The 54,619-nt window shown below is 38.8% G+C and overlaps 2 protein-coding genes across 3 annotated transcripts in view; both read left to right on the forward strand.

The window, feature by feature from the left end:
- Positions 1–7,029, forward strand: part of poc1a (POC1 centriolar protein A) — a 40,614-nt gene extending 33,585 nt beyond the window's left edge. The window contains exon 12 of one of the 2 annotated variants that reach the window (XM_044171650.1): positions 5,862–5,989. Coding sequence is in view for 1 of the 2 variants with exons in the window: in XM_044171641.1 (XP_044027576.1) it covers positions 5,862–5,972 (111 nt within the window). In the remaining variant the exon portion in view is untranslated. Of the gene's footprint in view, positions 1–5,861 lie in introns of both variants that reach the window. The other variant, XM_044171641.1, reaches the window with a different exon arrangement.
- A 16,746-nt stretch (positions 7,030–23,775) lies between these two features.
- Positions 23,776–35,980, forward strand: dusp7 (dual specificity phosphatase 7). The gene is made up of 3 exons (XM_044169213.1): positions 23,776–24,867; positions 26,654–27,082; positions 30,995–35,980. Exons 1-3 carry the CDS (start codon positions 24,459–24,461, stop codon positions 31,309–31,311), a joined length of 1,155 nt encoding a protein of 384 aa, XP_044025148.1. The 5' UTR covers positions 23,776–24,458; the 3' UTR covers positions 31,312–35,980.
- Positions 35,981–54,619: the final 18,639 nt, after the last annotated feature.

Raw genomic sequence — 54,619 nt, forward strand, 5'->3', positions numbered from 1 at the left:
ACTGGTTTCAACATTTTAAAAAATTGTCTCTGCAAATGTTTTATGAGGAAGGAAATGCATTTAATACATTTGTTAGACCTCAAGGACACACGCACAGTGGGTTTTGGTAAGTAGCACTAAATGTAAATGTAATTTTTGTTTGTTTACGAAACTCCACAGGGCACCTTTAATTTCCTTCCTAGGTGTTGAAAGTCAGATTGGCGAGAGAATCCACACACTGAATTATACAAGTGGACCTGTGTAGAAGCCTGCATACAATTCTGTGAAAATGCCGCAAATAGCACAGTGGTACAGGCTTCGACATGCTTTTTCACCCATATAGATTTTAACACTGCACCTCACCTGCTGTTTTTATACACAGATTGTTAATGAAAGTTTAAAAAAAATGTGTTTCTACAGAACACAGTGTAGTTCAGACAACCGCTAGTTACATATCATCTGCATTATGTTGTAAAAAAACCCAGCATGTAACAAGTCATTCAGGCCACAGGAACTTTAAATAGTTCTGTAGGAAACAGTGGTGTGTGAAGCACAAAAATGTCTCCACTGTGCAGAGGCCCCTCTCAAACCAAAATTAAGATTTGCTTGATATAGATTAAAATATTTGGCCATATGCTTGATTTAGTTTACAAAGCAAAGTGTAACCTATGAGTCAATTCCCTAAAATACCGACTATGCATACAAGGCATGCTTAAACGCAGCCCACTATAAGTGTTTCTGAGACAGGCTCAACCGATTTTTGCTGCAGTTTACCCCCAAAATGCACTCATACTGTTTTATAATGCACGGCAAGGTGTGAGTAGTAATAATCTAACACTCTTGTTCTAATTTCTGTTCAATTTTGACTAATATAGAGATTCAAATTACTGCCACCCATCCTCTGGAGATTAGGCTGACAAAGCGACACTATTTATTTCTGCACTATATTCCTGCTCCTTTATAAGTCTTTTCCCCAGCATTATTTTTCACTATTACAGCTCTTTGTAACTCTAATAGTCGAGCAGACTGAGAGGGAAGATGATGAATAATTCAACATTAGACTGAAGCTTCCAAAGCCACAGTTTGCTGTGTTAGCTGCTTTTCACTTGTCTGCCCCCCCATCCTCAACCCTCATACCCCTTTCTTTTTCCTTTCCCTCTGTCTTATAATGCATCGCTCTTACATGTCCTCTCATGATAAGCCTGCAGTACCCACACTTATCCTCTTCTTTCACACTCTCCTTCTTAATTATGAAGAATCTTGAATGAAGAATTGCACTCTCTCTCAATTTCATTTACCAATTCAAGTGCAGTGGTGCCCTCTTCCTCAATAGACCATCAGGCAGTAGTTTACTTGAGAAGATTTTGTGAACGTTATCTGCGATGTGGCTCATTGGGGGGAAAAAACTGTAACAGAAAGTCTTTTATCAACACTTGCTCCTCTGAAACAACATTGTTCCTGCTTTGTAATTCCCCCAAACTACCAGAGTAGCTAGCCACAATTCAACGTTTTTCTGCTTAACCTATGTGTCTGTCAGAATAGATGCATAGAAATGGACCAGTCCACTGAATCCATATTCCTGTTACAGCAGCTCTAACTGGAGCTGCAAGGAACATTTAGAGAAAGTGAAAGAAACATGTTCCTGTACTTTCCTCACAGCTGTTTCTTAGAAAAGATTAAAACCGTTTCTGTCCTGTAGGTTCTGGACTTTTAGAAACCACTAAACCGCTTTCTAACCAAATGCTCTTTGAAGAATTACAAAGTTTTCACCACAGTGTTTGAGAGTCTAAGGAATTGGAAGCAGTCTCTGATTTGTATGTTTATAGTAGTGCTCTGGGAGAATGAAACCATTTCTCTTAAAATTGCACCCAGACTGTCCGAGCTGTAGTGAAAGAAAGAAAGAAAGACTTCCCCAAGATAAGTTACCATAATTCTGAGAAATATGGTAACTTAAAGATCCAGTGTGTAGGATTTAGTGGCATCTAACAGTAAAAACTGCAGTTTGCAACAATTTGAATACCGCTCACCTCACCCTCCCTTTCCATGCGTGGCCATAAAACTCATGAAAAACACGAAAGGCCCAATCTAGAGCCAGTGTTTCTCTGTAGATATAAAGGGCTTATTCTAAGGTAACAAAAACACAACAGTTCTTATTTTCAGGTGATTATACACTAATGAAAGCATACTTAGAAGTATTATATTCCATTTCTGTTGTTTTTTAAAAATGTAAAAAAAAAAAAAAAAAGTGATTTGCTGCTTTCCTCAGTTTTATATCACTGTAAACTAAATATCACTGGATTTTGTACTATCGGCCGGACGAAACAAGCCATTTGAAGTCGTCACCTTGGTCTCTGGGAAATGGTGATGAGCATTTTTTACTGTTTTCTGACATTTTATAAACAAAATGATTAATCAATTCATCAAGAAAATAACATTTGAATAATGAAGATATACGTTATTTTTACAATTTGTATTTTAGAAACAGCGCCATTACATAGTTTGTCCACCAGAGAGTACTGACAAGTTTTTTCAACAGTAAAATGTCCCATTCAGTATATCTTGGCAGCGTTTTTTTAAAGAACAAACTTAGGGGTTTGTAATGAACACAAATTCATTACAAGATAGCTCAAAAACTAAGGACCAAAATCCCTTCAGCCTGTCCTTTAAGCTTAATGCTGTCATAGCATGCTAACAGGCTAACATTAGCATGTTAACACTGGGCTTAAGCTTTTAACTGATTTCTGTTTGGCTTTTTATTGGCTTTCTGCCAATACAATGGATTTTTAATCTGGTTATGGATATTAACACTGTTGGTCTAAAAACTGCAGCAGTGCTTGTTCTCCACACCTGCCGTTTATTAATATTGGTTCACTGACTTATTCACACCATCAGTCTATCAAACTAACACCAGTCTGTTATTTGTTATTCTTGTAGCTCAGTTTAATTGTGGCATATTTAATAATACACATCAGTTAGCTACATTTAGAGGAAAGAACTGACTTTGCCACCTATCACCAGCACCACTTTCTTTGACTTTCAGACTATTATAGCATGGGTCATACCAAAGCTATGAGACTTTGTAATAGAGACCAGTAATGCTTAGGGCGATGGAGAGCGTAATGTGTTCTGGAGAGAAAAGAGAAACAGCTCGCTCTATTTTTAGGAGCATAAAGATTTGGTTTCTACTCCAGATGAAAACTATATGCCCGTATAATGTTGCCGCTGCCTGGAGACACGTGCAGAATCTCTCTCTCTCTCACACACACACACACACACACACACACACACACCAATAGCTGGCTGGGCTGAGGGTAGGCATATCAGGTTGGTAAGATAAACAGGATAGTATTGATCTAGAAAAGGAGACAGGCAGAGAGAGGGACAGAAAGAGGAAATACAAGCCCTTTCTCTCTCATGATGCATGAAATAGCAGGAGATGTTATCTAGTTTGATGACCCAAAAGAAAATACCACTCACCCACACGTTGTGTGTGTGCTGTGTGTGTTGGAGTATGAGATGATCTAAGGAATTTAACAGTTTTTGTCATTTCCTTTATCATTATGTGTTTTGATTATTCATGCCTGGTTGTGTGTGTTTGTTTGTGTGGCACTGTCTGTCTGTGATTCTGCAGGAATCTATGGAGGGCGAATGATACTTACTGAGACTTTATCATGTAACGAAAGTGTTTCCCCTCGGGGGTCAATAAAGTATTTCTGATTCTGATTCTGATAATCAGCTAATCAAGTAGTCTGTAGAGATCCAATGACTATTTGTCAATTAAGAGCTTCTTTTGTCAGTGACATTGTAACAAGTATTGCCCTGATTGTATCAAGTGACCATTAAATGATTGTGAAAAAGAGAGACATTCCTGGAACAGAAATGAGAAAGTGTATTATCAAGATCTTCTTATTTAGACCCTACATTTGAGGTGCGTTTCATATAATAGTGTTGAGTTACTCACTGTAGAGTTTAATGAATTAATGCAGCACCAGGTTATTTTTCAATGAAACTATTCACACTAGAACTTTGTGAAAGCTGACCACATTTGAGGTGAACTAAGTTGGTTTGTTTTTTCATGTCAGTCTCTCTATCCATCAAATGCCTCATACACAGCTGGTTATATTTTGATAATGACTCATCTCTGAGCGGCTTTCTAGCAATTTCAAAATTACACTCGCTGGCACAAAGAGGGACATAAAATTACAGGTCAAGACATGTTGACATATCTTTCACTCTCTGGTCGAAATCTAGAGAGCCTCATCTGTCAGGTGTTGATTGTTCCTGCCCTGAACCAGGTTTTATACTGTCAAAAACTGCTTACTATCTGGGATTGTGTTTGTCACCAGGCAACTAGCTCAGTAAACAATTATGTCAGAGATTCAGATTTGGATTAGCAAATCTCATTTAAGTTTTACTTCCCAGTCACCTTGCTGATTTGTAAAATTATTAGATTATAATAAAAGAGCAAAAGGCCAAGGAGATATCAATCAACACTTTAGACCCATGTCATTGTGTGTCATGTTGGCTATATAGTTTTAATTGCAATCCAAGTTTGTCTATGTAGCACCTTTCAAACCCAGAGGACATTTAAAGTGATTTACATAATGTAAAGAGAAAGAGAAGAATTACATCAATTAGTGAAATAAAAGAAATAATGTGAATAGACAAACCATCATAGATACTGACAGATAATAGTTTGAGGAAATACAAGTACAGTAGAGATTTAAATTTAGATCTGAAAGTGCATTTATCATCTGACAATATAAATGGTGTACACAAACAGTGATTTGCTTAACGTAATTTCCTCAGTTTGTCTTTAAAACTTTCAAGTTATCTAAACAAAATATCAGTGGACAGAACTAGTCATTAAAAATAATACGTTTTATAAACCTTACATAGAAGTTTGATTTAACAAACAGTATAACTTCTTAAACTGAGTTCATACAACTAGGCAACAAAAAGACTGTAGCTGGTTGCCTTATTTCTTTAGCTTTCTTGATGTCAACATTTTTACAGTGTAAGGAACTTACTGGGTTTGTATTCCTCAAGCATATCAGAACTTTATTTTCAAGGCTGTTAAAGGGATTTATTAACTAGCAGCAGCACTCTATTCACTAACTGGCCGCCAGTATAAAAATGTAAAAATTGCAGTACCGTGCTCAGTTCTCCTGGTTCTTGGTGAAGTCTGAAGGCATGAATATGTTTCTTGTCCGGACATGAATCCTCTTATTCTTACTCTTTGTTTTAGATGATCAAAGGCTGATTTAGTTATTGCCTTAATGTGGCTGCTGAAGCTCAGATACAATAAAAGATAGGAAAGCCAGCTCCATCCTCAGTAATCTGTTCATTCAGGTGGTGACACCCCTGGAAAATTACACCTGGAGGCTTCTCTGATAAACAGGCTCTGATGACACAGTGCTCAAATGTACAAGCACAAACATACAACAAATGCTGTCACTGTTGGAGGATACTGAGAGGAAAAGTATGTCGCACTGTGATCTCACTACCCGCACATGCCCATCCTGTTTCGGATAGTGACTTTCTTGTATTCTCTCCGTGTGTGTAAGTGTGTTTATGCAACTGTGTGAGAGGGAGAACAAGAGAGAGCGCATGCCAGACACAGAAACTCATCTCAGGCAGCAGATCTCTCTACAATAATCAGCTGGATTGTCTTGCACACACAACATCTGTCTCACATACACACACAAACTGCCTCTTTCACACACACACATAGAAACACAGCCATTATATAGTCATTAAAGTCAGGCTGATGCTGTACAGCCCTCTCTAACATGCTCTCTCTCTTATCCATCTCCTTCCTTCCCTCCCTTTCTTTCTTTCTTTCTTTGTCTCGCTGCTCTCCTCTCTCTGCCTCCATCCAGACGGTTTCGATCTTGGAGCAGCGGCTGACGCTGACAGAGGACAAGCTCAAAGAGTGTTTGGAGAACCAGATGGAGATCGGCCTACATCTCCAGAGACGAGAGGAGGCCTAAAAGATGGCGGCATCAGAGAGAGTTTGAGCTGTGGTGTGAGGGGAAATGGGATCACATCAACACCATAAACAGAAGCACATGTACAGTACTCCCTCATTGTTGTTAGATCACACTTTATAATGTGCGATCTTACACACAGTGACACAGACACAGGTTTAGCAAAGAGTTGATGTGAGCCGTTTTTCTGAGTGGACTTTAAATGCACTCTGAGCCTCACTGCTGATGTACTGTGTCTGGTTATTTTACAAAGAGATATCAGAAGTGAAGGAGTTGAATATTAGAGAAGTTGTTCCTCTACAACAGTGCTGAGAGCGCAGTCCCTTTTCTGCTGACGAAGGACCTGCTGCTAGTCACTGTGTGTGTGTGTGTGTGTGTGTGTGTGTGTGTGTGTGTGTGTGTGTGTGTGTGTGTGTGTGTGTGTGTGTGTGTGTGTGTGTGTGTGTGTGTGTGTGTGTGTGTGTGTGTGTGTGTGCACGATAGCTGCAAAAGTGTAGACACATGCAAGAGACTTTAGTACTTGCCTATGCACTGCACGTGTGGACATTTTTAACTCTATTTGCGTGTGCAGGCTCACGCAGAATGGCATCATCTAAAAGCACATATACTGTAAACAGTGTACACAACCAAAATGTCCATAGGGCACAGTTGTCATTTTAGTTGCACGCAGTCCAGTACAAGAATTTCATCATTTTTAAATTGGAAAAAGAGGCTCATTGAAAAAGTCATTTTTCAAACAGTCAGAAATAGTTACTGCAGAGCCAATACAGTGTCTTTATTGTGTCTTACATTGTTGGTTTTGGTCTTCTAATTGGATTGTTGACAATGAAAGAAATCAAAAATAGCGTCAGTCTTATACTTTAAGGTAGAATGATGGTGCTATATGCATTGGTTTTCAAGTTGGATTTTCAACTCTGCGAGTGCAGAACGGCTGATTGTAATTACTGCAGTTTGAAATATAAGCGTCTTGTTCAGTCCCTTTATATCCTTTGTCTGAAACTTTTATACACTGAATGTAACTTATTGTGTACCTTCTTAATAAATGTTTTTTTCACTCTTATCTCTGACATGAAATTAGTTGATAAAACGATTCCGGTTGCACACTGAGCTCTGTTTGTGTATCAAGTGAAAGAGAGTTTGTTTTCATAATCACTGCCAAATCGATGATGTCACCAGTTACTTTTAAGAGACTGTTTCCTGCTCTGATTGGTCCAGAGAGCCCGAGCAGTTACCCAAGAAATCATGACTTTATTGTCCTCAGCAGAGATTTTAAGATCATGAGACGTGAACTGTGTCGTCCATCGCTCGGGACGATACATTTTCAACCCTTTCTGTGCCAGATTTTGAGTGATGATTTATTACAAAAGCAAAGGGGTGGCAGCTAAATACGCCTGCCCTGCTTGTGTCCAAAATCCTTATATTTCACCCCCAAGGAATTTACGTAACCTGACCACTGATGCTGGATCAGTACTTTTTATTTTTAGAAGCTTCAATGAAAACGAGCCTGAGGCTATGCTTAGACGCACGGTTTGCTTTCTCGAGGAACAGATTCATTTGAGCCATAAAAGAACTATTCATTCATTTGACTTTTTTATTTAACAAACTGGTAATATGTTTACATTGTAAAGCAAGGAATCATACTGAGTCCTCTTGTGGAGGTCGCTCTCAGAGAACAGCGTGGCGTCATTAAGAGGGGAAAATATTAATGACTGTTTCTTTAAGACCCGGCTCAGGCTCTGCACTGATGGAAAAAGAAGAAAAACAAAACCGGAATTCTGGAGCTGTGCTGCCGGGCCCACTCTCTTCCTTCCTGTCTGGGGCCCCGAGGACACACATACACACACACACACACAGACACACACACAGATGCACAGGCACTCATGCCAGAGAAAACGTCTCCCTTTACTATGGGCCTCAACCAGACGGCCTGCCAGGAGCTCTAGTGGAGGAGAGGAGGGGCTGAAAGAGTGGGTTCAATAACTGCAAGTCTTGACTCTCTCTCTGTGTGTGTGTGTGTGTGTGTGTGTGTGTGTGTGTGTGTGTGCGCGCGTGTGTGCGCGTGCGTGTGTGTGTGTGCGCGCGCGCGCTCTTGTTTTCTGTCAAGTTTTTCTTTATGGGGACCAAGTTTAGTTTTAAACCTTGAGTGAGGACATTTCTGCAAAGTGTGGACATCTTTGCCGGCCCTCACTTTAAGCCAGACATTCAAAGGGTTTGTTTGAGAGTCAAGATTTGTTTTAAAGGTTAAAGTCAGGATTAGGTTTAGGTTCAGCAACGATTAGTCAATTCATCAATTAGTCGATCGACGGAAAATTTATCTGCAATTTATCTCTTGTTTAAGTAATTTTTCAAGTAGAAGTGCCAACCGTTATTTGGTTCCAGCTTCTCTACTGTGAGGATTTACTCACCTGATATCAGACAGAATTGACAACTTGTTTCTGTCTTAGTAGAGTGGGTGGATTCAAAGGTCTGAATCCAGGCAAAGGATTTACTGCTTTTCTCTGTTTTATATCATTGTGAACTGAATATCTTTGGGTTTCGAACTGTTGTTTGCACAAAACAAGACATTTGAAGAAGTCACCTCGGCCTCTGAGAGGATGTGATGTTAATTTTTCACTATTTTCTGGCATTTTATAGGTCAAACTATTAATCGAGGAAATAAGTGGCAGATTAATCGTTAATGAAAATAATTTTTAGTTGCATCCCTAGTTCAGTTAGGGTGAGGCCGCTTTCAGCCCCCCTCATTCATTTGAATGAGCCCAGTTCATTGATGCAGCGTGGTGCCAACAGCAAAAAAGTTGAGCCATCTGCGTTGGCCAATAAAATATGTGCAAGCATGCATTCCTGGTAGATTATTCGCTGTATTTCTACGGCTTACCTGTCAATCGTTGTGATTGCTGTTTAAACTAACAGATCTGTTACTCAAACTTCCTGGATCGTATTTCATGTCTCACCGTTACCTGAAGCAACACACCCTCCACCAGAGCAGCCCGCTAACAGTTGGGGTTAAGGATTTAGTTGTGATGGTTAAGGTTAGGGCTAGAGGCTATAGGGAATGCATTATGTCAAAGAGAGTCCTCACAAATATAGCTGTACAAATGTGTGTGTGTGTGTGTGTGTGTGTGTGTGTGTGTGTGTGTGTGTGCGCATGAGAAAGAAAGGGGAGAAAAGAGAAGTTGGAGAGCAAGCCTCTGTAATATGTGGCCCATGTGTGGCCCACAAGTACGTGTGTGTGTGTGTGTCGGAGGGGGTTGGTGATCCTATGAGGAGAACATCTGGTTATGTTTTTCCTGGTGTGCTGTGGTTGTTGCCACTGCTTGCCTGAGAGTGTGTCAGTGTGTGTGTGTTTTACTAGTTCAGTGTGTCAGGTTTTTGTACTGTCCTGCTCCTCTTGGCTTTTTGTTTCCTCAAACAGTGTGTCATATTCTGACAGATTTGTGAGACTGAAGCGATACCCGGCCGCTCTCACGGCCAGGCTGCTTTGCCGTGTTGCAGCAGGTGGAGGGTGTGCTGCGACATAGTTTCACTGTGGATGAAAAACAGCCAGTTTTCCCAAAACATCTCTTGCCAGTGCGTATTCTTAGAACTGCAAGTTAAATTTGTCTTTGGTGACCATCACTGAAATAATCATTGTAACAGTGTGGTGGTCACCGCTCTATGAGCTGAGGGGAAACTGGACATTTTGTAGTTCTAGGAAAGAAATGAGAGGCGGTCTGAGGAAACAAAATACACTGAACAGTTTTGAGGAACCACAGTAGAAAAACATAGAATAACCATGTACAAGAGTTTCCAGTGAGTCACAGCAAAGCAGGTGTATAACTATAAGTTTTTACAAGCCCAAAGAGATGTTCATAAACACATACAGAGCCATATACACGGGGTAGACAAAATTAAATTTAAACACCCAGTGTAAAGATACTTGAACTGTGCCCGAAGTTAATCACAATTACAAATATAGTTACAAATGGCTCATATTACTCTGAATGTCAGGATGTCAGCTATAAAAGATCTGGCGAACAGCAGATATGTGAGTTTTCGTAGCAACATGAGCTAACAAATACAGCCGTGTCGAGTCATGTAAATCAAACCATGACAACATGCTGTATGTAGTTGACAAATACTGGTAATTTGCATGCAACCTAATTATGTCCCACTTTTGAAGCAGTGTTTTGCAACAATGCTCAAAGTCCTTTTTCATAAAGTCTGGGTCTTCTGCAGTACTAAATAGCGGAGGCGGGACACCTAGCCTGAAATAAAGACCAACTCCACTAACATAAACAATTAATACGCTTTTATGAAATGAAACATTAACTGTAAGGGGGAAAGAGCAGAGGTGCCATTTCACACACACCAAATGCAACATATTTAATGACTGTGGCTATTGTTTAGACCAGGGGTTCCCAACCTTTTTTGCGCCAAGGACCATTAATTTGCTCTGTATTATATTCTGGTTACGCACTAAATTAAACAACACTCATTTCACATAAATTTCACATACTGCTGAAAACTTTAAGGTGGCGATGACGGACTGGTTGTCTTGTGCACTGAGCACCTATTCTAAATAAAAATCAGTATATTGTTGGGGGTGAAGCAGTGAAGAAAAATACAGCACAGACTGCACCAGGTTCAAGGGTATAACCACAAAAGTAGTCTATAATTGCTTATTAAGTTTCAAAAAACTGAATAATTAATTAGCTTTTTTGCCGAAACATATGTTTTCCTGGCGGAGCGGTAGCCCAGAGGTTGGGGGTTACTAATAGGCTATTTATCGCAAGACAAAATGCATCAGGATCTGGATGGCTTACCACCTCTGCTGAACAATTTCCTAGGGGAAACCCTGATAAAGTGTCTACATTATTATGTCTACCACCTGTGTGTATGTAACAAATGTTAAGTTTGGGTATGATCATCCACAGTTGAACAAATAGATGTGTGGGGAAAAAAAGATTAAATAAAACGGCCACATGTAAAGGTGTGAAAGTTTACTGAAAGTCTTTACAGTAGTTTTGTCACAGAACCTTTTAAAAGAGGAGAAACTTGTTCGAGCCTCAGTCCCGCCATGTCTTCTCTGACCACTGCTGGATTTGGCAAAACTCCCCAGTGCCTCATTTCCTGCTTCACCCCTCCTCCCCCCTTGTACCCCTTTCTCTCCCCTCACTGCCTCCTACTCCCTCCCCTCTCTGAGACTGAGCCGTGCTTCTCGGCAGTGGATGAGGTTTGGCGCTCTGCTCCAACCCACGCCTCAACTTCTGCTCCAAAACCATCTTTTCCATTCGATCCCAATGGGAGTGAATGGATGGAGGGAGTGAGGCTTTTTTTTTTTTTTTTTTTCTGTTGTAAGACGATACAACAAAAAAGGATTTTAATCTTTTTGACCAACTAGGCTGTTATGGCAAAACAAAGGAACTGCAGTTCTGCGAAAAAGCTATTTATGCTGCCCTCTTATCATCAGTCTATATCTGGATTCATTTCAGTGGACAAAAACATAACTTTGTTCAACAAAGATTTTCATTCTATACACATCTATAATTTATATTTACTAAATATATAGTTAGTACCACTTCTGCTCTGAGGGAAAAAAGTCCTTACAGTTCAGTATGAAACTACAGTGTCTGTAGTGTAACCTAAATGCTCCAAGGTCAGCCCTAAATCACATATGACCTGTGGTGCCACTGCTCAGGTAACACAAATAAAACCTGCTCACACGCTTCAAGGTGTGTAAATGTGTGCTGAGAGTTTAAAATTAATGTACTACTTTACAACAGGCCAACCCATAAAACAAACCTGATGATAACCCTTAGAGCACCCGCCCGCTTCTCAACATCTCGCCTCACCTTAAAATCACCTGCCTCTCTAAAGGTCGACCCCTGATTTAAGGCAGCCTTTCAACAAATGTAGCTCAGAGATGTATCTAAAAGCAAGAACCATGTTTGTTACCTTACTACTTTACTTTATTGGGTAACACTTATTTGAAGGGGTGTGCATTAGGCTTGCGCAACACTGTCATAACTGTATTAGGGCTGCAACTAATGATAATTGTCATCGTCAATCTGTGGATTTTTTTTTTTATTAAATCAATTAATTGTTTTGTCTTTAAAATGTCAGAGAACTGTGAAAAATGCCCATCATGATTTCCCTGAGTGCAAGGTGATGTCCAACCATGAGCCTCAAACCCACAGGTGTCCCACAATGATATAAAATGCAGAAAAACTGCAATTTCTCATATTTGAGAAACTGGAACAAGTACATTTTTCCTGACCAATTGATTAAAATGTTTGACAATTAATTTTTTTCTACTGCTCGAATCGTTTCAGCACTGAACTATGTCATGAAAACTGACGTGAACATGAACATTTTAGGAACATAAGTTGCTGTTTTTCATTGAAAAGCACATATAGAACTGACCTGTCCATAGGGCACAGTGGTTGTTTTAAATAATCGTTTAAGCACTAAACTAGGACATGAAAACGTACATAAATGAAGATAAAATGTTAATGACCGTGTTGTCATTAAGTGACAGAAAATTAACAGGCAACTGCTTTGATAATCGATTAATCAAGTCATTTTTCAAGCAAATACTGTATGCCAAACATTCACTACTGTACTTCCAGACTCTGGGTTGACAAAATAATCAGTAGATTAATTGAATTAAATAAGAATAATTGCAGCCCTTAAAGTGACATTATTAATCTAATTACACTCAATCGCACCACTCAAACATTTATAAAAATGTATTCATTCATATTGTATTTATGTAACAGCAGTAGTTATGAGGTCACTTGCACATGCTTTAAAATGTTTGGATTAACGTTGTGTTGATGCGCTGTGAGTCAACTCCTGCTGGTCTGGACCAAGCTGAAACCGAGAGGAGGAAAGTGAAACTCTTCATGAGATAGAACAGATCATTGCAGTGTTATTTGGCCACCTTTGACCATCTGTCTTTATGGCCCTGCCTCTAAACTGTCATTGCAATATAATGGGGGGAGGCTGAAGGTGTGTGTGTGTGTGTGTGTGTGTAAAAGAGGGAGGTGAGGACTGAGTTAACACACGATGACTCACCTGAGTGGTTTTACAATCTTGCCTACGTAGGTACAGAGTGTTTGCTCTGCAGGTTGATTAGATACAGTAGGCAGGGTGTCGATTACAGGTGATTTAAAAAATTATTTAAATGTTCAAATAAAGAGTTAATGTTGCTTTTGTCATGTTGGTTCAGTGATTTATTAAATACTCACTCAATCTGGGAACAAAACCAGTCGATAATGTTTTCTGGATCTGCTCCAAACTTTCGATAGCAGCAGAGTGATTCTGAGGACAGGTTGGGTGACTCACACACCTACATTAAGGCTGGTAGACTTTTCATTCACTACTTCAGCCCTACTGAAGTGCTGATTGAATCAAAGAGGTGCTGATCCAAACCCTGATCTCTAACCTTGCTGTGGCAACCTTGTCTCTTAAAAATGTTGTTTATATACAACTAGCAAATTAGTTACATTACATATAAATTCTGAGGCAACTTAAAGCAGTCGGTTAAGCTTAGGGAAAAATCATTGGTTTGGTTAAATATTGAAGCACCTGACAGGATGCATAAACTTTTTGACAAGACTAAGAGTCTGCAGCCATGCTCTGTGAGGTTGTACACAGCAGTGCTTTGGTCTAAATGCTAACCTCACAGTGACAATGCGAACATGCTGAGGTTTAGCTGGTGTAATGTTCACCATCTTAGTTTAGCGTATCAGCATGCTAACATTTGTTCATTTCAACTAAACACAAAGTAAAGTTGAGGCTGATGGTAATGTCATTAGTTTTGCAGGTATTTGGTCATAAGTTGGAGCCACGCCGCGAGCGTGACTTAAAATTTAACCAAAACCACAATCTGTTAGTAACTTAACTGAATGCAGTAACGAGACGCGGGATGCAAAACTCAAAACCTGGTTTCTGTTGTCTAAGTCTTGTGCTTTGTCAACCCAACCATCCACCCTGACCTGCTCCCTATGACTTCTGTAAAGTGTAAAGTCCTCAGTATGCTTCGTCTAACAGTGTCGGAAACTCCCCTCCCACATTCTGTACATTGGAATTTAAAAATTCATTACATCTTGCCCAGATGTTAACACTTTGACTTTAGACGTGGTTGTACGAACAAGTTTCTTTTAGGTATGCTGAGACCTTAAAGATGTCACACTTTCTGTATTGGACAAAAACATTTCCAGTGAATGTAATCCAGGCAGGAATGACATTTCCTCCAAAACATATTTGGCAAATCAGCCAATTAGCATTACTAACTGCCTGATTTGCTAAATATGTTTTGTGTATTTTTTAGGATAAAGTTTCACAATGATAAATGTTTTATTTAATTGCTTTTTCTCTCATGATTACTGCTAGACGGAGGAGATTTAATTAATTCAGATGTACATTTGTATAAACTGATTTTCCACCGTTGTCCGACAGCTCCTCTTTAAATCCATTCTCCATCATCTGTCTCTCAAGATTGTCGTCTCCGTCTCTCGCTCTCCTTTTCTGTGTGTTATGGTAGTCTCTCCCTCTCTCTGTCTCTGTCTTCTAGTTTGGTCTTTAATAATGAAGTCAACTGAGGCACTTCTCTGAAGCTGCTCAGAGTTGACAGGGTAAGCACGTGTTCACCGCTCTTCAATAGACACACACACACTATAAGGTATATACACTTAGATACAAATACAGCAACACTCAGCCTATCTCTTGGATTCCTGAAAAATTCATAGCAGTCAGTGTTCACACACTTCCACTGAAGATGTCAGCGTTAGCACTGGCCTCCTTTTGAGCGCTCCACCAGTTCATCCGACAATCTAACCCCAGATGTTTGAGACATTTGAGAAAGTGTTCAGGTATTTTCTTACATTTGTCCGAGGTTGAAGCATCACTCCGGCACCTTAGCTGTCTCTGGCTGTTGGGGGAAGGAAGCTACGTGTACCATATATGCTTAGTCATATTTCGTCACACAAGCCTCACCTTTGATAGCAAGCTATATTTTGATCATGTTAATTTTGTATTTCAATCATGCTTCCTGCACCTTTGTAACATTGTAAAATGATATCATTATAAATGTTGATGTTTATTTATTTATTTTTTTGTTTGATCATTTAAATGTTTTGTCCATAAAATGTCAGAAAACCATGAAAAACACCCATCACAAGTTCTCATAGCCCAAGGTGATGTAGTCAGATTGTTCATTTTGTCCACCAACTGTCCAAAACTCAAAGATATTCAACATGCAATGATGTAAAAAAAAAAAAAAAAAAAAAAGCAGCAAATCCTCATATTTGAAAAGCTTGAACCACCAAATAATTGGAATGTTCCCTTGATAATTTACTTAAACAACTATTTGATTATCAAAATTTTCAACAATTAATTTTCTGTCAATTGACTAGTCGATTAATTGTTTCATAACCAAAAAAAAATCCTTTATTATATCCAATTAGATTATCTCAACTCTTTATATTCCTGTCTGAGTTGGTAAAATGTATCCAAACTGCAGCTGATTCAAGATCTAATAGAAGAATGCACATATTGAACGATTCTGCACTTATGTCCGGTGCCAATGCAGGAACTCGTGTTCCCTTTATGTAGCTAGGTGTAAAGTAAGGGTGTGGAGGTCTTGGGGGGGATGGGTGTTTAGTGACTTACAGTCCTGAATTTGCTTCCTCTCACAGACCTTTAATTAACATTTGTTTTTTTATTTACTGTAAAATATTTTCCTAACCTTAGAAAGCCTGAATTTTAAAAAACATTGGACCAACAATAATTTGTTTGAACTCATAAATTCAATAATGATGTTCTTGTCTGGCTACAGGGTTGCTAAAAACACATTTTAGAATTAAATTAAAACATTTTTTTGCTCTTGTTGCACTTTTATTCCACTTTCATCTATTCTTTTTTGTGTGGCTTTTTTAAAGCACTTTGTAACTTGTTTTTGAAAAATACTAATGTATATAAATTATTGCTGGAAATGCACTTAACCCACACTTGTTGGAGAATAATACCTAAATAATAATGATTTTTTTTAACTCTACGTATATAGCACTGTTCCTTCTTATAAAGTGCTTTACAGGGAATAAGACCATACAACAATTGTCAGAAGCAGAAGAGCATTGTTGAACTGTGTAATCTAATGTAATGCAATCCAGTTCAGGACTTACACTATACTGTAATGCAACACAATAACCTTGTAACAAATAGTTAATAGAAAAAGTACAGCTAAATCAGTCACTACTCAGTCACTATATGTTATCATTTCCAGAAAGCCTAAGCATACCAATCTCTGTACCTGCATATGTTGGTGATTAATAAATAGATACAAATCACAGAGCAACTGAACAGAGACGGACAGAAAGCCTTGATACATTTTCCAGGCCTGTTTTTTATGTGTTGGTGACCTGCGTGTTTGGGGGCAAAGGAAACAGCAGAGGAAATGCCAGCGTTAGCGTGGGAGAGGGGTGGCCACCTCACTCCATCACTGAGGTGAGTGGGTTTAAACCACAGTCTGCCTTAAAGAGACCTCAGACAAAAACAAGAAGCAGAGCTGAGTGCCAAGTTGGTATTTTCCTAGCTTTCTTTAGGAGGAAAGGAGGAGAATTTACATTGTCACGTATGTGATGTATATGCAGCATATTTGAATAATAATAATAATAATAATAATAATAATAATAATAGACAAAGCAAGAGACATGTTATTTTGTTCATAACATAGTTTTATCAGGACTGAAGTACTACAAATCCTGCCTAATCAGGATGAATTTGAGCTACAAATGTTGTCTTAATGAACAGGTACAGTTCAGTCTTGTGAACATGAAGTTTAAATCTCTGCAGAAGCTTGAATCAAGAACATTTTAATCTGTGAAAAAAAGGTTTTGGAGCTGTTCCACTGACAATGAATGGGAGACTTTTTCTGAATACTGGATACAACCCAGGGTGATTTTCCAGGGATATGGGCAGATTTTCTGGTTCAGAAATGATCAGTCTTAAGCTGTTCATGGGTAAGAAAGCCCAGACGAGTCCACAAAGATCAGATTAATCTCCCATACACTGTCGGAAGTGCACTCTTTTTTCACATTCGTGAAAGATGAACTAAAATTTAAATCCCCTTCGCTTTCTGTGTGAGGAAATATAGATTATAACAATACTGCAGCTATATCATGCAAATTTTTACATTTTTCAAAAGAGGATGAAATCGCTTTTGGTCCTTTTAATTTAATACATCATCTACGCTTCAAGCCTAGTTAGCTGAAATCTGAGGGCCGCCGTTGCTAGGAGATGCAATGTCAAATGCCGTGGTGTGTAACTGGTTGGAGCACATCATAAAGTACAGCTTACGAGCATTGATACAAAACATTTTGTCCCTTTTAAACAAGCCCACATAGCGTTGGATATTTAATAATATTAAAATATGTCTCTTTACAACAGTAAACATTTGGGAGGACCAGTTGTTCTGTTAACTGTGTATTTTGCGTCATCGTTCACAAGTGTAGAATCTATAAAATGCAGCAATGCATTGCATTGTGGGATTGTTAGCAGAAAGTACTGTAAATGCCATGGACACTACTTTTTTCGTTCTATTGTGGTAAATTTTAAGGGCACACAAATAAAATGGCGGACAGTAAATGTATTGCACTATATAGTAAATAGGGAGTGATTTCAGACACAGCCCTGGTTAGCCTGGTTTGCTAATGTTAGCACTGATTCCCACAAGACTGTCAAAGCTCACAACAAGTAGTCCTGTATTCTCAGCACTCCGTATGTTGGTCCATGATTCAAATCACAACATGGAAGTGTAACATACGGAATGCTAAAATCTCAGATGGGACTGTAAGAAATAGCTAACAATGTTAGCTCGCAGCTGATAATCGTCTGAAGGCTAACATTATATCCAGTTAGTCATTGCTCTGCAGTGATCGTGAACTATTTTTAGTGCCCGTCCACACAGATATCAAATTCTCTGTCCCAACATTGTCAGTCGGTACCAAAAATTCACATCGGAGAACACAAATTTAGGGGGCGCTATCACATTTTTGACAAGTACACGAGTCAAGGCAAACACCAAGGATATTTATACTGATTTCTTAGCAAAAATTAATGACTTTAAGTTACGATTCAGAAGATCTGACTACTAGAAAGTACGAGTGACACATGAGAAGTTTTTCAGGATGGATTTTCACTTCAGGTGCAGTTTCGAAGGATGTAGAATCGTACAGTCACTTCTTCCTGAGGGACAAAAACTGCTCCTCATCTGTTTTGTTTCTCTAAATCCCAGCTGAGACAACACTTGACCTCCCAAAAAATCTTCACATAATAAGATTTATCTTTGTCCTTGTTTTTTTAGGTTCTGCATGGATTTGTGTAATATTTTTGGTGTGTGGCTTTTCATTCAGAGAAACAACACTTCATACAGGCGAGGGAGCTCAGTCCCAGCTTTGGATTTACAAATGGGACTAAGGCACTGTGCGCTCATCTCAACACCATGCTTCAGAAAATGATGTTACCTTTCTGGAGTGTAGATTTAAGATGGAATTAAAGGATCTTCCATCTGGCAGAAGGAGGGTTTTTTTCCATCAATGAAGAATGACCTTCTGTGTCAACGGTGAATAGATTCATATCGTATATATTGTTTTTTCAGTTTGAATAGGTTATACTGTACGGTCATATTTCTTTGTGTGGCTTCATATTCCATTTCAATATGAGAATAATAAAGCTGATTAAAACCCTCAAGAGCAGTGGTGTATGGAGGAGGATAATTTTCTAAAAACCTTGACGATGTTGACACAAACTAGAGGTATTGTGAAACAGGAAATGTGTGTACATAGACAATCTTAAAGCTCCTCGTGCTTTCCAAAATGGCAGATTAAAGGCTGTTGCATGTATGAGCAAGCAGGCTCACAATGTTGAGTAAAGCTGCTGATGATTTCATGTCTTTTGTTGTTCAGATAGTGGTGAATATGGCCTAATCTTTACATAATCTTATTTGTCTGCTTTTATTATGCAACTCATCCTGTTCTGTACTGTACAGCCAACATTCATGAAGAAATACAAGTTAAAGACACTGAAAACGTATTTTCTTAATCAGCTTCTGACCCGCATGAACACTTTTTTGTTTAGAGCCAAAGAGTTAAAACAGTTTTTGTTATTTCAATTGAGAGATTTCTGTCTCTGCTGTTTTCGTCTGTTCTCACTGGTTTGACATGGGCGGAGGTCAGTTGGAAAAAAAAGTGAAGTCATGTACTTCTGAGCACCAATCAGGATTTAACTATATGTGAATCAAAGTCGGATGACAGTTGTGGGGTTGTCTGCTTATGCCGCCACTGTCAAACAAATATGATCAAACCACACCCAAACAGTCCTGATGAAGCAGACTAGCTGAGATTTTGAGTGTTAAACCCCTTAAGTAGCACTTAAGAATGTTTTTTACAGTCTTTAACTTTGATTGTTGCATATTTAGTCATGAATATTAAGGTTATAGAGTAATACTCAAGATTTGAAGCCACGTTTTCAGAGGCTTTCAAACAGTACGGCACCAATTTAGTGTTGCACATCTATAACATTGTCGGACTCAGGATGCAGCAGAACTAGAAATTGTCAAATGCTTGTCACCTTGTCAAAACCTGACGCCTACATTGCAACTTAACTGCAGACAGTTCAATCAGAGATGCAAAGGTGTTGTGCTAGTAGCAACTAATGCAGCCTTGAGCCCATTAAAGTATTAAGAGAGCTGGATACGGCACCGCCACTCAGCCTTGCTACCAAATTTGTTCCAGTGGCCACTCGCAGTATTGCAACAAAAACATTTTTCCCCATAAACCACAATTATAACCACACCTCCAACTGCACTCTTTGTATTATGGGTTTTTAATCCATGGAGGTTTTATATTTGTAAAAGTTTCACAAAGCCTAGAAAAGTAATTTCTATTTGTGTGAAGTCAGAATCAGAATCAGAAATACTTTATTGATCCCAGAGGGGGAAACTCTTTTGTTACAGCAGCTCACTATCACGTCAGGGCACACAGGTATACGGGGACGTCATCCCAATGTAAAGTCTATGGGCCACCTGAGTCAATTTATCAGACTTCGCGCATCTCCCTCTGAAGCCACAAAAGGACAAGTTTTTTCACACATGCAGTAGTACGTCCCAACACCTGTACACAGATTCTGATGTGTAAAAGTGGATAAGTTCCGTCTTTAAGGACCTGCTGTTTGATTTTGGGCTGTCGCAGACTAAAGTTGACAATCATGAGAGAAACGTGGTGATCTGTGGTTGACAATCAAAAGCGTTTGTCTTAGATTACACTGCGAGACACACAGTATCCACTGACTGCTGGTTTAGATCAGTGAGCAAAGATTTGTCAGAAATTTAGGACCAAAATCCCATAAATCAACCTATGGGAATAGAGCATGAAATGACGCAAAATACGGTGAGCTAGCATAATGCTACTGCTAATACTACTGATGATAGTATGTACGATGATGTTTTGTTTACTACTGGAGAGCAGTTTGTAGACAAACACACACAGAGTGGCTACACACTCTCTCAGAAGGCCTGTTGTTGTCCATGAAGGGAGTGGAAACACAAGAGCCCTAAAGTTTGTGAGTGTGTGTGTGTGTGTGTGTGTGTGTGTGTGTGTGTGTGTGTGTGTGTGTACTTGTGTGTATGCATGTATGTATGTGTCTGTGTTTTGTTAGTGAGTGTGTGTGTGTGTGTGTGTGTGTGTGTGTGTGTGTGTGTGTGTGTGTGTGTTTGTGTGTAAGTCACTGGGGGGGGGATAAAGAGCCATTGTCTGCAGCTGGTGCATCCCCCACTCCTCCTCTCTGCAGCTGTGAGGAAATCAAACGCTCCTCTTTTCCCCCTCTCTGCCTCTGTCACAACCTGCTGATGCCTTATTAGGTCATTCATGGTGAAACGTAGTGATGACCCAGTGATGGTTTGTGTAGTGCAGCAGGTACACCAGCACCATTGAGCCGTTACAAATAGAAAAATAAAATCCCACATAACATCAGCAGTAGTAATAAGAATAATAAACTTTATTAAAACAGAGTTACAAAGTGTTTTATATGGGAAAATCCAGATTAAAACAATTCAGCACTACAATTAAATAAAATCAGGCAAATTAAAGTGCATAGAATTAAACACACAACAATGAAAATACGATTAAAAAATAGTGATGTAAACAAATAAAACTGATAAAACATATTAGAAATGATTAAATAGGTCTGTGAGAGGGACCAGTAATCCAAGGCTCTGACTGTATAGAGGAAAATGTCACTTGTTTAGGTACAGTATACACAGCTATCAGTTAGTGCTGAAATAATTAGTCAATGGAATAATTAGTCAATCGACAGAAAATGTGATCAAGCAACAGCAATTCTGATTATCCACCAATACTTTAAAGTCATTTATCAAGCACAAATTCCAAACATTCACTGGTTTCAACATCTGAAATGTGTAGATTTGCTGTTTTTCTCTGTTTTATATCATTGTAAATAGAATATCTTTGGGTCTAGGGCTATTGGTGGGACAAAACAAGCAATAAGAAGATGTCATCTTGGCTTGGTTCAGGGTATATGTGATGTGCATTTTTCAGTTTTTTAGATGAAACAATTAATCAGAAAATTACTTAACGATGAAACAAAATCAATAATTGCAGCTGTACTGTTAGCCATGGACAGCTGACCCTGAACTGGATGATATTGTGTTATCAAACATTAATTGTTTACCGGTTCCAGCTGTAGTGGGGGACTCATTCTGATGTGCACAAATCAACAAAAAGTGCCCACAGAGAGTTGAATGCTGCCTGAGAAACAAACACGTTTGTTTGTTCTGCATGTTGCAGTTATTCTTTTGTTTTGCTCCATATGCACTTTGTTGATATGTGAGCGTCCCAAGCAATAAATACTTCCTAAGAAACCTTTTTTTGCCAACTTTTGTATTTGACAAAAGTGCATTTTGCCTTTTTCTCAAATGTATATTTTGAAATATTGTATGATGTATTTTCACACAGCTCTGATTTTTGAAACAGAGTTTAGTTAAAATCTACAAAACTCCCAACAAAACCTCTTAAAATATACAATGTGATATAGCTGCTGTTGTGTCACCAAGAGACAAACTGGAACTAAAAGGAGTAAAATTACCTTTTTGCTGTGAGGTAAAGACATAACACTCTCACACTTAAATGTAAATGGGTCTAGTAGACAAACTACGATTTTGTCACTCTTAATGCTGTCTAGTTTGTGGCCAAAAGCCAATTTCCAGTTAAGAATGTGTGTTTAGTAACTGACTGTTAAGCGAACGTGTGGATGATTTGTGGATGAGTGAACGTAATGAGTATTTGTCAGAGATAAAGTGATGGTGGTGAGTTACACCTCTGTCCTCAGGTGATTCATTAAATCACTGAGTGCACTGTGCAATAATATAATAATAATAAATGAACAGGACCTCACCTGAATCACAAATAAACTTCATGGTGGTTGAGTTATGGCTACCCTTTGCCCTTTTGGGGTTGTATTGCTTGTTTTTTGGCCTGTATGGTTCTAGTCACACAAGGAACATAAATATCCAATACCTGAGAAGATACAGTGAGCAGTATACTCTGAGTATAAAAATGTACTCTTGTCACAAAGTTTCTGATGGTGCTATAGTGGTTTCTTCTCTCTTATAGCTTTATAAAACATAAACCATTACTGTCAAACAAATATGGGAACCTCGCTGCCAGCTTTCAGCCACCTGAAGTGAAACACTTCCATGATTCAGTGTAGCAGCCTAATTGAGGCTTTATTTCCACACCTGATGACTGTAAAGTGAAAAATAAAAGTTTGCCTTATAATTTCCTGTAAAAAATTCAAGTTGCAAAGCTTTTATTAATAATTTCACCGAACCAATACTTGCAAGTGATTAATTAGCGTTGAAGAAAAGCAAGTTTGATTTTATAAGAATGTCATTCAATAGAGTTGCGAAGTGGGAGGAGTTATTTCAGGCTGTTTCTTTGATTAAAAAAAAGATGAAGGTACAAACTTGTGTACATAAAACCTTTGGGGTCAAGGTTAACTACCAAGGTGCATTTTGGCAAGAAGCATCCAATCACAGAGCTTAAAATTCTTTTAGGTGCTGCGCTAACAGCAGGGGGACGCTAAACTTTACAGTGTTGGGAAAAACGATTTTACATTCTGCAGCTTAAACCAGTTCACTTACAATTTCTGGGTCACTTCTGGATGAATTCATTAACTATGGCATCGTGTTGTGTTCTCAACTGCAACGTAAGCTCATGGGTATTGTTATTTAGAGCCGCGCGCCATGCCAAACGATCGTTTCTCAGACAGAAAGTTTAAATTATTAAAACTGGTGGTCATAACATAAACTTATAGGGTCGTTATGTAACATTCAGGATATTGTTGAAGAAATACAGAATAAGGAATGTTCACATTTCCATTTTTCTGAGAACTTTAAGGACATGTTGGCTTTAACGTTGAGACTGAAAGTTAATTCTTGACCCTGGAAACAATTAGAAACAATTGAAAATTTATTTTTTTACAATCTCACCACAAGGCCCATTTAGCACAACAGGAATGCCCATTCATCTTTTGCAAGCATTGATTAGGTTAAATTATTAATAAAAGCTTTGTAACTTTCATTAATTTAAAAGAAAGTATAAGGAAAAAACTAACTTTCAATCTCAAAACGATTATTCATGGTTCACAAGGGAAGTTTAGTAAAAACATATTTACAACTTAACTCATAAAAGACAAAACATTCGACTATAAACAGAGAAATAAAAGGCTACAGGGATGTCCAGTGCCATGAAGATTTACCACTCTAAGTCAAATGTGTTATTCAGAGTTAGACTGCACTGTACAGACCATCAATGAATAAACATGAATGTGAGGAATACAGTGTGATCTCCTGTGAATGTTCAGCAGCTCTGCAGCTTTAAATCCCTCCGCTCCTCCCTCTTCTCAATGACAAACCCGCAGAGCCTCTTGAATGCTTCCAGTGGAAATGACAAACCAGAGGCGCTGCACGGGCCAGCATGTCAAACACTAACAATAATCATGGGCTTTAGCAACGGCAACTCATCCGACACTCACATCCTGAGACACTAACGAGGCATCTTTGGGACATTTTGTCGGTGTGCGCACGAATCAAAGTTGGAGCGGGCTCGCCAAATGGACGTCGATGGACTGGAATGAAACCTTCACTTCTATCGGACTGAAGGAAGGAGGGAAAGAAACCTCTGCATGTTCAAGTTTCCTGCTCCAACCAGAGGGGCATCGGTGCGCGTGTGTTGGATGTTGGTGCGTGTGTGGAAGTGTGTGTTGGATGCGTGTCTGTGCGTACCCGCAGGACCAGGACCAGGACCAGGAGCAGCGGCGGTGGTGGCCGCGGGAAGGGAAGTTTAGCGCCGTGATTTTTCTTCTTTCCCTCTATTCTGTTGTGTTTTTCTTCATGTCACACCAGGGGACAGGCAGATTAACGTTTCCCTGATGAAAATTGATCATCTGCGGAGAGACTCTGTGATCGTGACTATGATGATGATGTCGAGTAAGAGCGTGGAGTGGCTGCAGGAGGAGCTGGAGTCCGGGGCCAGCTCTCTGCTGCTGCTGGACTGCAGACCCCATGAGCTGTACGAGTCCTCGCACATCGAGTCGGCCATCAACCTGGCCATCCCGGGCCTCATGCTCCGCAGGCTGAAGAAGGGCAACCTCCCCATCCGCTCCATCATCCCCAACAACGAGGACAAGGAGAAATTTGTAAAGCGGTGCAAGAACGACGTGGTGGTTCTGTACGACGAGGCGACCACAGAGCGCCAGGAGTCCGGGCTGGGGAGCTCCGTGCTGGGGCTGCTCCTGCAGAAACTGCGGGACGACGGGTGCAAGGCTTTCTATCTGGAGGGTAAGATCAGGCACTGCTGGCTTTAAATCTGTGTTAAGTCCATTTAATTCATAAAAAAAAAATCAAAAACTCACACTGACTCTTTCCTTTCCAACTGGCTTCCAGCAGTAAGACAAATTGTTTAATTTCACTCTGATTTAATTGCCTGATACTATGCGGCTGTTCTGAAGGTGTAATTCTCACCAAATAGTAAACAATTAATGCTAAAACAACAATATAAACCGTAGGATTGATCTCGCCTGGGATAATTTAATTAATGGATACATGTATTGGATTTTGTCTCCTGGTGTGTGGCATATCTGGAATATAACGCTTGAGACAAGATATTATTTTGTTAAAACGCATCTTCACGTTTGACAAGCCACACTTATTGCCTGTTAAACGTTATTACAGATTATTAAATTGTTTGTAGGGGTGTTTAAAGTGGCACAGTGCGGCGATACGTCAAATATATCCAGCTGTTATCTTCTGGCTACAGACTAAAGTTTGTCTGTTATGTACTATTCATGTATCATAATGAGGCAGCGACAGTTTTGTCTGTTATAACAAAGCATATTATTATTTATAATAGATACAATATAACATCAGCTACATTCACTGTGAAGTCATAATGAACTTTGACAGAACACTTCTTCATTTATTGCCGACATAAGTTATTGTCCTAATTTTAATTAGGACAGAATCGATTTATATTATAGGCTAATCAAAATACACGTTCAACAGCGTCCTGTGTCTCAATATATAGAGCCGGGTTAAATATGTTTTCAATTAAATGCTGCATAAATGGCCCCGCCATGTTGTGCTCCTTCAGGAAAAGACAGGCGTTTTTTTTTTTTTTTCATGAATGAACAGGGAAACCAGGAGACGACGACGCACTCTGAATAGTATTAAAGCAGGATATAAAATAGTTATATTATCGTTAAAACGGATAGATACGTGTACAAAATATGGCAGCATTAGAAGATGTGGATGTGATTTGATTTATAGATTATCATAGAAATGTTTCACCGGAGTCACTGAAGCCCAGCTGCCATTCACAAAAAGTCCACTGAGCTGAGTAGTGAGTGTTGTAGCGGACTGTCCTGCTCTGCTGCTGCTGATTCTCCCCAGGGCTCAGCTTTTCTCAATGGAGCACATCTGTCCAGCCTTGTTTGCTTATTCATAATGATGTAAATATCTCCTTATTCTCCTGTTATCTGTCACATCAATATGTGATGTAGTAGTACATAAAAAGATGGTATGATGACAATAACTGCATTTTCACAAATGGTTTTTATTCAGTTAAAAACCCATATCATAAGTTTAATACTATTTATGACGCATTTATCTTTATGTGAGGTAACTCTAGTGTGAATGAAAAAGGTTTGTAAAGTGATGGTCCCCACCACACCCCTACCTGGCTACTGTATAGCATTTTAGAATTAGAAAATTGGTCAAATGTGTGTTTCATAGCATACATTTTGCTTATTATTTACCACCATCATCGTCTTTTTCTAAAATATTACATTTTTTTATAGTCTAAATTTTATTTATCTAGTTATTTTTTATTCTTCTTTTCTTTCTAATTTATTCACTGCTGTTCAAAAATCCAAAAGGTTCATTTCTTGTCATTCATGACATGACATTCAGCTGCCATTTTGTACATGTTGAATTACACATTTTGCCTCACAGACAGAACTCTGCCTGCGCTCATGTACCGGGCACATTTTTTATACCACCCACTGAAAAGATTTTCTTGGCTTTATCTTAATGTTGACCTTTTTCCGCTCTTTTCCTCATCCTGCAGGGGGCTTCAACAAGTTCCAGTCGGAGTACTCCGAGCACTGCGAGACCAATTTGGACTGCTCCTGTCCCAGCAGCTCCCCACCAGCCTCCGTCCTCGGCCTGGGAGGACTCCGCATCAGCTCCGACTGCTCAGACGGGGAATCTGACCGCGAGCCAGGCAGCGCCACGGAGTCAGAGGGCAGCCCAGTCCCCAACAACCAGCCAGCGTTTCCCGTCCAGATCCTGCCGTACCTTTACCTGGGCTGTGCCAAAGACTCCACCAACCTGGATGTGCTCAGCAAGTACAATATCAAGTACATCCTCAACGTGACGCCCAACCTGCCCAACATGTTTGAACACGAAGGGGACTTCAAGTACAAACAGATCCCCATCTCCGATCACTGGAGCCAGAATCTCTCTCAGTTTTTCCCAGAGGCCATTTCATTCATTGGTAAGTAAAGGTGGAGACTCTCTTTGTATGTTACGTGATGTTACACATCTTTTTTGTTAGGGTGATTATGGATTAATCTGCTGATCATTTTCTTGATTAATAGTTTAGTCAATAAAATGTCAGAAAGTAGTGAAAAATGCCTGTCACAGTTTCTCAGAGCCCAATAGTCCAAAGCCCAAAGATATTGAGTTTATCATACATGACAAAGAAAAGCAGCAAATCTGCACACTGTGAGAAGCTGGAACCAGCTAACATTTGGTATTTTTGCTTGAAATATGATTAAATGATTATCAAGAGAGTTGGCGATTACTGTACTTTTCAGTCCAGCAACCAATCGAGTAATCAGCTACTTATGTTTAGGGCTGCAACTAAATACTTAGTTCCCAAAGATGGAAAATTATTCAATGATTTACAAGAAAAAAGCAAAAATTAGTGTGAAGTCTTAAAAAAAGCATAACTTTGTGTAGCATATATGGTTTTTTTCTGCTTTCATCTTTTGTTAATCGTCTCAAGACTCATCAAATTTATCTTGCAACCCCTTGTGGGGGTCCCGGCCCCCGGGGTGGTTTATTCCATAAAATGTCATACCCAAGGTGATGTCTTAATATTAGTTTTGTCCAGCCAACAGTCCAAAACTCAAACTCATATTCAATTCACAGTGATATAAAATGGAGAAAAGCATCAAATCTTCATATTTGAGGAGTTTGAACCATCAAATATTTGGTATTTGTGCTTAATAATTACTTGCATGATTAATCCATTTTCAAAACTGTTGTTAATTTATTTTCTGTTGATTGACTAATACATTAATCGACTAATCGTTTTAGCTTTAGTTATGATTATTATATACACATACAGGTATATATTATATATGTTAGAAAATAGTCAAAAATGTCCATGAAAAGTTCCCAGAGCCCAAAGTGATGTCTTCATATTACTTGTTTTGTCTGACAAATAGTCCAAACTTCAGTTTATAATGAAATAATTCAGAGCAACAGATATTCATATCTACGAATCTAAAACCAGTGAATTTTGGCATGATTTGCTTGATAAATGACTTAAAGGTGGGATATGTGATTCTAATCCAATACACGTCTTTTTGTCAAATTCAGCAAAAATCTCCTCACGGTCCGCTAGCTGTCCGTTCAGTGTGTGCGCTGAAAAAAAATCTGTTGTTTGTACACAGCCTTGGCTCTGTAAATTGGGAAACAAACAAAGTGGCTCGGACCGCGCCACACAACACTGTTCCAGCCATGATTTGTGTGGCAGGTAACGTTAAATGACTTTCCCCACAGACATTCAGCTTACTTTCTAGTTTGCCAAGATATGCTGCTGTTGTGGTGTTTGCTTTAGTAGCAGGAGAGTTGTGAGTATTGCTGTCTGGAGCTGGTTTGCTGGCTCTGGGAAACCGTCTCGTCCTCTCTGGCTGTTACAGCAACTGTAGCGACAGTTTGCTAACCCACAATGTAGCCAACGTTGTTTGCTGTCATTCGCTTTATATCGTGGTTATTATATTGGATTTCTCCAGAATCGGATACCCCACCTTTAAATGATTAATCCATTATCAAAATTGTTTTTGGCTTTACGGCTGCAACTAATGATGATGATGATGCTGATCACAATCTCCCAAAGGTCAAGTTGACATCTCAAAATTGCTTGTTTTGAACTAAGAAAAGCAACAAATATTCACATTTAGCTAAAACCAGTGAAATTATTGCTAAAAAATGACTTAAATGATCAACCAATCAATCAATCGACCAATCTCTTCAGCACTAGTTTTGTTATGTCATGTTAAGTCTGTCCACCATTACTCACTTTGCCTACATTTATCCTATTTTAATCATAAATCAAGTAAAAAAATAGTTTTAAACAGAATTAGTTGGAAATGTTCTTTAAAATTGTGTTGGTGAGCTGCTTTTATATAGTCAGATGCCTGTATTTTAACTATTACTGATTAAATATTTAATATCTATATATATATTTGATATCACAAAATATAAAGCAAAGTTTTGAATAGAACATGGAAACAGATTCTTTGAGAACAGGGTTACACTGAAACCAAAAGAAGTTTAGCCCTCATCATGTCCCAGTATTTCAGTATTTCCCATCATTCCCATCATTCCTTCTGACTAAACTTCCCAGAGAATGAGTAAATTCCCTCTCTGATGAGTCAAGGAGAACTTAGATTGTCCAGACCCCCTGACATTTATCTTTTTTTCTAGACTAATGTCTCTTCTTAGGCGGGAGGAAATGTGACATATGCCAGAGCCAGAGGTCAAGGCAGATTTGGGTCATGCTGATGTTAAATGGTTTGGTCTGGCTGGCTGTAATGTGCAGGGATTACATCAGGTCTTTTTGGTAACAGCAGGCTAATTATGGGTAAAGGAGAGAAGCTAGGCTGAAAAGGACATCCAGATGTGACCTTACACTGTTCTGTTGTAAACTGTGGATTCCTTAAATATCTGAAATTATTGTATGAATGCACGTTTTTTTTTTTTTTATGTGTTCAAGAATGTAGAGAGGGAGGAATTAGATTTCTTTGAATTTCTGGCATTTTAACAGCCTGAGAAATTGACAATTCTTGTGTTATAATGTATTTAAAGCACAAATAAAGTGATGTAATACCGCACACAGCTGCACAATCTGAAGATCAGTTCAGAACAGATTAACTACTGGTTACTTATTTTGACTTCTGAGTCTTGTATAGTTGGGTTTGGGTCTCCATATGAGGTTTTTGTTTTGTGAGCACACATCACATCTAAATTTAATTTGGCGTCAGCTTGGCAGCCTGAGCTCGTTAGCCAAGTGACCCCAATCCTACAACAAGAGATGCAGGCAGAGAGAGAGAGTGAGGAGAGGCAGATAGAGATAAAGGAGAGGATGAGAGAAGGAAGAAAGGAAAGAATCACTTAACTCTCGCTCTAATGGCCTGTAGTGATGCAAGTGCAAGACCTCCAAACTCATAGAAGGTGGATGTATGTTGCCTGTTAATAATGTAAGATGTTTTTATATTCAGGTTTTTCTACAGACAGAGGGCAGAAAGCAGAATGTAACATGACTTTCTGCTGTCATTGAGAAAGGTCATACTGGATTGTCTGTTGCACAAATTAATGATTCTAATTTAGTTCTAATTAAATACTAACAAAATTGTTGTTTGAATTTTGTTTAACACAAAACTTGGTTTTAAGCCACAATTCTAACATTAAACAGTCATGACTGAATAAGCAACAGTCAGATTTAAAGTCATTTAAAAAACATTTTAGGTATTATTTATTAAGAGTTTCACACTCAATAAATCCTCATGTCTGATGAGAAGAAACTGAGTGAGTTTTCCATTTGAGCCTTGCCAACTTCAAACAAAAGCACAGAGAGAAGAAAGAAATGCAGAAATATGTCGTGTGAAACCGAAACTGTCCCAACATTCGCAGAAAATTACGTGTCCATGTATGATCCCATCACTCACAGTAACAACCTTATTGAGAAAAGTAGTGATGTGATTGATATTCTATAAATATTGTTCATTGTTTATTAGGATCCCCATTAGTTGTTACCTTAGCAACAGCTACTCTTCCTGGTGGGTCCATATTAAGATATACAGTATAATCAACAAATGCTTACACTATATACTGTAATTAAAACACTTACAGTATCATCATTACACCCAACCCAGTAAAATGACTTCAAATCAAACATATGACATACAAACAATTAGAACAATTCATATTGTCAGTAAAATTGTAGATCGGAAAGATTTTTTTCTTTCTGGCTCTTTGATCATTTGAAGGTGTATGACAGAAACATAGGTTTTAACAGTAATCTAATCCTCTCTCTCATGCTTTCCTCTTCTCTTCTTTCCCTTAACTCATCTTTTCTCTGCTCCTGTCCTCCTCTATCCCTCCTCCTCCTCCTCAGACGAGGCGCGCTCAAAAAAGTGCGGCATCCTGGTGCACTGTCTGGCTGGGATCAGCCGCTCAGTGACCGTCACGGTGGCCTACCTGATGCAGAAGCTCAACCTGTCGCTCAACGACGCGTACGACTTTGTCAAGCGGAAAAAGTCCAACATTTCCCCAAACTTCAACTTCATGGGCCAGCTACTGGACTTTGAGCGGACGCTGGGCCTCAACAGCCCTTGCGACAACCGCTCGACCTCCCCAACGCACGACCAGCTCTTCTTCACCACCCCGACCAATCACAATGTGTTTCAACTGGACACGCTGGAGTCCACATGAAAATTAGACGGGGGACTGTCCCCTTTTTGAGGGGTCAAGGTGGTGTTGTTACCATGGTAACAAGCGGCTGCACTGGAGGGAAGCAGCCAGTTTTAATGAATGTTTTAGCCTCCCGTGGCTGGTCGTCTGAGAGCCTCGCCACAAAGCAGCGTTGGAGGGGACGGGGGAGGTCACAGATGCCATGGTAAAGGGGAAGGGGAGCTTTTTAACCCAGAGGGGAAAACTGACAGACGATGGCGTCCTCCTCAGAGTTGATTGAAATCGAGGGAGGAAGAGCCCCGATCAACTTGTCTTGTAACAAAGAACCGAGGAGACTTAACTGAGTGAGAAACTGAGCGGGGCAGACAGCTTCAAACAAAGATAGGAACACAGAATAATCTACAGCGCTGAATTTATGAGACGACGACGTCCTCTCTGTCTTTCTGTCTCGGCTCCTCGAGCTGAGCTGACTGGTGCCAAGTGGAGAATCTGGGATTTACTTGTAGGAAATCTCGCTCTACTGAATGTAGAGCTTTATAAACCAAGGAATTAACACACACACACACACATAAACAAAGTATGTATGTTTGTACTTTATGTACTGTATGTATGTTAACGTACATAGCAGAAAATGTATGAGCAGTCCTTAACAAATTCAGTATGTCTATATGCATTTTTGTATATTTTTGTGTACATTTACGCACACATCTATACCTTTATATAAATATATATACGCATAGAAATCTTATCTATCCAATCCAATAATGGCTTAGGAGAATGTAAAACTAAAGAAGGGGAATGGGTGTGGCGACGGCGACAAAGTGAAACGTTGTTGTGATATTCCTAGTTGTGTTCTGTTTTGTTTTTGTTAAGTTTCGTTTTTCTTTTAGGTTTGTAATGACCTAATGCAGTTTGCACAGTAGTGTAGCCATTGACTTGTTGGCACTTGGAACCAGTGCTTGGAAGCAGGCAGATAAAGAGACATTCAGAGAAGAGGAGTGGAGAGGAGAGGCCAGTCCCAGGCTGCGACGAGTCCCGACAGCTGCACAGTGGAGTGGGGAGGGAGCAGGAACTGGGCCCCCAAGCAAAGGACGAGGTTCATGGGTTAGAGGGTTAGGACTAGGGCATGGGGTTAGGAATTATCAGTTGAATTGTGGTTGGGTAAGGGTGAAGATACTATAGTAGATTTGACATTTGGTCAACTGTTTTCAAGTGCAAGTTCCCACTTCCCACTTCCTTCCCCATATGACTGTTCATCCAGTTGCCTAACAAGAAGTACTAGTTGTTGTCCACCAGCTGTTTTGAATATTCTAGCTGTTTGTTTCATTTCAGTTAGAAACTAAACTCTGAACTTCCTTGGCTATTTCATCACAGGATACTGTCTTATGTATGTTTTGCCAAACTCGCTTCTAATGGCTCTGACTGTTGTACTTTGAGGCAGAGACTTGAATGAGAGGTCAGGGTTAGGGTTGGTGTTGTGGGATGCTAAGGCAATGTTAACATTTCTGAGCAACTTTTTGGGCAGCTTATCTGAGCAACCTTGGGCAATGACGTGCCTCAACACTCTTATTACCTTACTTCTTTTTGCCCAACAGGAAGTTGTTCAATTTGTTGTCCTGCCAAAAAAGGACTCTCGGACAAGGGACTGTGATTGTAATGTGGTGGGATTATGGTGTTGTGGACTGGGACTGGCCTCAGCTACAGACAGCACTTAGCTACTTCAATAGCTTCACGTCCCTTAACTGCATTGGAGAAAGTAGAAGGAAGGTCTATCTGCAAAGGGATTACCCATTTCGTCAAAGAAAAGTTTGGGTGTCTGGGTTGATTCACCCTTAAGCCTTGGGTATATTAAATGAAAGATACAGTATATTAAACACAATTTTTTATATATATAATATATATATATATATATATATATATATATATATATATATATATATATATATATCATAGAGTTAATAGTAAACAGATCTATATTATTTTGCATACCTGGGCATGCTGTGGTACTGTATGCTCTCTAATAGTAGATGTAACCACGGGTTGGATGTTGCTTTACCAGGTGGGAAGACGAACGATGGGGACCGTTTTTTTAACTGCTGTTGCTGCTCAACACAGCGGTACACAGCATGTGCTTAAGGAGTTTTCTGAGACCCTGTTCACATCAGAGGCACCTTTAATGAGAAAGACTTTGGCTGCAGTCGTTGTCCGTTTAATGTAGGTTTCTTATTATGAGTGGAACAACACTGCAGCACTTGGACATACGGCAATGTCTGCAGGTACACTGGGCATCATACAAGAACATTTTCATATTCTTCTCCTAAATCTCTCTTAGTTTTCCACTGTGGGAGTTGCTCCTACGTGTAGTCAAAGTTGGATTCTTCGTAAATTGGTCGTTTTTTCCCAGTGCCGCCTGTTCATGAGGGTGTGCACATCTGTGAGTTGTGATCATTAGCACAATCGACGCTCAAAAATTGCTATATAAGGCTGCCCGTTCTGCTCAGTTTGTGGGCAAGTTTCATTCAAAAAAATGTCACTAAGAGTAAAAAGCAGAACGAATCAGCAGACGAAAACGTAAGAGATTTTGCAATAACCTGGAAAAAAAGAAAAATAGGCTGTTTCTATGGTTGTCTACGCTGTCATCGCAGAGCTGTACCATGACACAAATAAAGAGGGAATGGTTTGATATGAAATCAGATGCTAAAAAACATCTTGCTAAAGCAAAGCCATCCCTGATTTTTAAAGGTGAGGCGGTCTATATAGACTGGCTACAGGAGAGGAGGATGTTAAGCTCGACAGCGACCAGCATGAACAATGTTAATTTTGCATTAGGTTTTATTTAATTGTATTTATTTTAATTGATGTTCGGTACATATTTAAACTCATAAAGCATTATATTTCTTTCGTTTTTCCCTTGTGGAGAAAGTAGGACTCGTACGACCTGATCTGAAACACTCTAAATTCTAAAAATTCTAAATACAACAAAATTGGTGAATGCGATGAATTAGAGAAGTTGTGTGCACATCCACAAATCCTCAGTGTGATAGGTGCTGGATACAATAAAATTGCAATACCGAGAGTACCTGCACACTGGACTCAGCCCAACAACCGGCCTGAGAAAGTTCTGTAGTTGGTTGTGACAAGTTCTATTAAATCACTCGCACATGATGCTTAAGATGGAATCTGTTTGTACGAGCGGTTCTTGCATGAGGCCCATTATTCATAGCAAACTATAGAAAAGTGGTTTCAAAGCTGTGATGTGGACGGGGTCTGAACAGAGACAAAGAACTGGGTTTCAGAGGGGACAGCAATTGAATCTGAACAGGGTTGGTTTTAGCTGGCCTTATATAATCTTTCTAACTTGTTTCTAATACTGACTGTTCAATACTCTTTGTATCTCACTTTAGAAAAACATTGTGTAAGAAAAAAAAAGAAACGTTTGTTTATCTGTTATTTGAATCAGAACATGGTAATAATAGACAGCTGTCTTTTTACCGTAACGGGTCACACGAGGTCCTCTTTGTTACTCTGCAATACATCAAAACACCTTTTTGCAGTATTTTGTAGATCCAAGACCTCAAACATTTTTAAAATCTTCTTCTTTTGTACTATATCTATTCTATATAATTATACAAGATCCAGCTCGATGTGGCTTGTGGACTGAAGTAACATTTCACCTGGGGTGTCCAAACGTGTAGTGCCGGCGTGCCCATTACCAACCTGAAAGAGGCCCTCACTAACACACATGCACACACAAACACACACACACACACACACACACACACACACACACACACACACACACACTGCTTCACACAGCCAGAGCTGTGGTTCAGCATGCCAGTTATGTTTGACAATAGACGATTACACCACCCGGCTTTAATAATTACAAGGTATTTTTCCGTCTTGTTTTGATATAATGTGCTCTATGCTATTCCTGTGGCCTTTCAATATGAATATATATCTAAGTATATATATGTTATGAATTTATATGCAAAAGTTCCTCTCCTATTATAGCATCAGAGATGAAGATAATGCTACCATGCTTGAATGGACTTTCCTTGTCTGTAGTCGTATCCCACATTCAATAAGAAAAACGTTGAGGACTTGGTCACTTGCACCCTAGGATTGAAATATATTTCAGTACGGAGCTTTTCTATTTAAAAAGAATATGGTTGATTTCAAGCTGCTTTCTTGTGTTTTTGTGTCTTTGTAACAATGAAAGAGAAATCTTTTTTTCTCTGTTTGTAAATTTGCCAGATCATGGGAACGGCCGTTTCTGTGTCCTTAAACTTGTAGCTACATCTTGGTGAGAATGTGCTTGGGAGGGAAAGACGTGAATCAGCGAGAGCAGAGGAGAGGCGGCTGCGTTAAATACAAAGTGAAAGAAAAAGTGAATGATTTTAAAAATGTTACCTCAGTGAGGAATTTTTCAGGGATTTTTTTGACAATGCATCTTGCATCATGTTACAGCTTCAAACACACATGTTGAATAGCTGTTTTGTATTGTGCTGTAAACAGTTTTTTAAAAAGATGCAATCTGTCTGTGTATAAAAACAAGGGGCATGTTAACCGAGGCAGTTTTACATTTCTGTCTACTGAAGAAAATACTGACCCTGTGTATTGTACAGTATGGAAACAACACAAGACATGTTTATACTGCAAATAAATATTGAAATATTTTTTTCTTTAACACGTTTCCTTTTTATTTCTTACTGCAAATATACATTAAAATCACTTTAAGTAGCAATTAAAATGAATGCAGAAGAGTTTGACATAATTATATTGATTAACATATTGACAGCTTACCTGGTACAGTATTTTTTGATTAATTTAGCAGGTTATACTGTAAGGCAATGGTTCTCAACCTGAGGGTTAGCGTCCCCACAAAGAGTCACAAGATAAATATGATGGGTCATAAGATGATAAACAAGATAGGAAAAGCAGAAAAACGTACTTCTGCTACACAAAATTATGTTTATTTAGACTTTCCTCTAACACTCCTTGAATTACTGGATAATTTCACTGGTTCAGGTCTCTATGAATCATTCAAATGACACAGAAAAATAGACAAAAAGCACTTTTTCATTGAATTGTATCAATCTTTTCATCTAATTCTGCGTGCTTCCCAAAATGTTGAACTTTTGCTTTAAAATGTGAATAATAGATACTAATTCCACTCAGATATCCCTTTTTCACAGTAATCTGGCAACAAATGCACAGTTTATAGTGTGTTATAAACCATTTCTTCAATGTTTATATACTGCTTATGAAAGCTAAATAGGGGGATTTAAAGTAAAGTGTCTGCTCTAGACTTGATGGCAAATAAGCCTTTCTGAAAAAGATTGTTTAGAACAACAAGACTGTAGCAACGGTTTGTTTCTTTTTGTCTTTTGGTTTTGCTATGCCTAAGACTTCCCCTCATCTTCTTCCACAATCACACACACACACACACACACAGGATTGCATCTTTTCTGTGGTTTCTAAGGTTTCTGACAGCTACAGATCTGATTCCTTAAACTGAAACTCTGTCACTTCCCCTCCCATAAACCACTTTGTTTTTTTAATGTGCGATAAAGAAGGCAGATGTTGTTTGTTTGCCATAAAAAAATCAAAAAACACAACCCACTCCAAACACTTTGATCACAATCTAACCCTGTTTATAGTGTTTGTCACCACATATTTGCATTTCACCACATTATTAAAGGAATATTTTGAAAATTTTAGGAAATATGCTTAATTGCTTTCTTGCAGAAGGTTAAATGATTGAAGATTGATACCACTCTCATGTCTGTACAGTAAATACAGTATGAAGCTACTGCCAGCAGCAAGTTGTCTTAGCTTAGCATAAAGAATGGAAACAGGGAGAAACAACTAGCCTGACTCTGTCTAAAGTTATCAAATTACACCTACCTGCACTTCTGAAGATCACTAATTAGCACATTATATCTTATCTGTTTAATCCGTGCAAAAACCAAAGTGTAAAAATTATAAATTGTGGTTTCACAGGATGTTATGTAACAAACTATTTCCAGGAGTCTCCACTTGTTGTCTGGCCACTGCTCCTAGCCAAGAAATAGTTGGTACATAGCCTCCCATAAAACGTAGAATTGACGTTTTTACACTTCTGTTTTTGTACAGAATCAACAAAACACAAAAGACAAAACGTGTTAATCAGCAAGCTTTAGAGGTTCTGGTAGGTATTGTGTTATCTTTGGACAGAGTCAGGCTAGCTGGCTTTAACTTTACACTGTATTCATCGTGCAGATATGTGAGTGGTATCGACCGTCTCATCTAAGCCTTGGCAAGAAAGCAAATAGTGAGTAAGTGTAAGTACATAAATATTTTTGTATTAATATTTACTAGCATAAGGTTTCTAATTCTATATACTGCCAGTAGAAATCCAGCTGTGTTGCACAGAAACAAGGAACAAGAAACAACTTTTTCTCCAAGCTTCATCGTCCGATACCTGTGTGTCCATTAACTGTGCTCCCATATAAGCTAAACTGCCTCTTCTATCTTCTCAATTAGTGGGTAATATTGGCACATGTGCACATGAAAGCTGACAGTGAGAGAGAGAGAACAAGAATCAGAGGTGAGGAAGCGAGAAGGAGGGTTGGTGGAAATAAAAGAGCATCTTAAAGACAGCGCTGTGAGCTGAGCTGAGCCGGCTATAAATATCTCCCCCCTCTTCTCTCCTCATCTCATCCAGTGTTGCCCTCGCTTCTCTTCCCTCCGTCTACAACAGCTCTTTTTCATTTTTGCTATGACTTCCTCTGCCGTCGCACCATCAAGTGAGCCATTCACCTCATGGTAATTCAGACAGGATATTACAGTGACAGCGGAGGTGAAATAACGGATATGAAGGCCCCACCCTGTTTGGAGAGATGGGGGACAGGATGAACGACACTACAGACTGATTACTTTCTGGTTTCCTGGCAACGTGATGACAGGGTTTCCCACATGCCCATCATCATCATGACAGTTCATGTAATAGGAAATGCTTCCCGCTGTAATTAGAAGTAATTAAAACTGAGAGTTTATCATGAACTGGGATAGTTTAAGAAATTAATCAACAGATCAGTGACATTTCCGGTGTTGTCTATTTGTCTTCTGTGGGTTTGAAGAATTGGAAACTTGTTTCACACTGCTCGCTAATGAAGATGCTTCACCCTAGTATCCAGAAAGGTGCATGTTGTTGTTCATAGTTGACTTAATTTTGGCTCCAACAAGCTCTGTTACCTGATATGGGTTACAAAAACCTTCAGATTACATTAATCGCTACTATCATAACACACCCAAATCTCCGACCGAACTGTTGATGGTCGAGTTTCATTGTGGGTAATGTAAGCGCCAGGTTTTGACAAGGAAGAAGAATGTATGGAATAAAAAAGATGATATCTCTGCTTTTGCTGTATCGATTTTGGTCCTTTTGGTCCGTTGTGAGTCCTACAATGTTACAGGAGTGCAATGCTAAATCGGCGGAGGGCTAAGCCAAAATATAGCCTCAGGTCTCGGTCAGGCTCAGGTATCAAATTTGGCAGTACCAGACAGGTTCAGCCTGGATCAGATCCTTAAAATGAAGGAACCTGGCTACAAGCTGGTTTGGGTCTCAGTTTTTGTGCCCCTGCAGCACCAACAATTTTCTCCCATACTGCCACATTGTTCCACATCCTGTCAGCAAGAATATTTGTGCATGTAATAGCCATATGGTTTAATAAGTATACAACCATTTTTAAGAAATTAGCAGAAACACTGCTGACAAGATTATGCAACTAACATTGCTGATAGTCAAACTGCATCAACCAAACGTTGTCTGTTTAGGAATGTGGACACGATCCCAGGGCGAATGAAGGGTCACAGCAGAAAGATAGACTCTTCGAGTGAAACTGCTCTGGAGAAGAAATTGTGTGTCTCTGTCTATAAATGTGTGTCAGTTACCATTTTTGCAGTCTTGAAAACATAAAATAGGTGTATGTTAGTGCCATCATTTCTATGTCATTCTGCAGAATTGACACAAAACTTGAATTTCCTCGATGTGAGATGCTGTCATTATACTCCCCTTAATGCAGCACAGACTTATTTCAGTAATGGCCCTGCCTCCATCTTCTTTTAATGAGATTCTCCTCATGCTCTCCATCCGATTGACAGAACTGAAGCTCATGCAGATAAATTACATCTGACACAGTCATGACATTGACAAACAAAGGAGCTCAGGTCTGGCTACTTTAAATGAAAGCTCCACTGTCTCTGGCTCCTTTAATGGGCTCAAATAATTACAGTAAATATCTGCTAGGGCTGCTGCTGCTGCAGTACTTAAGCGAGCACTATCCTCCCACTATGAGTGGTACTGTACTGTGATGCACTGCACCCTCTCAGCTCTCTTTTACAGTTACATAAAGAACCAGTGCAGCACTCTTTCCAGCAACGCACCACTTCAACGGCATAATGAGCGGGGATCTGGGAGGGAGCGGAAGTGGAGGGAGGGAGGATGAGAGGAGCAAGGGAGGGAGAGGAGCGAGAGATGTTCATGTTTCATCATGTTGAGGCCTGCATACCTGTAAAATGGAAACTTCAAAACCGGTAGGAATGCAGACAAGGCTGACAAGCAGAGACAGACGAATGTTTCAGCCACAGTCCTTTTTACTCACTGCTGTGATCACCATTATATCACATCTTCATCGCTAGTTTGCACTCTGAATGTTGCTGTGTGTTTGTTATTATCTATTTGTCATTAGATTTAAATTGTTTCTATGTTTAATTTCCTTTTCCTGCTAAACACCATGAAGACCTTGTAAGGTGCTATTGAAGAATCAGCTGATGTGCTACATGTGTTTTCTGTCACTGCAATGTATTGTACTGTATGTTGTGTTGTTTCTGTATTTTCATGATTATTGATCATTGTTTCTTAGAGCCAACGCACATTACACATCGATTTCACAGAATCTATGGCGCGCCTGGCCAACAAAATTGCCCCTCACACCAGTCACATCATTGCACACTCTGGAAATGCAGTGAAGACACAGAGTCTCCTACATGTATTACGAGATGCATTTCATTTCACAAATTAAAATGTTTTTTTATTCAGGTGTGATATCTCTCTGCATTTATTCTCCCAAAACACAAATTAAAGACTCACCACTGAGTAGAAAATAAGTGAAAAAAAAATATATATATATATATAATTATCATAAAGTGCCTCAAAGACTACGGCTGTGGTCGAATAGTCTTTTTTGCTTAGGAAGGTTTTTAACTGAGTGAAATGACCCGGAAGTTTCTAAGTGGCAGCCATGTCTTATCTCCTTTAGCCTAAGGTACACTGGACCATCCTTTACGATAGGAAAGGAGATAATGCCGTCCCACAATTCCTTGCGGCAGCAGCGCACTATTGTAGTTTCACCACGGCAGAAACCACAGAGCAGCTGTTTTATGCTTGTGACACGATCCTAAACTTATGGAAAGCCTTGCATGATACTGAATTTCTAGTTAACAATATCATCATCATAACATTATACTATATACATAAATGTCTTTTCGCTGAATCACCCCCATTGTGGAAAGCACTCAAAAATGGAAACTCTATATACTTGTCTGAATATAATTTACTCTGGCCCCTTCAATTCAATTCCTTATTTTTATTTCATTACTATTTTAATGGCTCAACTTTCTCTACTTGTATATTCCTTTTGTTATTATATTATTTCGACATTTCAATCCTGTTTGTTTTGTTTTTCAACAATATCTATTTTGTTGTTACTTCCTATGAGTAATTGATGGTTAAATGTATCCTATGTATAAATTGAAAACATGTGTGATTCTGTTTTGGATAGGAAACCTTACTTGAATTGTACAGCATTAAGTTTGTCACTGTACTTATCCTCCATGTGTTAAGTTAAATAAAAAAAGCCTATTGTAAATGCAGTCAGATTCTCTCAGCACCGCGGTTGTCTTTTCTTAAGTCCTTATGAATTCTCCTTCACATCTTTCTTTGACCTCATGATGTTTTCTATCAAGGTCAAGGAAAAGTGTTTTGACTATTTGACCGAAGCCTACATCTACATTACACTGTCTAATTTTTAAAACAGTGTTTTGCATTTGAAAATGACATGCATCCACATTAATGTTTCCATGTTGTTTTAGTAGGGACCTCTGTCCACAGTGAAACATCTGAACAACAAAGAGTTAAATGTCTTCTTTTTCACCCTCTTTTCAGCTGGCAAACAACAAAACTGCGCATCACAGCAAACATCTGGTAACGAGTGGGACAGACAAAGCCAGTTGACCAAACCATTATTTTATGGTCCAGCATAAATACAGGTTAATGACAACAGCTGTGCTGTATCATCGGCTATATCAACATTTAAAATGAGTGATCACAGAGAAAGTTAGAGACAACTTTCTGTTTTCTTCTTAACTTTGTGGCCACACCTGTGACTGGGCATGCTACAGACACAGGAGGTTACACTTTGCAATGACAAACTGGCATTTTAAGAATTATACATGCTGGAGGGTGTTTTGGAAAAGCTCAGTGTTTGGGCAAGAAAAACGCTGTTTTAGTCTGGATGGGGGGCTGAAACCGACAGAAAAAGATGCGTTTACAAATTGAACTGACTTAGTGATTACATTTCCATTCCACGGAACTGTCCTGCACGTGACGTGGGCAATAAATAAAGTTAAAGTTTGTAGTCTGGTTGTGTGATAATGTACTAAAAATTGTGAAGAAAAACACTTATATAATATTAATAATTTTGCAACATAATGCATAATTTTTGTCATGTTTCTATTGCTGACCGAGCACATTTGCCCTGTCAAAGTTGAACAAAGGTGAACTTTGACCTGTGAATCTGCATGAGCTGGTTAGAGATTGCACTAAGACAGTAGATGCACGCTTGAATTCATCCGTCGTAACGGCGTCAGTAGAAGTGAATGGGAAATGGAGTGAATATTCGTAGGACAGAAGTGTACTGTGACCATATTATTAGACCAACAGTGGGAGACCACCTTAAATGTAGTCTGCCTTGAGTGACAGACTCACCAACTGTGGAAAAGAATTTCCTCTGTGAGGACAATGAACTATGTATCTACTGTATCTATCTAATCCTTAAAATATCAATTCTTATCAACAACATAAACATCATCTATCATCTCCACCATCAGATGAACACATTTCTGTCTGTGTCAGTTAATTCAATTCAAAGCAGGGCTTGCATGTTCATCAGAGTGAATTGAATTAATGGATCTATATTAGTATTTAAGAGGAACTTGTTTGAGACAGTAAATAATACATGGAAGCTATAGGGGCATTGGATCATATGTTTTCTACATGAAAGCAAAAGAAAGTAATTTTTTAAATTCAGTGTAGTCTTGAGTACAATAAAATCAGCTGTTGTGAAGGTGAAAACCTTGCAGGTCAGAGGTATGTGGTTAAGAAACACAGCTGCAGAAGACACAACTTGTCAGTTCTCCTGTGTTTCCTGCTAGCTCATTAAACACACACCTGAACGAACTTTGAACACAACAAATCACTGCCATCACCTCAAACACAGTGATTGCTGCCATGAAAGCGTCACAATGGAAAATGATTTTAAACCTGCCACCCAACAAAATCAATATGTGGCATTGTGGAAATAAATCCATGTCTGTCATGTGGAGCAGCTTTATTGAGGCCAAATATGGTTAAATGCTTGCTGCAGGCTCCAATAAAATCCAGATTCTTTTAGGTTATGATCTCAGAGTGTGTGTGTGTGTGTGTGTGTGTGTGTGTGTGTGTGTGTGTGTGTGTGTGTGTGTGTGTGTGTGTGTGTGTGTACCTGTACTTGCTACATAGTGAGGACCAGAACACGTTTTGTACCTACAGAGTGAGGACATTTTTGGAAAGTGAGGACATTTTGGCCAGTCCTCACAATTTCAAAGGGCTGTTTGAAGGTTAAGACTTGGTTTGAAAGGTTAGATTAGAATTAGGCTTAGGTTAGAGTTAGGGAATGCATTATGCAAATGATGGTCCTCACAAGGATAGAAGTACAAGGTTGTGTGTGTGGGCGTCTGATGCCTGTATATGTGAATGGGCAGCCACATATGCCTATGTGAATGTTTGACTTTGATCCTGTCCTTGGTGAGCAAACATATTCAGTCTGTTCTTATCTCTTTGCCCCCTGTGACATTAACTAAGAGGCCACTGTCGTATTTATTTAATTCTCATAATGTTGAATGTGTTTCTGATCAGTTCCATGCTCAAATATACACTTTTCCGTAACTCCAGCTGTTATTTAACTCCATTGTGGCATTATTTGATGATTACAATCCAATATGTGTTAACAGTAAAAGTGTGGAGAAATGAAATAACTATATATCATGTCTTGTTTCTTGTAGTTTTCCACTCTGACAACTGGCTTACCAAGTGTCTTTTACCTCACTGAAACCTCTTTCCAAAATCCAGCCAGTGATATGTGATTCAGTGTAGTAAGTCTGGCACTGAGAGTGATAAGGATGAAGTCATAATGACCTTCCTTACAAGTTCTTTCACTTTACCCTCTCTGTCTTTCATTCTTTCTTTCTTTTCCATCACTAAATGTTCACCTCCTTTAACTCCTCATTTACTCTCCCTATCATTATATCTTAATCCTCTTTTATTTTCTTCATCCTGTCCTTTTTTCCACCTATCTTCCATTTCTCTCACTTCGTCTTGATATCCATTTCTCCATCCTCTCTCTCCTTCACCTCTTCCCCCGGCCGGCCGGTGTAACGTGACTCCAGACAGGGTTGGGTGCTCACTCGGCTAATAAAGTGCGCCGCACATCCGCTAGCAAGTTAAAGAGTAACAACAACAGGTGATTACCCCACTGCTGTCAGTCAGACTACAGTCCAGATTGTAGCAACCATGTCTGGGAAACATACAAGTGTTCAGTAATTTAAACAACCATACAGTATACTCAAGTTTTACTTGAGGAACATAAGAAAGAATTCGAAATCACTTAAGATCTAAATGTTTTTCTTATCAGTCAAACAGCCTCAAAAAGAGACTTTTACTGTACTTGTATGATGTTTTATTGTTTTTAAACCCTCAGAATTAAACCACTTTAGATCCCAATGATAGAAACATGAAAATAATACAACCTCTCACAGCAGCAGAACAACAACAACATGTAGTTCATATTCATACTGACCTTAATGGAGCTTTGCTAGTTTTAGGAATTTTTGATATTCTTCTTTTATTTCATCTTTATGATATACTTACACTTCTGTTAACTCTCCAGCTGATAAGATGCACAATAAGTTTTGTGTTTTGTCATTTGTTTAGGAGTGGACAAAGAGCAGGAACCCCTGTGCAAAAAAATGTAATCCAACGATTACCCTTCAGGAGAAAAGTTCTAAATGTATTCAGTTGCATTATATTGTAAGGTGCGGTTTTTGAAGTTACTCATTAGTCTCCACAACGTGTGATAAAATTACTTTACTCAATGCAGAAAGTACACATTGCTCATTTAATTTTATGTTACTTTCTAAAGATCGTACCAATCTTTACCTATTATTGGTGATGTAGCTTGCTTAAAAGTTTGTTGAAAGATGGTAATTCTACAATAGACATGAGTGCCATTTCCACCACCTGGCACAAGTCTTTTTTAATTTCTCCTTGTGTTACTCCTTTTTCACTCTGTTCAAAATTCAGCATGTTTATTAGGACTTTTTCACCATTAGTGTAACAGGAAAAGTTTCTTCTGCCAAGAGTTTGATGTGCTTCGATAGATTGGTTGTGAAGTTTGCGGTCGAGGACAGGTGATTCTGACTTGTACACAATTTACACAATTTTATGGTGATATTTTATGAGTCATACATTCAAAATAAGAAGCATCCAGTGTCCTCTCCCTCCTCCTCCAGGTCTTCCTCTTATTTTATAAACCCCCTTTAAACATGCATCATAGCATTTGTCCTTTCACATCCATTCACTAATGTAGTAACTAGATATATCCAGTCATTTTTCAGCCAACAGGTAATATGCACCCATAAAATAATCAGTGATCACACGCGCTCTCTACTCTGGCATTCATGAATGATGAATGAAACACTGTGGTGTGCTCCCCAGAGTCAGATTAGCACACCATTAGCACATTGACTCCTTTAAATTGCCTGATCATCTGGGATGCACCTTACTGGCGTTAGACCATCTCAGCGCTTTTCTTTCACCCTAGTTGCTCCTCTGAGACAAACGGTTAGATTAGAAATTACTGCCGGATGTGAGACAGGCACCAGACACTCACAGGGATGAGTCTCTGCATCAGGATGGTTTTTACCTCTGAAATAACGACTGCATTTGTATGCTGCTCAAATATCAGGCCATCAGTGTTTCAAGAAGTGTAGGTTGAATCCTTACAATTTTCATTATATCAAACCAGAGTTTTGATACGATTTAGTGCATTTTTTAGGTAAAAGCCACTCAGTGTATTTGCATTCTGCTCCATACGATAGTTTTCATTGTTACTGGCAGAGTCTTTCCTTTTCAAGATTCTAACTGCGCATAAACTCTCAAAGGACTCACAAGAAACGATGCATTCATGTACTGGGTGTAGTTCTGGGTGAAGACATCAACCACTACCTAGGTTGATTGTTAGTCTTTTTATTAGAACAACGTGATGCGAGGAATCCTCTCAGTTTATGGATTGTTTGGCCACGCTGTAAACAGATACATAGGTTGCTCTTCTCCTGTTGTGTTTCTGACAGAGAAGCGGCTCTAGACATGTTTGCTGCCCCCAGTGGATGATAATAATGCAATTTCAAACCCTGGGACCTTTTTTTTTTTACAAATGTACTTGCGGTTACCACCAGTAACCACAGGTGTCACCAAATCAACCAGGACTGAAATCATAACGTGCAGTATAAGTCTGGTGTAGTTGTCCATGTTTGTTATAGTCAACAACTCCCAAGGAAAGACCAAAACCAAAATCTTCCAATACTCTCTATCTGTGGCACTGAGCCCAAAGCCCACTGGTTCAACTGAAGATGTAAATGGACCAACAAATCAGATCACAGGCTCAAAAATTACATAGTAATATCCTAACACTGCTGGGCACTGTCGTTTTTAGCAAACGTTACTCAAAAAGGAGTAAATAGTGCATTTATTGAGGACTATTTTCAGCAGCAGATTAATACACATTTGGTGTTTACAGAAGCAGGACGTTGTATGTGAGATTGACTCAAAATAAACCTCAGATAATGTGATAATTTTCCTTGTTTTATTCTCTCTAGTTTAAAATACATGACTGAAATAGCTAAAGTTGGTGGATCTACCTTTGACTTTTTAAAATGAACACAATTTCCTATAAAACCCAGAACTGGATGACTTTTTAATGGGTTTTGGTATTTTGAATGCAAACCTTTTCACATGATACCTTTTGGGTAATATTTTCAGCAAGGGGTCTTTAGCATGATGTTTCTAATATACTTTTCAAGCATGAAATGGTTTTATAATACAGCTTTTTTATAGCTACCAAAAGGGATGTTTGATGTTATTATTTCACACAACGAAGAAGCTGAGCCACTCATCTAAGAAACACTTTATCGCTGCTTGAACACTGAGTTTAAAACACTTTGCCTTCCTATCTGCGTGTTGTGTTACAGCTGCTGCTCGTACAGTATGTTCATCCTTTGCTCTGTGTGTGCTTCTGTTTATTTGTGCGTATCAGGAGCTTCAATAAACATTTACCCTTTTTGCAAGCAATGAGCTTCCGATTGTCTTTATGCTTTTATCTTGTTTTAACTTCTCTCACATTCTTTGAAATGGCTGCTCACACTCCAGCTGCAGCGTGAAACCTGCGAGGACACTCAGTACCCTGCCTATATGAGGCAGAGTGATGGGGAAGTGGAGATAAAAATAATTTTGCGGCCGATCCATCTGATGATAACGGAGTTCTCCTTTACTGTTACCATGGCAACCAGGAACAGGAAGGAAGTGGAATTGTTGCAGAGCTCAGCAGGACCGGCTGAACCACTGACGTGATTACAGCTAATAGAAGTTCCTGTATGTGTGTGTGTCTGTGTTACATTAAAACACACGCATTAGTCAAAGCTACTGTGAAAACTAAGCTAAGTGAAAACTCTCCTATTAACGGGGTCTTCCTTATTAGCTTAGCAGCATGTTGCAGTGAGCTCTTATCATCGCAATGTGGACTCTGTCTTATCTGACCCCATTAGATTATCTATCAGCTTGCATAATCAAACTCCCACTGACCTGAACTACACTGTGCTGAACCCAAATCAACTGAACTGAGACTGTGCCCTGATTATAAGTGGTCAGCAGGGTAGCAGAGTGATTCAGTCCCCCTTCACAGTTCAAACATACCCTGCTGAAGTGTCATTGAGCAAGAAAATTAGTCTCTTTTCGCTCAAGTAGCGTGGTTCAGTATCAGAAACTGTACTTTGATCTCAAAGATGCATTTCTCTTTCAGGGATCAATGTTGTAGCATAAAAGTATCTATTTACTGTATTTACTTCGTAGAAAAGCCTGTACAATCACATTTACTAGAGATTAACGGCAGTAGTGGAATGTAAGTACATTTACTTTTACAAGTACTGTAGTTAAGTACAATTTTAAGTACAATTTTGACATACTTTATACTTCTACTTCATTACATTTCAGAGGAAAATATTGTACTTTTTACTACACTACATTTATTTGACATTTACTGAATAGTTACTAGTTAGCCGACTTTTTGTATGATATGATGCTGTAGGAGAATTAACTACATTAATCGAATAATTACACTTTAATACACTCATTATGGCGCACCACCACCGCGAAAACAAATTCATTAAAATTCGACCATTAAAGTGATCGGTCTCTTCGAAGGATTGACCTTGTCTTCTGCCACAGTGAACTTCTTACTGATTAAATGAGCACATTTATTTATAGCTAAATGCCTAGTAACTGAATAAATGAAGGATTAATAAGGTATATGATAAAGAAAATAACAAACACAACAGATGAAATAGCAGATATTGAGTGATGAAATAAACCTGATCTTATTAGCAATAGTGAGGTGAGATATGTGATTTGATTATAAAAACGACTGTAAGACGCTAATGTCATGCTAGGGCAATTAACTTCTCTAAATAGGAAGTAATTTATAAAATTTTATTATTTTATTTGACATAAACTCTTTATCACAGCTAAACTGTGGTTTAGCCTATTGTTTTAAAGTGCTGGCAAAGATGAGGAAGTGTTGAATCCGCTGTGCAGAGGAATTTGCGGCCCTGTCTGTCTATGGCTCAGACTCTAGGATTTAGGAGCCCAGCAGGCCACTTTCGGGTGACTATGTGAAAGAGGTTGGTCACCGAACTGATGAGGTCTCCTGGCTGGTCTGGCGGTCTTGTTTCAGGGCATAGTTCTCTGGGAGATGCAGGATTCAAAGTTCCTTCGGTTCTAACCTTTGTTGTGTTAGAACACAGACGTTGTCCAGGCTTCTTTCAGAAGGGCTTTGCTTTCAAAGTTGTCTGGCTTCCAGCGGCTCGGTGCAGCTTCTGTTGAGTCTGTGATGTTGTGGCTTGTCGAATAAAATATCTCTGGCTACCCTAACTTCTTCAGCTAGGCTTGAGAAACTTAAAAGGAAATAACGTTGCAAAATTCTCAAGGCTTAAGTTACAATATATAACAGTCAAAAGAACCAACTCTTCAGTTTAATACTGAGACATTAAAGACTTGCTTAGAAAAAGGTTAAATGGGGAACGGACTTTAGGCGAGGATAAGAAAACTTAAAGAAATACGTATTAAAAAAGTAAAAGGTAAAAAGGTAAAATAAAACAACTGTTGAACTTAGGGGTGAGGTCCAGCCTGGGGCTGCTATGTCTGTGAAAGTGGTTTTATTAGCCACAGGAGGAGTTTCGGGTGTTTTCGCGCCGAAAACTCTATTCCTTTATTTGAAACTTTTAGCACGGCTCTTCATGTTTTCTGACTTTAGTGAATGTAACTTAAGTTTTACATGCAAATATCACATACTCAAATATCACTATAGCCATACAATCATGATTTGAGACACAAAAAATAGCATAGTGGTTATGAAACATTCAGACTATTTCAACAATTTCAGCAGATCATTGAACCAGTTATCTGAGACTTCATTAACTTTAACACATATTTATAACACTAATAAATGGTAATAAATGGTTAAACAATACAGTGTATGCATGAGACAGACAAGGGAGGAGAAGATATTGTTTTTAGTCTCTCCTCCTTTAGTTAAACTAATCCAGAGAGTAAATTTATTATCTATAAATTTTGCTGATGCTCCATTAGCATGACATGTCCGTCCGGGGTGGAAAGTTCTGGTCTTGTCTGGCAAGTATCCAAATTGACACCTTTACTGTTTGAGAGGGTAAAAATCCAGTTTCAGTTTATTCAAACCTTCCCCCCCGGTGGAATTCGACCAGGTCGTAAACGATGTTGCTGTGTATTGGTAGATGTGGGGAGACATTCAACACCCCGTTCTCACTACAATGTAGTACTATACTACTAATCTATCCAGTAGTATACGAAGTACATTGATAAACTACAACATTAAAATGCCCTTGCATGTATTTGTTAGTGATAAAAACAGAATAATATATTATTCTATAATAATAGTACACTTTGAAAGGAGCCATTCTGCATGAATGCTTTTACTTCTGTTACTTTAACTACATTTTGCTGATAACACTTCTGTACTTTTACCACAAGCAAGGACTCTAATTCTGGATTTTCAGGTAGAAAAAAAAAAACCAAAAACACGTATTTTTAAGACCAGATTTTTTTCTTATTTGGTTCAAATCAGCTAGGAAAATCTCGGTAGGGCTATGAATGGGAAAAGCACTCCTCTTCTACCCTCATTATGCGTGTAGGTGCACAGCTATGCAGCAAGCTAGTGTTAAACACACTTCCAAAAACGATTCAAAACAGAGTGATGGCCTTTGAACATTTTCACTGGAAGCAAGTTTCACAGTGGAAAAAACACAGCAAATTCAACGGTTGTGGTTACAAATCATGTAATACGACAAACGAGATTTAAGGCAAAGGTTAGTAGCAACAAGACAACTAGAATCACAAAAGTATAGGCTAATAACTGTCAAATTAGTTACTTTGTCTCTCTATACTGAAACACGTGTCACAAACTGTGACAAAGAATCAAAATAGTGAAAGAACAACATTAGGGGATCTACTAAACATAACCATTCCACAAGAACAAATAGTAGTCCAACAGAAAATTTATGTTGCATTAGCAACACATTAGCCTCAGACAGCTAGTATAATGTCTACCATGGTTAGAGTGATCATAGAAAAAAAAATTTATGCACACATTCTGCTATGTTTCTTTTTATTAAGTAATTGGCACCAAAAGGACATTTAAAATATACATGACAATCTTTGTGTGTGTGTGGTCTGATAAAACAGTGGATGTAACAATATCAATTAAACCGCTATGGAGCTGTGCACAGTAGTGGTTGCTACAAGCAACAGATGATTTAACTGAAACTAAGTGTTGGTGGCAGAATAGCTCCCCTCTTAAGGGCATAGTTTTACATTTTTGAAAATACACTTATTTGAGTTTTTGCCAATAGTTAGAGGAGATCGATAAGTATGGAGCTGGGGCCAGGAGGCAATTAGCTTAACTTAGCATAAAGACTGGAAGCAGGGGGAAACAGCTAGTGAGGCTCTATCCAAACTTAAAAAATACAGCTACCAATACCTCTAAATCTCAATAATAAACATGTTGTATGCAGTTGTTTAAAACAACAATTTGTGGTTTTACAGGGAGCTATGTGACGACAATAACAGCCAGGTGCGGTAACATCCCAGAGTCTTGTCGTCAGCATTAAGTTGAAGTCAGTGACCAACTGTTGGTAGTTAACGTAACTCCTCCTAAAACCACAAATTGTAATTTTTACATTTCTGTTTGTGTGCAGATTAAACAAAATAGATTTAACATGTTAGTGTGCTTTAGAGATGTTGGTAGTAGTAACTTTTTGAACTGAGACAGGCTAATTGTTCCCCTCTGCTTCCAGTCTAAGCTAGGCTAATCCCTCTGACTCCAGCTCCATTAATGCCACTTCATTAGCTATTTAATGTACAGACATGATAGTGGTATCAATCTTCTCATCTAATTCTCGGCCAAGAAAGCGAATAAGAATATTTCCCACAATGTGGAGCTATTCGTTTAACTTCTGCTAAGGTGCTCTTGAGCATTTATTACCCAGCTTCTCCTTAGGGCTTGCTCATTGACAGAGAGAGTTGAATTAGCCTGGCTAGCTCCAGTTGTCTGGGTTGAAAAGAGTTCACAGCCTGTACTCAAGAACTGTTCCCTGAGTGAATAAAGATTTAAGAAGCTACTCTTTAATCCTCAAATAAGCACTTCTCCCAGATGGGCTGAAGCTGAGAAAGCATTCCTCCTCTGGCCTAAATTTTAAACTCCATGCTCTGTTGTTTGTACTGTATGAAGGCTTGAACTACATTGACTTGTGTTACATAACACTACAGGATTCCCTGCAGAGTAGACTTCACACACAAGAATGTAAAACATGAATATAAGTACATCTAAGTACAACACCAATTATTTTAATTTTACATTTCAGTTTTGTCCTGACAGATTTAAAAGGATTGAATACATGCATTTCCCTCTTATTTTCTACTATACTTTTCTAAAATTTGCTCTGCAGATGAGAGCAAAACTTGGTTCTGCTTATTGCACTTAAATTCTGATACCTTTAGCTTTAGATAAAGGGTTTAAACGGATACAACAGCTCACAAACACACTGACAGAAAGACTGACCACGAGCTGTGTCCTTCTCAAAGACTCACCGAAGGCTGTTTATTCATAGTGCTGTTTTAAAATAGCAGCTCTGATGAAAAGAAAGAAGCATAGTATTGCATAACCATCGCTCTCTTAGCTCCACTTGCCAAAAAAGTCATACAAAATGTAGATGGCTGTTAGACTGAGATTTAACTAAGGATACTCTCTGGGCTACAAGAAGCAACATGTGGATTTATCTGTAAAAAAATTTGAAGCTCCTACAGGACAATGGTGTGGAGGACATGCAAGTCTCAATATGACAAGTCTGTATGAATGAAGGAGAAGCCAAATGAATTTAAAGAGGCATTCCACCAATTTTATATGCAAGTCAATCTTTCTAGTATTACTAACAGTTGTAATGTCCTCAGAAAAGGTGTAGCGTTCAAAATCACGCTGTCAACAAGTCATTAAAGTCACAAATAATATACATTTACGTCAAAAGACTACGATTAAACCAAATCAGGTGCCAAAATTAACACTGTAGTTAAGGGTAGGGGATTCAGTTGTTTCGGTTAAGTATTTATAAAGCAAACATATCCTATCTCATGCTTCAAGTCACAGTTGACTTTTTCAACATTAAAAAAAGACCAGGATATTTCCCTAACCTTAACCAAGTGCTATGAGTGCCTAAACTTACAGAAGAAGTGATCTTTGCACACCTGTAAACAGATGCGAAATGCCTGATGAAGATAGCTTGACCAAAACACAGCTTTGTGGATATTACAAGAGCAAATATTTTAGGGAAAACAAATCAAATACATTGTAAACGTTTTGCAGATAAGTTCAAGAACATTATGCAACTTTGCAGATACGTTTTTTGAAAAAGTTTCTTCATGTTAATGAAAAAAATGTAATTCAGGTAATGGTACATTTCTATGAAAACATACAGTATTTGCTGTTGCAAATTAGTCGTATATAAAGTTGGGCCAGTGTTGTCCTTGAACAATACCCCTAAATTTATGCAGGTGCATCACTAATTCGCTGTGGTACTCTTATTGAGCAGTTGTTTGCAAAATGGTGTAGAGAGAAGGCTGCATTTCATTTTTCACTTTTATAAACACTGAGAGGCAAAAACGACTCGAATTATGACTGGGTATCAATTTCATTCCTGTCTTAATAAAGTCTGCCTTTGCTGTTCAGACGAAGCAAACGTGTGCAGACTGCATGTCAAGTGCTTTATTATTGAGGAGTACACGCAATTTGGTATCAACGGGGATGGGAGCTCTCTGGTGGATTCAAAATAATCATGAATGTTCTTTCCACATTGTAATCTCATTATGTGCTCACAGGGTGTTCGTGTTTCATTGAAACGCTTTTAATTGTCTCTGTGGCTAATTCATCCCATGTCTCTTTTTTCTTTCATGCGGCTAATGCTTTTTTTATGGAGTCCGCTCTCTCTTTTCTCTTCTCATCCGGTGTCCCTCCCTCTCTACTTACCTCCCTGTGACTCTTTGCTTCTGTCTTTCTCACCTCATTAGTGTCCATTATCTGTGGGGAGAGCTAAAGATGCAGCACTCAGAATCAGGATGTCAACAAATCATTTCCTGCAGGAGACACAAGACACTGTGTGTGTGTGTGTGTGTGTGTGTGTGTGTGTGTGTGTGTGTGTGTGTGTGTGTGTGTCGGGGCTACTAATGATCTACAAATCCCCTGGTCGTGTTGCGGCCCAGGCTCCATGTCAGTGCTACTTATTGGCAAACATGAATCTGGGCTTTACAGCACAGCAGCTGAGATGTCTGCTTCTGTGTGTGTGATCGTGCACACACACACACACACACACACACACAGACACCTACACACACACACAGAGATTAGTTTCTATCATCACACTAAGTGGAATCCCTTTAGGTAGAAGAGGGTTTCCTGAACTATAAGTAATAGCTCAGTAAATTACACCTGCTAAATATAGCTTGGTAGAAAAATACATCTAATGACCACAGTGTCTTAAAATACAGATAATAGGAATGTGTTTCTTCATCATGAAAAAAAGTGAATACTTAAATGACATTACTTTAAAGCATTCTGTTAAAAAACAATATTTCCGTTGATAAAATGAACATTCACACACACAACTTTTAAAACATACTTCTTAACCACTTGTTCAAAAAAAATATAGTTAAAATATTTCACACAATATTAAATTAAATTACTACTTGTAAGACTATTAAGACTTGTGCAATGAAATGGATTAAGAACCTCTGGTTTGGCGTTGATCCACACTAATATTGACATCGCATTCATATGTGTGGTCACAAAGAAGGTTATCATGAATAACTGGACTGCCTTGCACCAACTCAGAAAGAATGGATCACTGAAGCAATAGAGATGATTAAGTTGGAAAAGGAAGCTTTTAGACTACAAAATAATGAGACAGAATATGCTGAAATATGGGCACCAGTGGAAAAGTTCTGATGTTGTGGTCCAAGTGGTGAATGTACACAAATATTTGTTTTCACCTCAGTTAACCTGTGTTCAGTTTCCAAGTAATGTCACCTGGCACTTTCAGCATTTTCTTTTTTTTA

The sequence above is a fragment of the Siniperca chuatsi genome, linkage group LG2 (assembly GCF_020085105.1).
Source record: "Siniperca chuatsi isolate FFG_IHB_CAS linkage group LG2, ASM2008510v1, whole genome shotgun sequence".
Taxonomy (NCBI): domain Eukaryota; kingdom Metazoa; phylum Chordata; class Actinopteri; order Centrarchiformes; family Sinipercidae; genus Siniperca; species Siniperca chuatsi.

Excerpts from the sequence above, each read along its gene's own strand:
- dusp7 (XM_044169213.1), top strand. The coding sequence starts at position 24,459 with ATGAAAATTGATCATCTGCGGAGAGACTCTGTGATCGTGACTATGATG. Across the intron at positions 24,868-26,653 it reads CAAGGCTTTCTATCTGGAGG|GGGGCTTCAACAAGTTCCAG; the intron begins GTAAGATCAGGC and ends CTCATCCTGCAG. Across the intron at positions 27,083-30,994 it reads AGAGGCCATTTCATTCATTG|ACGAGGCGCGCTCAAAAAAG; the intron begins GTAAGTAAAGGT and ends CCTCCTCCTCAG.